Raw genomic sequence first — 72,089 nt, 5'->3', positions numbered from 1 at the left:
AAGGTTAAGTGCTTGAGAATCAAAGAACTTGCCAACAATCTACAAATGGGATAAGCAGCAAGAAGGAAGAAGAATTATTTGGGATGTTCTGAGGCAGAAGGAAGGAAGAAATGAAAATTTAGGCTGGATACTAAGATAAAAAGAAATTAACTATACAGTGTAAAATTCTCCCAGGGAATTATCTAAACGTCATTGCTTGAAGACTTGGACAAAGTCTTGACTTTGTCATCAGGACATGACCTTCTCACAAACTCCCATTAACTTCAGTGCATTTTGTATGTGCCTTATGAAGCAGCAGCAGGGACTGGGCTGGCTGTTAGCGCTTGGCTGGGGTACAGCGAACTCCAAACAAATGCAGTTCAGACCCATGACAGAACCTGGGACCTCCAAGATGAGTCTGTATAGACTTACATTGAGTGAGTACTCCCAAAAGTCTTTTAAACTCGTAAGTCAGGTTGTATTAGAATACAAACTACAGCAATTAACTTCTTTATCTATAACCAACTCTAAAGTGAACACAAATTTGAAAAATAATGTCTGTCTTTGCTGTTTGTGAGTTTGCAGATTGTGTCTTTCCTTCCAGATTTATTCTTTGACAACTCAATGACTTTCTGTCCTGGTCCTTAGGAATTTTCTTCATGGGAGCACTAAGTGTCTCACTGTCTTTGCTTGGGCTACAGGCAAAGCTCCTTACTGTGATTTTCTCATTCTCCTTTTGCCATATTGTACCAGTGGGACCATCTTCACCAAATAGGCTCAGTTGCTTCCATGGGAAGGAGCAGTCTCCCATGGGCTAGATGGGTCCACTGAACTCAGACACACTTTTAAGGAATATGTGCAGACTGAGAATGCCCAAATCAAACACTTACTGTCCATTGTAACCTCCCATAGTACTCGTATCCCACCTGTAGTTCAGACAGGTTCACACAAAATTAAAAGCCTCTGGACTGTTTGGTAGCGTATGTGAAAGTAGTTGCAACCTCAAATCACAGATGACTCAGTTAAAAAATACTAAAAGCTACTGCTGCACCTGACACTGACAACTCTGTTGGAAGTCACAGTTAGGTGTGTCACCTAAAGATGAACCAAAGACAGATTTCCCACAGGAACCTTTGCGACCCAGTAAGATACTGGTGTGGGGGAAGTTTTTGCTGATGCTACCACAGTGTGTTCATATGATGCCAAGACTAAGTTATACCTTTACATTCACATTATTATTAAATTTAGTAAATAAGTCTATGTAATTATATCCCAAATCATTTGGGGTGACTAGCATGAAATAGCACGAAAGTACACCACCTTTCTGTTGGTTTTGTGCTCTAGGACAGATGAAGAGACCATTTTCACTGACACGATCCTTTTCGTTTTCAAGTGTGTTTTGCCCTGTAGAAATGTCCTCTGGTGTGTTTTGTTTTTTTTTTTAATGTCAATATGGGAGTACAGTGTGTGCCTGGGAGCAAATAATGACTCTAAGATGATTAACGTGTTATTATTAAACTATGGGATAATTGCTATCCTGTCAAAGTGTCAGTCCGTGCATTTCATCAGCCCCCATGTGACTGTGGCTCCTGCGGTGAACTCCCAGTAGCTTTCTTTGATCTAAGGAGAATATTTTTCATGGTCAGCTGCTGAATGTGACCCCTTCGGAACTGCAAACAGCAGAAAGAAAACAAAGGTGGATAAACACTACTAAGTCACCCCAAAAAATACCTTTTTGTACCATTTGAAGTAAACCTAAGCTGACTTTTCAGACGGCAACATACTGGTGGGACCGGTAATAGTGAACAAGCTGAGGCATAAGTGCGAACTTCTCAAGAAATACAGCTAATTCTACTTTTCAGCCTGGCTGATGAGTCACATACAAGGCACCTGCATGATGAAATGGACCTGTACCATACGCTGCAACTGCTTTTGCATTGGTCAAAGCGCAAAGCCTGAGTTTGTGCCAGGGCCTTGAGTACATGCCCTTCTGGAGTTTAGTTGGCTAAGTTAAGGGGTTTAGTGGGCTGAGCTCAAGATCAGCTCCTTCGCTGACAAGAACTACTGCAAAGAAAACTAGAAGTGAGGGCCTGCCCCTGCTTTCCCTTGGGAGTTACTTTTAAGCTGAGGGTTTGCTATTGCTTTCCCCGTGTTACTATGCAGCCGTGTTGCAGCTGTGTCTGTGCCAGGCTCTGACCTCCAAACTTGAACCTGGAGCCAGACCCACTGTCTGGGCTTCCTGGCTTGGAGTTGCCTCATCACTGAGGACTCACTGGGCGATCACTGGGCTGTGTCTGACCCTGATTGCTGTCCCCAGCCCTGATCCTGACCCTGACTTGCCGCTTGACATCCCAGCTCCTTGGTGGGGTTACTGCTCCCACTGGCCTCCTTGTCGTGCTCACCACCCAGCTCGCCTTCCCTTCCACGTGCAGGTGGCCCTTGCTGCTTTCTGACAGTTTGTCACTTTACTGATTTCATGTACCTGAGTAACTGAGTTAACTCGGCTTGTTTTGGGGGGTCAAAATAAAATATGTGGACTTCCATAATAATTGCTTTCCAAGGTGCATAGTCAACTACTGAAGTCAAATTTCTAAGTAATGGTGTATTTTGCCCAAAGAGATGAGTGAGACTGAAGGCAGATAGAGATACCCTGTGAAGTGGTATGTTCAAACTACAGTTCACCTGCTGATAGACTTTAATTTCTACCACCCTACGGCTGTGTCTTTTCAGCTGTGAGAGCCACTGTACAAGAAAGAGAACAGTGGCTTTCTCCACTGAAAAATTCATTTGTTTTGGTTTTTGGGTTTTGCCAGGGAGCCGGCATTTAATCACTAAGATGTGTCATGCTGCTAAGCTGCGTGACAGCTTGATGCAGCAAAGGGTGCTCCCCACTGAAAATGTAAACTATTTATGCTGTATATTTTTCTACCTAAGGACTCTACAGATTTTTGCTAGTAATGGCTTTCCTTTTTTCCAGTTAAATTACAAAAAAAGTGTCTGCATTTCCATTCTGGTATCAGTGAAGCTAAACAGGTCTTGTATTCTTATCTTACTTTACAATATATTTTTCTTCTCTATGATCATTATTTTAAAACATGAAGGCAATAATATGTTTTCCCTGTGGAAAAAAGATTTGTATATCACACTAGCCAAGCTGACGTTTTTTCCTGCTCTTTCTGGCTTCTGACATAGCTCTTGAAGAGACCAGATGACTGTTTCATCTCCCAGCTGTGCGAGATGCGATTTCTGAAGTAGAATACAGAGGATTATGGCCCATTTTAGGTACCAACAGGAACCTACTACTGCTCAGAGTCTGCAATTACAATATCTTAGACTTCTCATCATGGCTTTTGCTATATTTTGATACCTCCGTTTGCCCCTACTGAAGATACTATGTATCTTAACCTACTTTTCCCCTATAATTTTCCTGTCCTATATGCTTCCTTTACTTGTTGTTGTTGGAGGGGGTTTTTTGACAGCACTTTACAACAAATGATTTGTCAAAGACTCTAGATAGTTTCTGACTGTGCTGGTTTTGGCTGGGGTAGAGTTAATTTTCTTCGTAGTAGCTAGTATGGGGCTATGTTTTGGATTTGTGCTGGAAACAGTGTTGATAACACAGGGAGGTTTTGGTTATTGCTGAGCAGTGCTTACACACAGTCAAGGCCTTTTCTGCTTCTCACCCCACCCCACCAGTGAGTAGGCTGGGGGTGCACAAGAAGCTGGGAGGGGACACAGCCGGGACAGCCGACCCCAACTGACCACAGGGATATTCCATACCATATGACGTCATGCTCAGCATATAAAGCTGGGGGAAGAAGAAGGAAGGGGGGACGTTCAGAGCGATGGCATTTGTCTTCCCAAGTAACCGTTACGCATGATGGAGCCCTGCTTTCCTGGAGATGGCTGAACACCTGCCTGCCCATGGGAAGCAGTGAATGAATTCCTTGGTTTGCTTTGCTTGCGTGCACAGTTTTTGCTTTACTTATTAAACTGTCTTTATGTCAACCCACAAGTTTTCTCACTTTTACTCTTCTGATTCTCTCCCCCATCCCATTGTGGGGGGAGTGAGCGAGCGGCTGTGTGGTGCTGAGTTGCCGGCTGAGGTTAAACCACGACACTGACCACCTGATTCCGTAAATTGTTTCTCTGCTGCCCACCCCTTACAAGAAGGCACTGTTAGCTCTGGTTAGGGAATACTTTTCCTTTTATCTTGGCACTCAATGTCAAAATGACCCTTGCAGTCTAGGGAGAAACACTTCTCGCATTTTGAAATTTGCAAACCTCTTCTGGATTGCAGGACCCAAAATGCTGCTTGGATGCCGTACGTTACTTGAATTCACTGATTTTTAAGAAAAACTGTTCTTGTATTTTTCAGATGTATTTTGTGATGACTCCTAACACAAGGCAGACTTTTTCAGTTTTAGAGAAGCAAAGCACTAAATTTGCATTATGAGATTAAAAACCAAGTTAGTGAAAGGCAAAAAATAATGGAACACTGCATTTAAGGGCCTGATAATAATCTGTTTCCCTAGCTGTCACTTAAATTTCTCAGAGGCACATTCTGGCAGTGGGAACCAACAAGACAGTTCAACCCCATCTGCTTGAAGTGTTACTTTTCAGGACCAACCTTCTCCTGGACTATTAACCTTCTGTTTAAACTTTTGATTGTATGTATGCTATCTAGCATTAACCAAGCCTTATAGCATTTTTGAAAGTGCTACATCATCTCCTCCCAACTTCTCAACTTAAGGAAACATTGTATTGGAGCTTTGATTAACTCTCACTGTCAGTGAAGATACAGATTGGAACTTGACCAGACTGAATTGTGCTTATAAGGATTTTGTTGACAGCTTTTTATAGACAGCTTGTTGACATTTTGTACAGATGGAAAAAACTGGATTTCTTTCTCCCACTTACTGTTCTCCTACACATGTACACACAGTCCCTCATGTATATATTTGCCAGTTTTAGGAGGATCAGATAATCACAATTACAAGAGGGGAGTTTTAAACACCAGTGTTTTAAATTTGGATGTTTATTCCTCACTCACAATCAACTCAGCACAGAGTTACATCTGTAATTAGTTGCGACAGCAAACAATTCCATTTGCATATGTAAGAACTGCATTTGTCGTACTAATTATGATCATTTCTTAGGGCAGAATTTGCAAAGGTATTCACATGCCTAACCTACTTCTATGTTTTTTGAAACCAACTTAGGCACCATTCTGTGACTTTAGCTGCCAATACCTTTAGAAACAGAATTTGGTTATCAGAGTCATAGATTATGCTACAAAAGAGAGATGAATAGAATGCATAATTTTCATCTCAGTTTGTCCCTGCATTTGATTTGGGACACAATATTAGAGGTTGTGTTATTTTTTTTTAAAGAGAGAAATGCTGGCTGTTGACATGGGTCCTTTACTTCTGCTCCAAGTCTGTGATTGTTACCTGCACGCATACACGTGTGTCTTTCATAGAAGTATTATTTTTTCACATTTCAAGCTACCTCCTCTTTTCTTGTTTGTTTTAGATTTTCATTTGTTTCAGAGCTTTTGTTCCCTGTGATTATGTATTTGAGTTCAACTGCCTTAAGTTGAAGAGGCAAGAATAAGACAAGAATCTAGAGAAAATCAACAGATGTATACTACTTACATTTCAACAGCCCCAGCCAAACAGTGTCTGGACTTTGACACTTGATTGCACTGATGTGTTGTGATTAATGCTTTCCTAATTGTAGACAGCAGTGCAAGCACAGAAAGTTTAATGACTGATTTTTGACTTTCATGCTTGACCTGAAACCTGCTGAAGTCAATGGGAGCCCTCAAAGTCTTCATCCAAAATCCATCAGAGGCACTGAACTTCCCATTATGAACAGTGGCAGTTGTTTCTGGCTCAGCCTTTGTAACTTGTTCACTGTGCCAAAAGGCAAACTGGAACACCAGGCAACAGATTTTACTTACAGATTTTAAAAGTTTTATGATACAAATTGGAAACCTCTAATAATACATTATAAACCTAAGGATAATTATGAAGTTCAGCGCAGATATAATTTAATTTTTTTTCATGGCTTGTTAATTTACTTGCAAATCAGTCCAGCTTTCTGAATTTAACACTGTGAGGAATTCACCAAATGTTTAAAAAAACAAATATCATATACATACATCAGTTGGGCATTTCACTGTTCTATTTGGTCTCTGCTTTTGGTTGTTGATTGGAAAAACAAACCTGATCTGTCGGGAGACTAATGAACGTCTACACGTGAGGGTCGCTACTTACGGCTGTTAGTTACTGGAATTATACCATCCAGATAATACTGGAATTAACTTCTCTTTTTATTTGCAGAAGTACTTGTTAATCACTGTATTTCCAGACAACTCTTACTGAGATAAAAATTAATTGGAAATCATATCATACCAACTCAGCTTATCAACTTTAATGGGAGTTCCACCTGCTTAGGACAAAACTCACTTTTTCATACATTTTATTTTTTTTAAATAAAGGTATGCTCATATGCATTAAATGGGAGCAAACATGGAGATAATTAATCTCCAAATATTAATAATATGGAGATAATTATCTCCAAACATGGAGATAATTAATCTGCATTGTGAAGTTGCCAACTGTTCAACTCTTTGTAAGTTAATTAAAACAGTTAGTGACAAATTTAAAGAAGTTAAGAGGCTGCTAATTAATTTGTGACAATGGTTACATGCCTGGTTCATTGCGAGCAATTAAGAAAACAACTTCTGGTATTTGTTAATTGCTCTTTAGCCAGTATTTATTACACATGCTGCACAAATGGAACATTAAATCAACTGGCTATGAGATACAAAAAGAAGTAAGTTGTTTTACTAGGAATAGAAGAACTCCAACTTACCAGGGGAGGTGCCTCGCTTGACCTGCTGTTTATTACCAGGGGAGGTGCCTCGCTTGACCTGCTGTTTACTAACAGAGAAGGACTGGTGGGAGATGTGGTGGTCGGAGGCCGTCTTGGGCTTAGCGACCATGAAATGATAGAATTCTCCATTCTTGGTGAAGTAAGGAGGGGGGGCAGCAAAACCGCAACCATGGACTTCCGGAGGGCGGACTTTGGCCTGTTCAGGACGCTGGTTGAGAGAGTCCCGTGGGAGGCGGTCCTGAAGGGCAAAAGGGTCCAGGAAGGCTGGACGATCTTCAAGAAGGAAGTCTTAAAGGCGCAGGAGCAGGCTGTCCCTGTATGCCGTAAGAACGGGCGGGGAAGACGACCGGCCTGGCTGAACGGGGAGCTCTTGCTGGGACTCAGGAAAAAAAGGAGAGTTTACCGCTTGTGGAAGAAGGGGCAGGCGACTCAAGAAGAGTACAGGGATCTCGTTAGGTCGTGCAGAGAAGAAATGAGAAAGGCAAAAGCCCAGCTAGAACACAATCCGGCCGCTGTCGTTAAAGACAACAAAAAAAGTTTTTACAAATATATTAATGACAAGAAGAGAGCCAAGGAGAATCTCCATCCTTTATTGGATGCGGGGGGGAACATTGTCACCGAGGATGAGGAAAAGGCTGAGGTACTTAATGCCTTCTTTGCCTCAGTCTTTAACAGGCAGACCAGTTATCCTCAGGGTACTCGGCCCCCTGAGCTGGAAGACAGGAACGGCGAGCAGGATGAACCCCCCATAATCCAAGAGGAAGCAGTCAATGACCTGCTACGCCACCTGGATGCTCACAAGTCTATGGGGCCGGATGGGATCCACCCGAGAGTGCTGAGGGAGCTGGCGGAGGAGCTCGCCAAGCCACTTTCCATCATTTATCAGCGGTCCTGGTTAACGGGGGAGGTCCCGGATGACTGGAGGCTTGCCAATGTGACGCCCATCTACAAGAAGGGCCGGAAGGAGGATCCGGGGAACTACAGGCCTGTCAGCCTGACCTCGGTGCCGGGGAAGATTATGGAGCGGTTCATCTTGAGGGCGCTCACAAGGCATGAGCGGGACAACCAGGGGATCCGGCCTAGCCAGCACGGGTTCATGAGAGGCAGGTCCTGCCTGACCAACCTGATCTCCTTCTATGACCAGGTGACCCGCCTAGTGGATGAGGGAAAGGCTGTGGATGTGGTCTACCTGGACTTCAGTAAGGCCTTTGACACCGTCTCCCACAGCATTCTCCTAGAGAAGCTGGCGGCTCACGGCTTAGACAGGTGTACTTTGCGCTGGGTCAAAAACTGGCTGGACGGCCGGGCCCAGAGAGTTATGGTGAATGGAGTTCAACCCAGTTGGCGGCCGGTCACGAGCGGTGTTCCCCAGGGCTCAGTACTGGGGCCGGTCTTGTTCAATAGCTTTATCAATGATCTGGATGAGGGGATCGAGTGCACCCTCAGTAAGTTTGCAGACGACACCAAGTTGGGCGGGAGTGTTGATCTGCTCGAGGGTAGGAAGGCTCTGCAGAGGGACCTGGACAGGCTGGATCGATGGGCCCAGGCCAACTGTATGAGATTCAACAAGGCCAAGTGCCGGGTCCTGCAACAACAACCCCATGCAGTGCTACAGGCTTGGGGAAGAGTGGCTGGAAAGCTGCCTGGCGGAAAAGGACCTGGGGGTGCTGGTTGACAGCCGGCTGAACATGAGCCGGCAGTGTGCCCAGGCGGCCAAGAAGGCCAATGGCATCCTGGCCTGTATCAGAAATAGCGTGGCCAGCAGGAGTAGGGAAGTGATTGTCCCCCTGTACTCGGCACTGGTGAGGCCGCACCTCGAATACTGTGTTCAGTTTTGGGCCCCTCACTACAAGAAAGACATTGAGGTGCTGGAGCGTGTCCAGAGAAGGGCAACGAGGCTGGTGAGGGGTCTGGAGAACAAGTCTTCTGAGGAGCGGCTGAGGGAACTGGGGTTGTTTAGCCTGGAGAAAAGGAGGCTGAGGGGAGACCTCATCGCTCTCTACAACTACCTGAAAGGAGGTTGTAGCGAGGTGGGTGTCGGTCTCTTCTCCCAAGTAACAAGCGATAGGACAAGAGGAAATGGCCTCAAGTTGCACCAGGGGAGGTTTAGATTGGATGTAAGGAAAAATTTCTTTACTGAAAGAGTGGTGAAACATTGGAACAGGCTGCCCAGGGAAGTGGTGGAGTCCCCATCCCTGGAAGTATTTAAAAGACGAGTAGATGAGGCACTTAGGGACATGGTTTAGTGGGCATGGTGGTGTTGCGTTGACGGTTGGACTCGATGATCTTAGAGGTCTTTTTCAACCTCAATGATTCTATGATTCTATGATTCCAACTGGTTTAGATCTTCAAAATACTTTAAAGTCTTCTTTGAACACCTTTGGAAAGTTCATATATGTGACATGACAATTTAGAAAGATGGGAATTGCTGGAGAAAGAACTTTACAATGAAAATATGAATACTGTTTTACCATGGATGAAAGACTTAATAATTGAGAGTAGTTGCATGCTTAAAGTTAAACATCTCCTTGTGGTGCTTGCAGACTTGAGATCAAATATTCTTACTATATTTTGCTATATGCTGCAAATATAATTTGGGGTTGTAATGATCTACTCTGCTGACTGGAAAGTTGTGATTGCTGACTGTAAGTTGCAATGACTTACTCTAAAAACTTACTCTAAAACTCAGAAACCAGCATGTTTTCTTGCTATAAAGCAGTAGATACTATCAGTCTATGGAGTGTTAGGAGCTGGAAAATTCATTAAAAATACCACAAAAACCTGTCTGCACGGCATACCTTCTGCTGAGTCCCTCATGTACCATAGGAATTTGCTCTGTAGGCAGTATTTCTAGACATGTTGCAAGCTGTACAGGTGGGTGTATACATATTGTCTGTGTCATGATTACCACTAAGTTGCCTGACTCGTGTTCCTGTCAAATAAGGAAACCTTCATTCACAACAGCCTGTTTTTTCATATGAAGGTAAAAAAATGTCAATGCCAGTGTTTCCTTCAGTAACATTTTCAGTCTCACCTGAAACCTTCAAACACTTGTCACTAATCTGCAGGCACAAAATGCTGCACTAAGTGCCAAAGCAGTAATCCTTACAGCCATACAAAGGCTCAGCAGTGCCTCTGCCTGCAGATTGACAGAAATCACCAGAAGTCAGAGGGGGTTCTCAGTTGACATTTGTTAACTATTATTTCTGTTGTATTCCAACAGGGTCTAATTGTTGATTCAGAGCCTGGGCAGTTTCCACAGTCTGTCTTTGCATATTTATTACATGTGACCGACTATTCTTTGTCTACCCGTTTCCAGAAAACTGAGAAATGCAAAAGTCCATGACGCCATAAGCAGGTGCTCAGCATATCACCAGGCGAGTCTACACGTCACTGATACCGTACTGTCTCTCAGAGACCGTGCCAAAGTTGGACTTCATGATGAACTTGTTAAAAAAGGAAATGCTTGAATGGGCATGGCTTGGGTTGTTCCATCACTCTGAGTTTGGTGTTGTTTTCACACCTCCTCCATCATATTTGGTGATTAAGCCTGCAGAGATAATGTTTTCTTCAAAGTAGAGCTACTAACTGGCTAGCAATTATTTTGTGCTGAACTTCCCTTCATCACTCTTGAGCTAAAATAATATCTTGGACATCACGTCATCTTTGAACAATCCCTTTGCTGCTTCGTAAATTAACAGGAAGTCTGGGCAGCAGGACTGCTTTTGGCAGAATTTGCCAAAAATCTGACAACACAGCTGGAAGTATAGCTCTTCATGTTGATTCTCATTAGTACTATTAGTTTCATCTTTCTTTGCCCAAAGAACATATTTAGTTGAACATTTCCCTCCCATTTGCAATAGGCTAAAATTTATCTCAAATCTGCCCAAACTTTGCAGAAAATAATACTTTGATAAGCATGATCTTGGAGGATCTAATCTTTTTGTCAGTGATAAAATGTGGCTCTTGACACAAAATCCTTTCCTCCATGTGATTTTCTTGTAAGCTTTACCACTGATATTGGTTACTTGGAAATGTTTGAAAAGTAGCTTGGCCTTGTTGCATTCAAACTGTGCTTACTCGAGTTTGATGAAAATCTGCTTAGTATTTCACATATCCTCTTTGAAATTCTATCATGCCTATCAGTTTTTGGGTTGTTCAGGGGCCCTATCACTGTGAGTTTGACCCTGGGTTCAAAGCTAGCTTGGTGTAAATTCATAAGCTTTGTATAGTGGGAGTTACAGGCTGCATGATGGATTCTGGGAGCTGCCTTTTATCATGCATTGACCTAAACTGTCAAAAAATTCACATCAAACTCATTCAGACATGTCTGGTTTCAGAGTATCTGGAAAGCTCCTCTTCGAGTAGGGCGATGTGTTGTCTTGTATCACTTTCTTCTGCAGAATCAGGACACTTCCTGCCTACCCTCTTTGTTTATTTAGCATACGGGATGAAGCACTATTCATCCAGGCAGTTCCTAAGTCAATGGAATGGAGGATTAATGACATTGTAGCGTATGGAGCAGGCCCCCTCCTGGGGTCTCTTAAGCTGTATATATACCCCTGGGTTTATTCCATGCTGTTCCATTTAGCATCATCTCTGCCTGAACTGTGGTGGCTGCTATATCCTTTTATCAAAAATATTTCCTATTGGGTAACTGAAGTAAAACAAGCAAAAATGGAAAAGAAAAAAAAATAATCCACCACTGAAAACTTGCAGAGATATTTTTAAAAGCACAGTGGATATCCAGGCAGTATCTCATGAGAAAAAAGGATGGCTTGTGCGTGCCCTGAGTGAGGTGGAACAGTGCACAATATGCTGTAGCCTTGCTTTGCTTCCGAGTTCATTACTATAACCTGCAAAATAGGAAAGAAAATTACAAGTTCATGCTCACATACCCTGCTCTGGCAAAGCTATTTCTGAAGATGGAATTAGTTGGAGTATTTTAGTTTAAGCTAACTTCAGAATCTGTTGGGCCCAGAAAAAGAGAGGATCACTTTAAATATGAAGTTAACCCTCATGTTCAGGGGCAACTAATCTACATTCTGTGTGTTAATATGATATAAATTACTGAATTTCCTAAATTGCAATTGATTTCTACTCATAGAATAAAATGTCTGGAAGAAGAGTCCATAATTATAGATGGTTCAGCTTTTGCCATGATTTTTTGCTGGTATGTTAAGTCCAGAAGCCATAACACATTTGAAGTATTTATTCATAATGTTGTGCTTCTTGTACATTGTGTGTATATCCACATATTAGACTGGAGAAATGCCTATACAAGCAGAGTCTGCGCTTCAAACAACTTTTTTTATTGCTAGCTCTTTGTATTTGCTAAGCAACACAAATTAACTCTTCCTCAAAATACCATTCCCTCAAATAAAACGGCCATTATTTGCAATTGTGCAACACAGTTCAGGACATTGCACTTGCAGTGTGTTTCATCCAGGAAAGGCTCCCTTTCTGCACCGGATCTTTGCAGGTGCGTTAACCTTTCCGTGTCAATCGGTCTCTAATCAGTCTTAATGTCTAGAAATTTCCATCTAGCATTCATGGCTTTTTTCCACCATGGTAACCGGAAATATAAGTACGCACCTGGTCTTATATAGATCAGGAAGACCTTAAATCAAAATCCTGACAGCTGTTCGGTACATAGTAAGTGTTATGCCTCCTTTATCTTTTGTTATATTAAAACAGGGGGACATGAAATGAAACTAAAATACGAATTTGCCCTTCTAGTGTCTTCCCCAAGTCTGCTATACTAGTGATATCCCTGCTGGCTTTGAACTGAGCTTCTGAGACCAGTGTCTTTGATATGATCCTTGCCCTCTCAGTCATGCTGCTTCCTAGAGGAGTTTGTGTCACTGATCTGCTGACAGCCAGATTGCTATTTTTTCTTCAACATTGTACTGAGGATAGAAGTGACATTATGCTGTTTGCAGTGGGTTTTCTTTTCCTCCCCCCCCCCCCCCCCCCCAGCCCTTTCTAAAACTAATTATTCAATGCAATGCTAGGGACAAATTATTCTTGGGGACTGAAGAACTGTGATCTTTCTAATAGACTTGGATTAATTCCAGCTGGTTTTAAGCACCTTTCTCCATTAGCTAGAAGAGGCGATTAGCATGAAGAGCCTCCTGAGTTAAGTGTCTTTTTAGCATCTAAAGTTAGTGCTGGTAAACTGACCCACCAAATCCTGCATTAGGCCTATTTTAATGGCTCAACTATAATCTCAGTGCGTTATCTTTTCCTGAGATAATTGCCCGTTTTCCCCTTTGTTTCAGTACAGCTATTCTGACAAACAAAGCCAGAAGACCTGTCGCCCGCACACTTCTTTGTTTCACTTGTATGAATTTCTGACGGGAAGCCCGCCGGAGGGACAATTCAAAGAAACCGCATTCTGAACATGGCGGTTGTTCACTTCCGAGGGGAGCCCCCGCCACCGCCAGGGGAAGCTCCCGCCCCGCGCAGCGCCGGTGCCCGCGATGCCCGCTCGTTTATTCTCTGTGCCGTGATCTAGTGCAGACGTTTAAGAACTGACCGAGAACTAACCGAGAACTTCGCGAGTGATGCGCTTCCTCAGATCTGAGGAATCTCTACCTTCCGAAGCAAATACGCTTCAGCTAACGCCCAGAAAAACGTATTTGGCGGGATGTACCTCGGCTGCGCCCCCCCAGAAGGAGATACCCCGGCGAGGAAGCACCGCCTTTGCGCTGTAAGGTCTGCCTGTGAACCCCACCGTTAGCGCACAGGGACGCGGTTCGCGCCGTGGGTGCGGGACGGCCGCTCTCCGCCCCGGCCGGGCGCGGCGCAGGCACCGCGGAGGCGCAGCGCCCTCTCCCGACACGGCCGCCGCGAGAACAGCCGTTGGGGGCCATCCGCGGCCGCTCCCGGGCGCCGCTCCCTCGGCGCTGCCGAGCCGGCGAGAACTTACGTAGCCGCCTGCCACCTGTGTAATTTCTACCTTTTAGATTTTATCTGTTATTGTTCTCGCAGCACTTTTTTAATACAGGCAGCGGGAACTCTGGAGACGGCCCCCGCGAGCAGAGCGGGGTCCCCGCCGCAGCCGGCGCTGCCGCTGCCCCTCGGAGCGAACCCACGGTCCTCCCGCTCCCTAGGGGGAGCTGCGGCCGCCTGGCCCCACCCCGCTCTTGGCCCCGCCCCCTTGCGCCGCGCATGCGCGTTGCTCCGTATTGGCGCGTCAGGCCGGAAGGGGTGTGGTCCCGGCTGTGGTTCCTGTTCCGGGCGAGGCGGCGGCGGCGGCGGCGGCGGGATGGACCGGGAGCTGCTGCGTCAGGCGCTGAGCTACCACGGCCCCGCGCTGCTCTCGCTGCTCCGCGCCGAGCAGCACGACAACCCCGACTTCCGCGGGCTGCTGCCGCCGCCGGGGACTGCCCTCGAGCCGCCCCGCGGGGCCCCGCACCCGCCGGCCGCCTGGTGAGGGGTGCCGAGGCGGTGCGGTCGAGGCGAGCGAGCGAGCGAGCCGTGAGGGGGCCGCGGGGTGTTTCTCACCGAGTTCTCCTTCCTCTAGGAAAGAGAGGGCGAGCATTGACACCGAGATCAAGCGCTTCATTGCCAAAAAAGCCGATCTCCTTTTTGCTCACTCGTGGAAACCCAACGGGCCTCTCTCCGACACGATTGAAGAAAATGAGGGTGAGCCTGCTCACGGGAGAGCCGCCGCTTCTCCGGAAAGGTGTTGCTCCGTGACGGCCGCGGGGTAGTGTAAGGACACTGCACGTAAATCAGCAGTGTTTTTAACAACAAGGTGGAGATTTTGCTATTGCTCTTTATAGGCTGTGCATAAGCTTCCTGTTAGTGCAAATCAGATTTTAACGTGTTCTGCTAGCGTGAAGCATTTTGTGTTTTCAGGCTGTAGCTTGATCGTTTCGTAACTGTGAATTTCTCACGTGTTGCAGAGTATTATGCTGTTATGCCTCCCCTGGAACGGTTCATGGAGGTTCCCAGGGAAGACAGGAGAGAATTATTTTTTCGAGACATCGAACGTGGTGATATCGTGATTGGGAGGATTACTTCTATTCGTGAATTTGGCTTTTTCATGGTGTTGATTTGTCTGGGAAGTGGTTTCATACGGGAGATTTCAGATTTAGAAATCACTGTAAGATATATCTTTGATCAATATTTTATTCTGGATAAGTAGTAACTTTTCAATGTATTTGTTGTCTCTTGCATCTCTTAATGGAAACTGAACTTTGGGATGGTGGGTGGTAGCTGAATTTGTGGACAGCTTATGATGCTTTCCTGAGTCAGCAAACACTTCTTTTTATGACCCACACTCAATATTTATTACTTTTGAGTTGAAAAGCTCATCATTTATGGATGCATAAATTTTTATTTGAGCCAAGTCATGATTTTTAACTATTGCGGCTCTGATGTGCGTTAAGATTAAACTAAGCTTCTAGCTTAATCTTGGGGAAAAAAAAAAATCCAAAACTTTTGGCTTTGTTTATGATATTCCTACGTTTTTTCTATTGCAGGCTCTTTGTCCTTTGAGAGATGTGCCTTCTCAAAGCAACCATGGAGATCCTTTATCTTATTATCAAACTGGAGACCTTATTCAAGGCAAGTAGCTGCAAAAGTTGTCAGGAATCTGTTTGTTTCCGTTTTGAGACATTTCTGTAATATTAACTTTTATTGTTTCTATAGCTGCAATCAAGGACGTTGATCGTTACCACGAGAAGCTCACGGTGTCGCTTTACAGCTCAGCTCTTCCGCCCAATCTTTCCAGTACAAAACTGGGCGTAATTACTTCCGATGACTTCCCATTACATTATAGGTAAGAATACGCTACTCAGCTGTACTTGCTAGGTGTATTCGGTGTGTCTGAAGAGCATCTTTGACAGACAAGTTCTTTAAACTTGTTGATGGTGTTTCTGATTTAACTGGATGATTACATACTTTTTGTTGTTTCTCTTTAACGTACTTGTTTCTGGATATGTCAGGTGTGGTTGGTCTTCTAGCATCTTTCCCAAAAAGTAAGGAAAGCAAAAAGCAGAGTGAGGTATCTGTCACTGTTCGACTGTGTTAACAAAAACAAACAAACAAAAACCCCAACAACAACAACAACAACAACAAAAACCGAGAAACAAAAACCTTGGGAGACTGGAATATGAAACTCTTAAAACTTTAAAATTACTGTTAGAAGACAGAAGGATACAGCTATCTCTGCAATTTTTGTAATGTTTTTGTATGTCCTGGAGATACGTAGATGGGTGCCAAAAACAGGTTTCAAAAGCTGGCTTAGGCTAAAGGATATAGGGGTTGCTAAATAGTAGGAAAATATATGCCTGTAAAAGAGAACAGCTTGAGCAGTAATAGATATCAATACAGGCGTTTTTATTCTAAATGTAAGCATCATAGAATTGAGTATAGTGTCTGTGAGGTTGCGTTTGTGTACATTGGTGCTTTTTTTAAGGCAAAGCATGGAAGTTGCTAATACAGCAGAGACATTCGAAGAGGTTTTGCATCGTTCCCCAGGATTTGCTAATCCATCGTTAGTTGAATATTTAGCAGAAAAACTAGGACTAAGTGAATCAAATCCACCATCTTTGATGAGAAGTCTTCAAATGTAAGTGATTTTTTTCATTGTACCTATCCTATAGCTTTGTGGAGATTATTCTAATCCGTTGAAATAGACTTGTGAGTGGAAGTCCTAGACCACTTATATTTAAACCTTTTTCATTTTGATTTGCATGACTGCAGCTTCTATGTCTTTAAATATTTGAAAGCAAACTCCTCTGGAGTAAGAAATTTACGTTTGAAATTCTGTTGCTCTGAATAAGCAAGACACCTTATCACACAAAATGTTTGATACCAAATACGTTAGCAATTTATTGCTTGGATCTTTGGATTGGAATGCAGGATGTTTAAGTTTTAACATTTTCTGTCAGATGTTTATTCACAATGTTTATTTTAGTAATAGATCTGAGCTCTTTAGTGAAATAGGCTTAAACATATGCAAGGATTGATGTTGTGAGCCCTGTATATATTAGGCTCCAAAGCAGGTGTGAACATGGTATATTTTGGGTAAATGTACTGCAGCTGTACGAGTTCAATTCAGCACTTTTAGAATGGGTTGGGAAAAACTGGTTTCAGAAATACAAAAGAACATTCCTGACTGAGAGAGAGCAATAAGGTATTGTATAAATAATATTTCAGCTTATTTCAACTGCATTACATACTGTGAGTTTAATTTTGTAGACTCAGAAGGCCAACTTGATGTGTGTGTTTGTATTTTTCGTTAAAGTAAAAATTTCAATGAAGAAGATTTTGCCCCTGCATTGAGGAAAGAGCAATCTGCATCTTGGGCCTTGAAATGGTATGCAGTGCTTTTTCTTGTCAGAGCTTATTGTTAGATTAGATTAGGTTACAGGTTATATTTATTAAAAGAAAATAAACGTTGAACCCGTTTTTATACTACACGTGTAATGGTGTAACCAGGAAGATCTTCTTGAAAGTAACGCTAACTGCCGAGTGGGTATGTGATAGATTAAGTCTCGAGATTCAGTTCCAAAATACGTGTCAGGTTTAAGGGAGAGCTTCTTAAAACTTTTATAATATGCTGGCTCATTGATCAGATGAGAGCAAGATTTGTGACCCATTTTATAGTTGGGTGTTGAATGACCTAATACTGCTTGTCATGCCAGTTAAGCCTCAAACTGTAGATTTAACAAGTGCACTTGCTGTCTTTGAAAAGTTAAATGTGTTTCCCCGGCTCCATTTGGAACAGCAGCTCTGGATAGCTGCTATTGCTTTTACGCTATGCACTGTATTTGGGCATGCTACAGGGTGGAGGAGGCAGAAGTAAGAGAGACTTTTCTCCTAAAAATGTAGATTTTTTTTTTTTTTTTGTGGAAAAACTTCTCTTGAATCTGCCAGCTCAAAAAAAAAAAAAATCGGAGTGAAGCTTCAGCATTTCTGGGTTTCTATGCTAACAACGCAGTGTTTTTCTTAAAACAGTAGTGTTTTGCAACTTTGATTAATTGCAGAAAAAGTTGCTTATGATGTTAAATTAAATATAAATTTTGATTTAAAAAAAAAAAGTAATGAAAAGTTCTGAAATTCAGCTCACATCAGTTCTCTTCCAATAAGTTAATGTCTTGGCAAATGTAGAAGAAAGGTTCAGGTGATATGAAATCTAAAACCTCAAAATATTCCAGTTTGAGGTGAACTGGTTTCGGTGTGTACCATCTACCCATCTCACCTCCTGTTGTTGGTCTAATGGTGATTTTTAGCTTTGGATATAATTAAGCCTGTTCCAGTTTAATGGTGGTAGGTCACACGTAGAGTTTTGTGCAGAAAAGTGCTTAAATATTCATTCTGTAAATGAAAAACAGTGTAATGTAGTAGCACCATCTGCAGAAATGCTCTCTAGTGCCTTAAGATTTTGGATTAAAGACAATATATTGTTATGGAATTATGTCAATATCACATTAATTTGAAATGCTAGTGTTAAGTACATGATAACAAGGTCAAGTTTTATTACCTATCACTTGTTTGGAACCATAATTTGTGAGTAAGTAACAGTATAAAATCTGCATAGGCTAACTGTACATAATATTTTTCTCCAGTGTGAAGGCTGGGGTTGATTATTTTAAGGTTGGGCGCCATGTGGAAGCCATGAACGAGTACAACAAGGCTTTGGAAATTGATCCACAAAACGTTGAAGCTTTAGTAGCACGAGGAGCTCTGTAAGTCTGCTTGTTTCATTGGGTTTTCTACCTTGTGAAAGAGAAACATCGCTAAAATCCGTCCAACTTTTCTGTTGTTCTAGGTATGCAACAAAAGGAAGTCTGAACAAAGCCATAGGTGATTTTGAAATTGCTTTAGAAAACTGTCCTACCCATAGAAATGCAAGAAAATACCTCTGTCAGACACTTGTGGAAAGAGGCGGGCAGTAAGTGTTTTTGTTTGGTTGTTAACAATTTTTCTCATAACATTTTTTTAAAATCCATCCTAGTTAGGACACAGAATGGCATCTTTCCTTCCTGGCTATGTGCTTAAAAAAAAAAGTCTTTGATGGAAATACACCTGCTTGTGCAGTTGGTTTACACTTTCTCCTCTGTCCCAGTTAAAATCCTGGTAAAATATCTGATGTTTAATCCTTGATATCCTTTCATTGGTAGGTTACCAGGCTTGCATAAAGCCTTGTGAAATGTTTGAATATATTCCAATAGGTTTGTTGGGTTTGGTTTTTGGTTTGTTTTGGGTTTTTTTAAGAATTTGTAACAAAATGATGTTCTGTTACTCTACTGAAATATTGGTTAACCACTGTAACACAAAATTTTACTCTTGAATATTCAGGGAATAGATTTCTTTTAAGCCCTGTGTTAAGAAAAGAGAGACAGTATTTTTGAAACTGAAATTGGAATTTCAAAGAATAGTATTACTGATGATGATTAGGAGATAACATGTCAGAAATACTGTTTTATTTCTTTACTGAGGTGGACTAAGATGATAGATAGGGTCTTGGACGGATGCAGTGGTGGTGTCATAGTGCAAATAAGAACAGTAGTCCTGAAAATAAGAGAAAACTGTCAAAATCTGTGGCTTAACTGTATATGAATTATCACTTGAATTTTAGGTTGGAAGAGGAAGACAAACTACTGAATGCTGAGAGTTACTATAAAAAAGCCTTAAGTTTGGATGAGACTTTTAAGGAAGCAGAAGAGGCCTTAACAAAACTCCGTAAGCATATGCAGGTGATTCTTTACTTTCTCTTCATATAGTGCTCTCAATGACAATAAATGAACATCAAAAATCATATTAAATCTTTTGAATAGGGAGAGTTTAAGTTGATAGTTTGTCTTATTCTCTGCTTCCCTTCTCCACAGTAAATCTTTTACAGTGAGCATTATGGCTGTACCTACCAGAAGAAAGGTACCTCTTGATGACTCCACTGTTTTGAACAGGATAGTAAAGAAATGCCAAACAGTGGAGACAGGGAAAGAGCAAAGCCTGTTAACCCTGTCAGCTAAAGCAAGGATAAGAATATTCCATCACGCAAGTGTGCTTAATAATGTTAAATTAAAACATTCTGTGAATACAAACATGCGAAGTGTCAAAACACTTAGGGAAGCCAAATAAACATTGCACACCATTGTACTGGCCAGATCCTTGTCGTTTGGAATAATTACGAAAAGATAGAGTAACACCAGCCAAAGCTAACTCATAGGAAGATCCCATGAGAGAGGAAGTTAAGAGGTGATTTAAAGGAAGAAGCAGGAGGTGGAGGGTGGGTGGGCAGGCAGTTTTGAATATCTTAGTTTTCTTCTCTGCTGTCTGTTTTTTTTGACTCTTGCATGCAGCATGTTTCCCAGGTGAGGCCTGGTGGGTCTCTATGCTAATCTGAGTTGTCGTCTTTTTTCTTTTATCTCCTTCACTTGTGTTGTCTTCCAGAGAGGATCAAAGAGTAAAATAGAACACTGAGGAACAGGCTTGTTCTGTTCTGTGCTTCTGCATGTAAGGAAGTACATAGACTGGGGGAGATGGCCTTAATCAACACTTCTTCAGTTGGTGGAGCCATAATGCTGACAGGCTGTGTTGAAAGAAGGGGGAAGAGGAGATATGACAATCTTCTTAATAAAACTGAACTACGTCGTAGATAAACTGTTGTATGGTATTTGAGCACTATCCACATTTGGCTGCTTTAGAAAAAGGTGTCAGTCTCAGTTAAAATGAATAATATTCTCAGCAAGTAGGAGATAAATTTTACTCCTCTTTAGCATTTTCCTGGTATAATGGGTCATTGATGCAGCAGATAAAAAAACCCCACAATGCTAGCTACTGTTTGTTGGGTTGCATAGCCTTAACTGTAGTTAAGGGTTTCCTTTATTGTATCGGTTAAGACAGTTGTAAAGTTTTGAAAATGATAATCAGACTTTCTGCTCACTCTGAATATGAATAGAGCTACTCTTTCGGGCTGTAGATGGCAGAAGTCTGATCTCTAATAGATTTAAGTAGTTTATCTTCAAGGATTATTCATCTGATGAGATGCTTTTCTGCATTTACATGTATTTTAATACGTAAGTCTGATACTATCACTGTTGTGCTAGAATGGCTGAAACAACACCGAAGTATGTTTTCCTGTAATACTGATTATGTGTTTTTCTCCAATGCATTTTCTTCTGAATTGGACCGTTGTTGCTGTATCTGACATCTGGTGCTGCTCATCACCAACAAACCCTTGGAACATGATTTCTTACGTAAACTATGCATCAAACTGGTCTGTGAAATTGTTACAAAACGGTTTGTATTCAAACATGGCCAACTGGAATACATTTCAAAATGGGTTCTGCCATGTTTTACTTGTAAACTACAACAATGATACTTTCCCTCAAACCTCCTTTTTTTTTTTCTTTCTTCTCCATGTTGCTAATACTGTGTTTTGCTTGCATATTCTATCTATACCTTTTGGGCTCCATGCTTCACGGTGTGCTGGATCACGGGTACCACTGCAATGGCTGGTCAAATATTTTTTAATGGAATAAAAACGGCAATATGGTCCTTAATGTAAACCTGATTATCACAATGGCCAATGCCAAACTCCTGAACAATATTAATTCTTGATCTGGGAATCCCGGTAAAACATCCCTGGCGTAATTACACATTTGAATGGGGTTGGGGACATGGGGAAAAATACCCATGTTAACACTTACTTTTAATGTAATTTTTTTATGATGCTTGGGTTCAAAAAAGAAATCTTTGGAAATGAGGGAGAAACAAGCTGCCAAAGAAGAGAGACAGAAAGAAAAGAAAGTAGAAACAAGTGCAGAGAAATTGCGTAAGCTCTTAAAAGAAGAAAAAAGGTAACTTTGTTATATTCAGTATACCGATTATGTGGCAATAAATGCAGATAAGACTATGAACAATCCATTTCCAAACAGATTGTCCAACAGTAAGCTAGTGGAACTTCTACCTGGGTAAGCTACTTTTCCTCCGGCATCTTTTTGTGGTTAGTTAGTGTCCTTCAGTGCATATAGCCTTTAATGGAGATATATGTGGAAGAGAAGTTGTTTAAAAAATACTTTGCAGTGTGAAGTGTTTGCGAAGTGTAATGCCATATTAAACTGGGAAAGATACCTTTTATAACAACCTGTTTGCTGGATTTAATCTTAATTTTCTGATAAAGAAATGACATTCAAAATTCTCTTGCCAGGTCAGGCTCAGTTTCCATTCATGCCTTACAGTCCAATCTCAGCCAAACTGTGAGGAGTACAGATTTGCTTTCTACACATAATTTTTGCCTGATACTGAAGATTATCTCACAGGTTAATTATATTTTTTTAGGTTGAAGAAGAAAAGGAAAGTATCGACTTCCTCCTCCTCCTCCTCCTCCTCCTCATCATCATCATCAAGTGATTCTTCATCAGATGTATCAATTTCTTCTTCCTCCTCTTCCTCTGATCACAAGAAACGTAGGAAAAAGCGTCGGAATAGATCCGAGTCTGCCCACGGCTCCAAAAAATGCTCATCTAGAGCTTCTTCCCATTATAAAGATCAGATTAGGAAAGAGGAGTGGTATTCGCCTCCAGCTGATACCTCTGCTTCCTTTCTTAACCAAAATTTTGAAGTGGAAAAACTGCTGGAAAGGCAGGACAGCTTAGTGTGTCCAAAAACAGAAGTAAGAGAGAAAGACAGACACTGTTCTTTTTCGAGGACTCCAGGTGATGATGAAGACACTTTTGGAGGTAGGTCTGAAGATTCAAGAGATTCTTACAGTAGCTCCAGAATTCTGCCAAGTAGTAGCAAAACTGAAAAATATGGTAAAACTGATAGATTTTTCTCCAGTTGGAGGGGTTCTTCAGGTTCATACCGTAAGTCAGATGATGAACCCAGGATGCATTATTTTAGGAAATTAGAAAGGGACGTAGAGGGGAGAAAAGAGCAGTTTAAAAAACATGGCTCAGGTCAAGACAGGTGTTATACGTCTCCAGCAGGGTCTGACTATTCTGGCAAGTCAGTGGGAAAGTACAGATTGTATTCTAGCACCTGCTTACGTGAAGGTGATAAAAGTTACGATAGTGATAGGCATGTGTTAAGCCAGCATAAAAATGAAAGCGAGTATAAGAATAGGAAAAGAAGTTATGAGGAGACTAATAAAACAAAGGAACCAGAGGAGGAAATGTCTTTAAATGGTACAGCACAAACAGAAGGTGGCATTAAAAGAAACCTGCCCCAGAACTTAGTTAACATATTCAATCAAATAGCTGAATTTGAGAGGGAAAAAGGAAGTAAGCAGAAGAAACAGTAAAGTACCTAAGAAAATGCTATTCTGATGAGCGTAGTTAAATGAACTTTTATCTATCTCTTGAGGAAATGCATATGAAGAGTGATAGAAAGGCAGAATTTGTTCTGTCTTGCAGAATGTCAAAGAATTCTTAAAGATTGTGTGGTAGAAAGAGGTGCAAGGATATCTTACATAAAATACCAGTTCCTATTTAAAATCTTAAGTTTCCTGTGCTTTTTAACTTGGGATGTTCCTGTACAGTATTCTCTGTCTGATGGGTTGAAATCCTTTGATACCCCTGGACTGTAGTTAGTTGTGGAACTCACATCAAATATGCACTTTAACAACAGATGTTTTTTTGTTTGGGGGTTTTTTTTTTTTTTGGTCCCCTGGGGTACTATTGACTTATTTTTGTATCAAACTTAGCTTCTAGCTATAGAAAGGGGATAACTGAAAGAAAGTCAGTCATGTGCCATCAATGTATATAGCTCATTTGATCATTAAATTTTCTTAATGTTTTCTTAATTCTGTGTCTTGATTCTTGTTAACGGCGCTGGGATGTTTCATACTGGTGCACTGGTTATATATGCTGCTTAAGTGAATGGAACGCTCCAGTGTCTGTGAAGGCAAGCGTATTGCATTCTCTAAACGCATCAAACACGTTCTCTAAGAAACATATAAAAAAAACCCCCAAAACCACAACAGAAGTAGAAGAAGAGAGAATTTTAAAACAGTGTTTATTGTCTAGGTAAGTTCAAGTGTGGGTCTTTGGTTTTTGTCTGGGTTTTTTTGTTGTTAGGTATTTGCTTTACAAGTAGCTTGAAGGCAGTGGTTGCATTGCTGTGGAAAAAGTTACGCTCTATTTACAATGAGTTCTCCAAAGATGGTTGGCAGAACACACTAAGGAGCTAACATCTGGCAGACCATAAAATACCAATTGTACTTCAGCTGCAAGTTTTCCAAGTAATTCTGTAGAGAATTTGTAGTTGCAAAAAAGATACTGTGTAATTTTAAATAGAAAAAGTACAGTTTTTTCTGACTTTAATAATTTACTGTCATCTTTTTGATTAAGATTAATCTGAGATGACTATTTGATTAATAGTCAAGGTTGATCTTGAAATGAAGTATACATTTTCTTTCCTGGGTTGTTGTAATGTAATCTAGAACTATTTTGACAGCAGTGAAGATACCAGTTCACTAAAAGTAACGGCTTTAACATAACTCTCCTTTTCATTCTATGAAAAATGAATTGATGGCTTCTGAAGGGTTTTGCAGATCTCTAGTTCTCCAACAGCAAAACGAGAAAGTAATTTAAAGGTTGATTTTATTATATTATATAAAACACATGCTTAACATTTCTCCTAGATAAATTATTGCATACTGTAGAAGAAAGTTAAAACATGTATTTCTGAGAGAAATTAATGCTAAGATTGCCAACAGACCTTGATAAATAAGTTGTTACAGATTAATCAATTAAGAAGCCTTAACTAGCGTTAAGCCTTTACTGTGGCCTTCAAAACATTACTTGAGACTTTTTTTGCGTTTATAAATATCAGAGGTGCTAGCTCTGCTGGATGACTGTGAACCAACAGCAGCTGCTTCTGCAGGAGTGGCGATAGGCAAGCTCAGATCTATGACTTTGAGTGCTGACGTCTGACTGGAGCCTGAACTTGTGCTTCTGGAGGATCTGAAAGACAAAATTTTACTCATCGGTGCACAGAAATCCCTGTATGTAAAATAGAGCATCTAATGGCAGCTTACAGTAGAGCCACCCAGCAGCAGGGTTTCTTCTAGGTAAGATCCCCTACAAAGATCATCGTAGACATTGCCACTAACAGCTGAAGTAGCCTGTGGGAATGTTGTCAGATTGTAACTGATGCAACATGTTACATGCACTATTAGTTCAACAGGGGAAAAAAGGATTGGTAAAAGCATACATGTCTGTCTTCCCTGTTTAATTAGGAAAGGGAGCTCATGCTACCAAGTGCAAAGTGTGGCTGGAGCTCAAACTTGTGCTTTTATAATGCGAAGCTACTTCTTAATTAGAGCACAGTTAGCAAAAGTAAGTGTAATTATTCTGTAATTACAGTTTTAAACTGTGATGGATGCAGAAGTAAACTTAATTGTATGCTAGAAAAATCCAGTAAACTTAAAGGTGGGAAAGTATAAGGAGAAAGTTTTTATAGAGTGTTCAGGAAGTAGAGACAAGATTGAGACGACCTTCAGGAGTGAGGAATTCTGTCATTTAGGGACTAATTTTGCTGGTTTAAGCTTTAACTTGGAAAAAAAAGAGAAACCCAACAAAGCCAAAAAAACCATTGCTAGCACTTACCTGGTAGAAGCTACTGAGCTTTGTGTGGATGGTGATCGAGAACTTTGACTACCACCAGCAGAAGCGATTGTAGGAAGCTCTAAATTGGACTAGAAAATTTGGAAAGAAAAAAAAAAGTTGACCTAATGGTTGTGCAATAGGACTGGGTATATCAGGAGGGTTTATAATCCTTTGTATTTGAAGAGATGTTGAAAGCAGATGAACACTTTCTGCTGTTTTACCATAAGTATAGTTTATTGTTGAATTTAGGAGTTGCCCTTGGAAGACACTCAGCAATAGACTAGAGCCATCAATCAAGAGTTTGGTGGCAGTTACCTGGAAAGCTCACCTGGTAAAAGTACATTTGAAAGGGTGTAGTTAAATCAGGATTTGCTTCTAGAACATCAGCTAACAATTTGTCGATAGTTCTGTTGAAGCTTTTCAGTTCACGAAGATCAATGTCTCTTTCTTCCTGTGTTTCTGATTTAGTTTTCTTCAGAGACTGAATCTCTCTGGATAGTCTGGAACACTTAACACAAATATTTTTAAAGCATTGCTATTATGAAAAGGCAACGCTTTCCGAAGCCTGCTAAGTTTAAATTCTGTGGTTTTAACCATACTACTGTCTATCACTGTAGAGTTAGAAGTTGTCATTAATGAATTTACACACCTGTTTTATAACCCTTTCTAGTTTTGGCTTCTGTTCTTCTATGTCTTTGTTCAGCTGCAAAATAAGAGCTTGTTTTTCCTTCTTTTGCTCTTGGAAGAGGGCCTCCTGCTTCAGTACTGTATCAAAATTTTCTTCCATGCTCTGCAAATTCATTTGAACAGCAGTTTTAGTTTATAAAGCAGTTCTGATATCCTTTCACTTCTTGTATTACGTTGTGGGAGGGTCTGTTATTGTGCTACTGCTTGTTTCTAAATGTAGCTCAAGCAATTAATACTAATGATAACAACAACTCAAAACTTTCTGCCAGTCAGACTGTTTAGTGGAGAAATACCTGGGTAAAGAGACCACCAGGTAATTTATGTATCTTTAAAAAATTACTGTAATTTTAATTACTGTAATTAATGAAGTTATAAGTATGTCTTTTCAGACATGCCTCTGAGCAGTAACTACAAATGACTTACTCAGCACAGTACCAACTTACCAGTGCAAGCTATCCTAAGAAAAATAACATTGTTCCCTGCGGGAAGAGATGGATACCTTTGACTAGAATGAATAAAATCAGCTCCGTAAGGGTGGCTCTGTTTTTAAAAAAATAAATAAATAAAAAGGGTATGCCTTAACACCTCATTATATGTAGGACTTATGCCCTGATGAAGATGTGTGTCCCTCTTCTTTAATTTCAGAGATGTTATTTCTTCGGTGGTAGAATAAGCAATAGGAACATTTGTTGACCTGTGGCCAGTGCCTCAGGGCTTAGAATAATCATGTGGGTTAGAACAGGGTGCCTTTGATTTCTTCTGCCTAAGAAAACTTTAACTAAAACGTCACACATCAGAGCTAAGCGTTGTTCTTTCTTAAGGGCCAAGTAGGCTTTTTGATAACAAGGGGAACCAAGAGTAAGTCCTTGATGTAGAGCCTGAACACAAGCCATCCTTTACCTGCATTTAGTGCTCAGCCTGCTAAGTTAAGAGTCAGCTAGCTTTCTTGAGCTAAATTAATGTTGTTTAAACTGAAGCACCCTGAATGCTAATAAGACAGAATATGTTCTCCTAGAAAAATTCTGGGACATGCCAGAGGACGCAAGATGTGTGGATTGTAATCTCTGCGGTACTGGACAGGATGATACAATGTAGTGGTACATGCTACACAAAAACATACCTGCTTTCCTGGGTGCCAGAACAGAGCATCTGTCAATGTGCATCTGGGATTTTGAAACTTCTAGCTGTAATGTGACTAAAAAGCCTGAAGGTTCCATTGTGATTCAAGAAAATTCAAATAAGCACTCAATTTTTGAAAGAAGAGGTAGAACCTTCTACAAAATCATATCCATCTATTCATAGAAAGCATAGGATATAAAAGAACAGGCAAGAACTTGTCCCAGAATTTCCTATTCTTTCAATAGGATGGCTTGCATGGATTTAGCTACATGCTGCAGCCTTGTCTGTTGACCGGAATTTTTGCTTGTATTTTACCTGGAGATTTTCCTGAAGTTCCTTGATCTGTCTTTGTTTGTATCTGTATTTTTCATCAGCAGCCCTTTTCTCCTCCTCTAGTTTCAATTTTTCCTCATATTCCTCACCTGTGATACAAACAATGAGGCAGCATTAATACTGGACAAGCAGTGTATACAACTCAATTTTCACTTCAAAGTAAGTTGCACTTTAAAGTAACTGCATCACAGAGTATTACTATATTAGTGTTGGCAGTATTAAAGAGACCTCAAGGTTTAAGAGTTTGTTGTTTAAGTACTCTACTACTAATTCCAAATCACTGTAGAAAAAGTAACTGGCTTCATGAGAGAGAATGATTTAAGAGCTACTGTTTCCAGAGCCAGCGGAGGGTACAAAAGTTAAATATTTTCTAGAATTAAGTTTATCTAATTTCTCATGGTGATGCTTTTTATACGCTAAACAAAGTTCCACAGAAGGAGAGCAAGCTTATGAAGTCTGAGTGGCAACAGAAACAACAGGTGAAGATTACTTTCCAGAATTCTGAGGAATTTCCAATATCAAAAAACTTGTGGTTAGGTAGTCCATATTTTAAAATTTGCTGACACTACACCAGAATAGTGCAGTTTAAGTTTTACTCTTCTTCATCATTTTCCCAGATGACAGGTTAGTACTTTTTTCCCCCCTTCCATGTGAAAATCAGAGATGATGAAGCTAAGGGATTGATCTTCATCAGAGTACATGTACCTAAGCTGCCTATATAGGTACAGTTTTGCGCCCAGGCTGGCTCAGTCTACCACGAGAAGGCCAGCAGTGGCACAGCTTGTTCTGCTTCTGTAATTTGAATTAGTGTGTGTAGAGAATGTAGTGTTTTCTGTACTGTGCAAAGTTTTATCCACTAGACCTATGTACTTCAGTGGGCACTCCTTTCTCCCAGTAATGACTTTTTTCCCCCCGGTATTGTCTTTGTGCTTTGCCTCTTCTGGATGTTCCTACTTAGGACTATTCACAAAATTTATATAGGTTTAGAGATTTTCACATAAATCAGATGTAAGAACATAAATATTAGTTAATTACACCTTACTGCACTTCCTTCTGTGCTTATTCTGCTGAACTATTCACAGTAGCATGTGAATTACATTCCCTTTTGCTACTATCAGTTTAGTCTCTGTGATTCATTCTTTTGTGCCATGGAATTTCCCTACTATATACCTGAGTTATACCATCATCTGTAACTCACACAGCAAAGATCAATTTCTATTTTACATACTTGTCTCAGTGACTTCCTTGAAAGAGTTTCGGTAATTGCTATTGCAGTTATTAAGTACACACAAAGTGTTTTCCAGAGCTACAATTTCTTTTTCAGCTTTGCAGATCTTTGCATCTAAATCATCACCTTCACGTTGAAGCGCTTCTTTTTCCTGTGCAGCCTGAAAATAAAACTGGTATTTTAGGTGACTGCACACATGCTGAAAATATTAGGACAACTATACAGAAAAAAATACCTGCAATATTTACCGGTCAAAATCCTAGGTAGATCTGGGGCTATCTATCTGTGTTGTCAGGCTTGAACTGAGATTTGAGTTACTACGTAACTGGAAGGAATAGTTATTTACAGTAGTGGAAGTTCTTTGAGGTATTTCATCCATGTGCATTTCATTATAGGTACCTGCCTCTCCATCTAAGCTCACAAGTCCTGATTAGCAGTATCCACACTGTGTACAAAGCAGATTCCATGCTTTGCACTGCTGATGTGAACTGCAGCACGTGCTTCACATCTGTTTCCTCTACCCACAAAATCCAAGAGTTGAGATTGTATGTTACGTAAAACCACTGAGAGAGTGTTAAAAGTCATCCAGTTTGTCTGGGAATTAGTCACTTGAAAGTCTTCATTCGTCTGACCAGTGAGATTTAACGAAACACAGCCAGCTGGTGAAGGAAAGTATATTTTCTATAGCCCCTCAGAAAATCTGACACACGGTGAAAAAATCTCCATAGTTGTAGAGGGTATACCCAACAGTGACCACAAGGGTTTTACTGAGGGTCTTTTCCTGTGCTAGATCTCACAGTAGCAGAAATACCATCATTAAGAAGTTTAACACTTAAGAATGAGAAAGAGATGGACTTCAGAGCCAAGATCACAGCGAGAAGCATTTTGCTTTAAGAAAAAATCAGAGAATTTGTGGAGATCAAAAATAATAGATTTTTGTTCCAGAGTCAGGGTATTGCATTATAGATAAAGATTGATTTTTATTTTTTATTTTTTTATTTTTTCCAATGAAAAGCTGAAGTATGCATAGGTGATTGATAAGTAAAAAGGGAAAGCTGACATTCTTCAATGTTTAAACACCATATAGTGAAATGAATACCTAAAAATAACTGAAGGGTAGAAGAATTTAAGATCCTGTGAGACTGTGGTGAACAGTTTTCAGTTTATAGCAGATTACCACGAGACTTCTTGTGTCTTTGCAAATTAATGAGCACTGAAGTGAAAATTTTCAAACTGCTCAAAATTAAGGCTCCACTGACATTAGGACTGACCACAGGGATTCATGTGAAACTGCTGTATCATTTAAATAACCAACAGTGTCAGATAGTGTAAAACAATTAGACTGAAAGTAAGCAGTAGGCAAGGAGGTTGACTTAGTTACTTGAATAGAGCCCAGGGAAATCTATAGCTTAAATACTTGAATTATAATGAATTATGTTAATAAAATACCTTAATTACATAGTAGGTATGAGCTTTCTCTTCTTCTCCTTCAGGTGGCATCATGATGACAGTAAGAATTTCATATCTGCATCTCAGTTTATCAATTTTATTTAGGCGATCTTGAAATTCGGTACTGATTTATTTGGGGAAAAAATAAATGAGTTGAGAAAGTGTTTGGTAGTGTTTTGTGGGCAGTTCTTGCTATAGCAGTTTAAGTTATGGTGTTATTCCGTCAGTTTGCCTGCGTACTAGGAGGCAGGCAGGGCAGCAGTTGTGCTGCTACTGTTTTCTGTTGCTTTCTGTGTTCTCCCAGCCACAGACATTCATTCTGGTTACCTACGCTTCTCTTGCAGTTCTAAACTGAGGCAAATGTATTTTCATGTTCCAGATCATTGCATCTTGGGAGGCTGTGCCACAGTCCTTCCCAAAAATTTTTAAAGGTTTGGCATTTAAATCCTACAGCTGCACAAGCTGCCCCCTGCTGATATTATCTTAATATTGCCACTACTAGATGAGCGTGAGCAACAGTAGGCAACAACCCCAAATCAAATTACATGGAAGTATCAATTAGCTGTGTAATTATCAAAGGAAAAGTGCCACACAGTCTGCACTCTCCGTGAGCAGTTAAGCTTTAGTCACACTAAATCACTCTAATTTCCTATTGTGTGGGGTGTGGTTAGCAGAGAAGTGAATAAAAAGCCTGCCAGATTTCAGCAGTTCAGCTGCTGAAGCGTTGATTTTTGGCTGGATATAGATACTGGCATTTCAGAGCTAAAACTGCCCCAGATACTTTGCACTGATTATTACAGAAGGGAAAAGTTATTTCATATATGGCTGCTTTATAAGAGAGTACATACGTAATTCAGAAGATTTAATTTTGTTATATAGGACACATAGTGGAGAGCTCTTTTGTTGAAAAGGCAAAAAACCCAAACCAAACAGACTTACTGTACGAGTCAAAGAAATCACAGCTTTATCAAGCAGTTGGGAGTAAACCCTCTTTAAAAGCAACTTCTCTGTTTTAAATATTTTGTCGTACCTCCAGACACACTGACTTCACATTTCTTATTATTTTGAAAAACGCACGTGACATTTACTTTAAAAAGATGTCTGCAACTGAGGTTTCCTCTCAGTACTGTAGAGGATCTTCACTAACAGAATAAACAGTAGTCACTTGTTCACCAAGCGGTTAAAGGTGTAGGCTGGATTTCAGAGAAGGGATCTCTCGCTAGCCTCAACTGGTCTCAGTATATAACTTTGAGCAAGATTTATTTCATCCTCAATTTCTCTAATTGGTGAAATTGGGTAAAATGCTTCTCTTTTTCAGTAAGTCCCCATATAAAATGTACTCAATAAAAGTTACAAGTTTAATTTATATAAGAATAGTTACCTTATGCGTTGCCGTTCCTGATCCACAAGTCTTATCTGGGAATCCAGCATTGCCTTATGAATCTTAATTTCCTCAGTTCTTTCTGCTATGGCTTTCTTTAACTCCAATTTTTGTTTTTCCAGTGTTAGAACTTTCTCTGTCTTATTACACAGAGTATCTCCAAGACGGTTCAATTCTAGTTTTAAGAGATTATCTTCGACCATCATCTCCTAATAAATGCCAAAAAGGTCTCAAAATAAGAAAGCATCGTTTTTAACTAAGATTATTTATAACAGTTAATAAGTTAATAATTTTTTTATAAAGTATCCATTATTTTATACACAACTGTAAGACTCATTTTGCTCTGCATTTAAGAATGTTCTCACTTTCTCATTTGCTAACAGTTTACATGGCGAGTACGATGGGGTAGATCGCTTCCTGAATGGTTTTATACAAATTCATCAGCCTTTCTAATTCAGACTGAGTTGTGGGTTGTTAGACTTTTCCACCTACACCTTTCTTTCAGTTTAGGTGGTTTCAAAGAAATTAAGCAGACTTACAAGGAACTTCCTGAAGCAGTTGATATCTCACTTGAACCATTATAACTGTCTTGGAATATGTTCTAGATTCTGTAGGTCTACAAGTAATGTTGTTATATGAACAAATTTATATATACCAAAGCTTATGAAAAACAGCAAGTGGTGAACTTCATTAGCATGCAAACACTTTAAATCATTTTAAGAAAATCTCTTACAGAGCCCAAACTCTGTACTGTTTTTTCTGAGAGTTCTTTTATGCCATCAGCTTTTCTTTTGTTCCCCTGAATTTCATCCCCAGAGAAAAGTTCCAGGTTAGGGAAAGAGAGTTTTCATTGAGGAGCAAGTGCACCAGTTAAGTCGATAGCTCTTCCCCCTGCTACTTAGACCCTGTATTGTTCTACTACCTTAGTGCTTCTTTTAGGAAGGCTAGAGCTTATTTTGCAGGAAAAAACGTGCAGTAATTAGAGGATTGGGAACTATTTTTTTTCTGTTTATCAAAATATGGGGAGGGCAACTTCCATTTTATTTCTAATTCCTTAAATTGGAATATAGATAGATCCAAACCATCTGCTGGAAAAAAATCTCAAAATTTAATAACAAAAAACTGAACCAAATTTATTAGTTGGCATCACAGATTGAGAATAAAAATTCAGTGCTAGGTAAAGACATCCTTGAACAGTAAATACATTTTCTATTTTAAAGGCATTTGTTTCTCAAAAAAAACCCAAACCACTGACCAGGTGGATATTGTGGTATAAGTAAGTAATGTGTGATTAAATTGATAACCCAAACAAACTTTATGCTGTATACAGAGGAGAAGCAACACTTTGCCTAGTAAGATAACAGTGATGAAAATTACTTCAAAGTTTGGGAAGGAAGGTGTAAGTCAAGAACTACAAAGAGGGTTCTTATGGATATAATGATGTAGCACTGTGGGAGGCAGACAACAGCCTTCAGATCAAGTCATGAGTTTATGTGTTTTAAAAAACAAATGTGTCCTGTATTAGTAAAGTTGCAAAATAATACTGTACCTGCTTAACGGCTTTAGCTTTTTTTAACTCCTGATCTGATCTCTCATTGAAAAGATTTAGTTCATTTATCTTGATCATCATACCATTTGTTTCTTCTCCTGTCTTATCCATTGCTCTCTTGATGAAATGGACATCACTCTGTTTCCAAATAAGTTATATTTAATTTATTTCAGTGAATGTAGGTTGCAATAAAAGCTACCAGTTAATTTTAAATGAGATATTTTTCAGTCCTGGAACCAGGAACCATCATCATCTTGTGTCCATATGCTGCTCTGCAAACAGTGCCTAGAGCATTGCAGTCCTCACGCAGAGTGCTGTTACAGCATTAATGTCATTGCTTGTTTTATTTGGAGTGTAGTAATTGTTATTTATACAATATAGACCTTTCAGCCAATACGGCAATTCTAATATAATCATGTATTTTGGTCTAGATAAAAAAAATCTCCTGGCATGTCTGACCATGACTTTGATATTCGTAGTTCATCTTCATAAAACCATCTGTCTTTGATAATACTCCAGAGTATGAATAAAATCCTGAGGGTGTCTTTCAATGTTCGATGATACTCACCACTCAAATTTTGCTTCTCCTCAAAACTGAAGTGTGGGCAGCAGTTGCCCAACATTAAATCGTGTTATTGCATGGATCTCCAGTTAAAGGGCTCTCCTATAAGCAGTTTCTTCCCCTGACTAAGTCGATCAAATTTTTTCTTAACTATCACTTTGAGAAACCAGTTGCGATGTTTTATTAAAAATGTGACTTTTGTCTTTGTATGGTTTCTCTTTGAAGAGAAGTTTCTAAATGTGCTAAAATGTAGCTGATTAATAAACAAATACATTTCTTATAAAAAGAAATTATAAATTGGCAACAGAATAACTGACTGGTTCATATCTACAAGAAAGGTTAAATGCATTTTTAGAGAATTAATGATGGTCACTGGATAGTGGAAAACCAGAGAACAAGCACCTATATGCAAAATTCTCACATGGGCATAAAGACATAAAAATAGTATTTCTGAATCACGTATCAGGATGGGGTCAACTAACTCAAATACTGTCTCTTCAATTCAGTGATGTTACTTTGTACAATTTTAAATGCAACTGTACTTATTTTATGAAAAATATAAAAGTAAGTAGTAGCATCACAGAATAACATTCTCCTATTTTGACATGGTCCTAACGATAAACTCAAACATTTGCAAGCAGTCAGTCACATCCTGAAATGAAAGCTAAGCTTGCCTTTCCAACATTTCAATGCTTGTCCTCCTGCTAAGGTGTCTCAGTTGTGCAGTAATGACCTATTTTTCTGGAAGGTATAGGGAACATGAAGTTTTCTACATGGGTTACACAAAGTTCAGATATCTTTTAATCTACTACCAAGTCATTAATTAATAAGATCCAATCTACTTAATTCACTGAGGTTTCTAGATGTTACACAGTCAACCTGATGTTCTAAGGAAGTTACCTGAAGTTTCTTGTGCTGCACATGTAAAACATCATACGCATTTTTCTTTTCTTCTAAGGTTTTCTTCAGTTCAGCAACTTTTGCTTCCAAAACTTGTTTTTCATCTGCATTAACCTCTCCTTCTAACCGTGACAGCCGTCTCTGTACTTGCTGAATATAGAAATCCTGTTAAAATAATTTTTAAGAGAATTAGTAGTCTGAGATAAGCAATTATAGCCTTCCTATAAAGCTAAAACACTGGATATAAACTTGGATCTAAATGTTGGCTTTAGGACAGTCACCCAATTAAGCTATTGTTTTTATAATAATTTATGGCTTATAGACCTCATTAGCAAAATATTCTTAGATGACTGATGTGCAGTGATGGTTAAGGAGTAATCTTCTAGAAGAGTAACAAAGCATACTCAGCACAGTCTGCTGTAGGGAGGCTTACAGTGGAGTTGCCATCTTGCTGTTACCAGTGGATGCCGATATAAAAGAGCAAATTTTCAAAGTGGTGCATAGGAAATATGCACAAAATCCAATTAGTAAATAACAGGATTTTGGCATGTTCCTCTTGTATTGCTTTAAAAATTTACCCTAAGGTGTCTGTGGTTCAGAGGGATCAAAGTAAAGAACTGATTTGAGAAATTAGTGGGAAAAGCAGCAGATCCAAAAAATAATGAAATACACAAGTGCATAATGTAGGTGATACTATAGCAAGTTTCAGTTACTTCCATTTTATCCATACATCTAGAGACTGAAATAAACGCAGACTTCAAATTATACTACATGACATTTCCAAAATGGTAAGACGTTGACAGAGATTACAGAACTCAAGGAATTTACTCTCATTAGACCCAAGAAACAATCATAGTATGAAAGTACATTAACATTTTACCTGGTTATATATTAATTCTTGCTGTTTTAATGCATCTGCATCAAGTCTGTGCAGTCGAGACTTAAGATTTTTAAGTGATGCTCGACTTCCCTCAATTTCCGCTAGAACACACTTCTCCTTATCCTTCTGCACCTTTAACTCTTGAATCTTCTTGAAAAGTAGTTCTTTTAACTGGTTCATTTCTGTTTCTTTTTCCTGGTGACAAATTAATCATTAAGTAGTAAGAAATAATTAATCACATCAGAAGTAATTTCTGAGGAATTCCTTGCCTTTATTAATCATATATAGGAAGATTAAAAAATTTCAATACTGTATCTGTTAATATGAACATGGAATTTCATAGGTCTTCAAAATGGTTGGCAAGAAAAGGCATTGATTAAAGTAATTTTTTTTTTTTTTTTTTTAACTTGGATCCTACCCTACTATTACATGACCTTCTTTTTCCTTCTTTTTCCATTATGGGCATACTACTCTTTTCAGCCTTTCAGAAAACTAAATTCCTGTTATCCTTTCAAAAACCCCTTCTTATTGCTTCCAGTATATGTTAATAGTTGGAGAAATATAATACAAAGCTTTTCAATGGTTTATTAAAACTTTTAACTCTGTGTGTGTGCACATGTATGTACATACGTGTGTTTATATAAGTTGGAATAATTTTGTTTGAAAAATTAATTACACATTTTAAAATCACTTCCTTATTCTCAGAGGCAAGTTGTATTAACACCCAAATCAGTGCAGGAAATGAGGTTTTAGTAGGGTCTGTTACAGTAAGACAATGCTGAACATTTCAGGTACCCTGGAATGTACTGAAAACCAACAAAATTGCGATTATTTTCTTTTTATAACCCTAACAAGGAAGACAACTTTATTCTTTCCCTCGCTCCTTCCATCCCCCCACCCAAACAACGAAAGACCTTCCAAGGCTCAGGCCGTTCAGCATGCTAGTTTCCTGTAAGGTAGCTCTCTAAAACGAGTGATGTGGCATCACAATCCTGTTCCCAAAGACTCATTTACATTTAGCTCAAGTCTGGTACAGAGTTTGAAGATGCACATTTAAATTAATATAGCAAACACCTTAGAATTCACTTTTCTACACTGATTTAAAGTGTGCTTATTCTTGATTTTATATGTATACATTGTGAAATTTGCTTGTAAACCATCTTGCTGGCTTTAATAACAGCAAAAGTAACTTAACTCCTTTAAGAGCTCATAATCGCATTCTACCAAACAGAATTTTGTTGTAGTTGAACTTGCTGTAAGTCCAATTCCAAATCCAAAACTCAGGAAGTAAAAAGCAGGTGTAAGTTTAACATGAAATTGTTATGGCCTGTAGCATTTTACACTGATGTCGGTGGGCTTTGGATCATGCCTGGACAAAGGAATTTAATTTCAGAAGTACACTGTTTTTATGCATGTGCCCAATTCTGAGCTGTATTTCTGAAGCTAACGGCAACAATGAATTTGTCTACTAAAACTGGATCATGATTTGACCTTTATTTCGTAGTCTTTCTTGCATATCTAAATTCATTTATTTAATAGGAATTGTTTCTCTCCCTTTAAGTGAGGTTGCTAATAGAGATAAGATATTCAATAAGCTTCATGGTGCAACAGTGTTTTGCCACAGATTGAAGAGGGAGAAGTATCACAGAACTAAAGCGCAAAATGGTGACATTTCATCCACATTGTTCCTGTAAATATCTCTTCACAGTAAATTAATAGATGCAGCAAATAGCCATGTGTGTCTAATGGTGATGGAAAGCATGCTTCTGACTAATACATTACAGACATTGTTCAGGAACAGTTCATCCTAGTTAAAATATTACCCTGAAGCTGTGGAGCTGCCAAGCTCAATGTCATCTTAGGTTATCCGCCACAGACGCAAGTAAAGAAACCCTGCTAATGGTTTAGCCACCCTGGTAACAGTCTTAAGGGGAAGGAAATAAGGGTTTCATTTTAATGAAATGTTGTATCATTACAACTTGTTTTCAAATTATCTGAAAAACCAAAACAGTAAGGAAGGCCTGTAATTTAAGAAACTCTCTATAAAAGAAAGACATCCCCTCTCTAGTTTCTGTATGTATATTTAAAATGTACAGTTAATGCCTGTGGAGTTAAAAAGTTTGAAAAATAACACCCAAGCTACTGCAAGGGATTATTTCACATACATGCTACAGGAAACACAAAATAGGAGGGGGGGAAAAAAAAAAGTATACAGTGGTATGCACAGATACAGCTTTTTTGTCACTTGTGTGGGAACGCCTCCTGTCACATTAATTTAACCTGGTCATTTTACAGTAAAGAAAGCTTCAGCATATCCAACACTCAATTGTCTGGCAAAATGTAAAAAAATATTTGTATCAAGTTCAGTCAGAAGCTAAGCAGTAAAACACTAAGAGAATTAGTAGCAAAATGACAAAACAGTAGAAACATTTTTCTGAAAAGCGGGAAAGTTCAGATGATTGCATTACAACATTGCATTTATTCAAAAGCCCTTTGCAGTTCATCAGATGATAATGAATTAGGATATTTTTATTCCTATACTTAATTTGCAACATAAGAAGTGGGTTTTGAATTGAAGTATTATTAGACATGTTAAAAAAATAGTCACCATATTACAGCTCGTACATGCCATTTCCCAGATCAAAATCTTTATGCATCATGAAAATGAAATCTAAAAAGTGAGCCAGTAATTATTTAACAGTCCACAACAAGTTAGATGTATCAGAGTATCATGTAATAGAATTAAAATAATGAAGAGGAGACTAGGCCAGCCAAATCTGATTAAAAGATTTCAAAATCTTTTTTAATCCCAGTTTGCCAAAAGCATAGCTCTTTGCATGTTTATAAGTTTTGGTGGTGTTTTACTAAAGCCAAGAAGTTTTCAGTGGTAATGTTACTGAAAAGTCATCCTGACAAGATTCTCACTCTTTAACAACCTTATTGATGGGAAACTGACAAAAGTTCAAGGATGCTTGCTCCTCAGCAGCCCATAAAACAATGTTTAGAGACATAAACTCCCAAAAGAGCTAAGCAAAATACAAGATGTTGAAATTTTTCAGTATTGTTACAAAGCAGAAGCAAAATATTACTATATAATAAAACTTGCCACATTCCAGTAAATAACTTTTATTTCAATCTAGCCAAGAAGTTGTAAGTAGCTTTTAGCTGATGTCAGAGGTAAATGCCCTGTTCAGTACACTCAGCATAAGAAAGACATGGACCTGTTGGGGTGGGTCCAGAAGAGGGCCACAAAAATGATCAGGGGGATGGAACACCTCTCCTATGAGGAAAGGCTGAGAGAGTTGGGGTTGTTCAGCCTAGAGAAGAGAAGGCTTCGGGGAGACCTTATTGCAGCCTATCAGTACTTAAAGGGAGCTTATAAAAAAGATGGCGGCAAACTTTTTAGCAGGGCCTGTTGCGACAGGACAAGGGGGAATGGCTTTAAACTAAAGGGGGGTAGATTTAGACTAGATATAAGGAAGACATTTTTTATGCTGAGGGTGGTGAAGCACTGGCACAGGTTGCCCAGAGAGGTGGTGGATGCCCCATCCCTGGAAACATTCAAGGTCAGGTTGGACGGGGCTCTGAGCAACCTGATCTAGTTGAAGATGTCCCTGCCCCCGGCAGGGGGGCTGGAATAGATGACCTTTAAAGGTCCCTTCCAACCCAAACTATTCTATGATTCTATACTGATGCAGTCAGAATACTGGTTTTGTATCTGATCTCTACAATGACAGTTCCAGTATCCTATGTTAATATATGGGGACACCATCTTCTGAATTACTAGGACCACTTATTTTCCTCCAGAGTTTTCCCAACACAGATACTGACGTATCTACATGCACGTTACTTCATTTGATGAAATAGCTACATGTCATATTAATACTTACATCCCATTTTAATCCATAAATATTTGTCCTAGATAGAGGTTGCAAATTCAAATGAATCCTCATTTGCAGAAACCATGAAAAACATTTTACCTTGACTATTTTTTCTTCTTCCTTTAGTATTTCTTCCATCCTCAAAGCTTTGTCTTCCGAACTGAGTGTCTCCTCAGTCACAAGCTTCAGCTTATGGGAAAGACTTGCATTTTTTTCTTTAAGAAAGCTTAATCTAAACAAAATTACATGATTTAACAAGTTAAATGTATGTTGCATATATAACACTGCCAAAACCAAGCAGCATACCTTACTGAGCAATTGCCTAATAAAGCAGGCTAAACTAACCTATGATAACCAAGGCCCTAACTGATTTTTTCATGCCCTTTAAAAACAAGGATTACCAGGAGTATTTCCTAAATTGCCCAGTGCCAGAAACTATGCAGGACACGAAGTAACCAGAAAATGGAGGCTTTAATCATCAACATTATTTAAGGTTCTTTGCTAGCTCAAGGATTTGATTATATTACTAATCCTTACAAATGATACTTTTAAAGGTCTGTTTCTTACCTGGCTTGTTTTTTCTGAATTTCTTTCTTCAGATTGGTTACTTGTGTTCTCAAAGACTCTAGATCAGAAGCAGTTCTGTCCACAGTGGATTTCAAAGCATCCAGCTAATAAATTACAAAATGGAGCAATCAAGCTCTTACTTACTTTGGTACACGTTAGGCTATTTAAAATTGTAAGGGACCTCTTTATTGGAAAGTATTCAGTTTCTTTTTAACAGTGTTTTCCAAATGAGAAGTGCTGCAAATTCTGAGGCACTGTAAATTGGCACAGCTAGTAAACTCAATAGACTAATTTACATAATCTGAATACTGGGACAAAATACTTAAGAATACAGAATGAATTATGAAGGTGCTGTGGGCTGCAATTCTTGTCCAACAGCATCTATGTAAGTGGAACCATGGTTTTATAGAGCACAGCTGACTGATGACGTTCTTTGTGAACATGGATACCCTTATGTATCTACTAAATATTTCTAATTCAAACTTTGTTGGGTACATAAAATTACTTTGATTAAGATAAGGGAACACCGTGACATTTAATTTGGTAAAAACAACCATCACAGCGTACACTCATTAAACAGGATACGAATACTTTACAATCAGTAGCTCATTAGTCTTCACAGTATCACTTAACAGTGTAAGTGTAATTGTCTTTACTTTCACAGATGAAGAAACCTGAGCAAGGGTATATATAGCAGGTCTCTCTCCGTACCAGAATGAGAAACTGGGATGTCACAAGTTGACAGTTGAACTGTAAGTCTGGTTTTTTCCTTGTTTCTCACTTGCATGCCACAGATGTTCTAACACCTAATAATGGGAGGCTGTTCTCATTATCACATTATGTAGTATTAGTTGTGAAAAACGTCAAACAAGAATCTCACAGCTTAGAGATGAAAACCTACCAATTCTGTGAACCCTCAAGTTTGCATGAATTGTAGGATAATCTAATAGCCTACACCTTGTTTGAGCTACCTACAGTTTAATTAAGGTATCAGCTTATGAACCACCTGCTACAGAAAACCTATCCAAAGTTAAGGCAACAGCAGATACAGGGTTTTTGTTTTTTAAAAGCACCAAGCTTGCTGAGTAGCCCAGTGTTACCATTTTCTTGTTAAGAGAAAACTTACTCAGGTAATACAAGTGTATCCCTTCTCAACAGGGCCATGAGACTTGAATTACCTCTTAGAAATACTTCTACAGGCATTTAAGTAATTAAGCAGTGCAGCTCATTCCTAGCTTTAAGTGCTGATTAAATGTAAGTAACAGAGTAAGTACGGACAGCATCGAGCAGCCCTATTCTACTGCCTCTTGATTAGAAATCCATGTGAAAGTGTTCAGGTTTTTTTTCCCCTCAAGAATTTTACCCTGACTAGAAGGGCCATCACCACTCACTTCTGAGAGCACAGGACAGGAATTTTTTTGGAATCTGGAGGTGATCTCTCTCATCTTTATACAATACTGCAGTCTACATATGCTAAAGGCAAGACACACCTCCTTCTGAAGCATTTAATAGTGTTATACCATTTAAGAGAAAATTCATCCATTTTATACCAACACAACAGAGAATACAAGCTAATCTCTTCACCGCTATCAATGAAAGGATTAAGTTGAGGGTTGAGATCCCAATAATCATGACTAGACTGAGAAGAGCTGACATTTTGTTGAATTATTAAGAGTCTAGTATAAAAACAGAGAAAAGCAAATGCTATTCCTGTATTTCTTCCATCTAGTCAACACTTAGAGTTAAAAGTTACAGTTTCAGTCTGTTTTTCTGAACTGTTTGGTCATACTTACCTCATCCTGCAGCTGAACTCTGTAAGTATCCTGAGTTTGATATTCATTTCGCAGGCTGGTAGCTTCCCGCTCAGCCGAAGAAATTTTCTTTTCATATTCCATATTATTAAGAGTTTCGTTTACCAAAAAGGAAGTCTTCTCTTTCAGCACAATTTCTTTCTTTCTGATCTCCTGTTTTATGTCTGTTATTAGCTATCAGAATAAAAACATTTTAGATTTGCTTGCATTAGTTAAGATGTATTAGATTAATAAAGGGTACAACCAGAAGATAGATTGCTGTTAAGACTACTCTTTGCATGAGACAGGCCAGTTATCACATCATTCTTAAATTACTTTATTCCACTAATACATCACAACACCAAATACTACAATTGTTTTGGATTGGAAACTTCCAAAATATTCCAATAATTTCAAAAAGCAGGACACTATAAACTTGTATGAAATAAAAATAATTTTTGATTGATTGAATAGGGGGAAAAAAAAAAGCTATGTGAACAAAACTTCAGATAGACTTGAAATGGAGGAAATGCAAGAGGAAAATTACCAACAATAGCGATGCTTACTTTAGCTGACAGATTTAGAGCTATTCAGTGAAAATTGTATATTTTGAAAGGTTAAGTAAAAGATTAGCTACTGGGAAAATTATATTGTAGTTCTAATGTTAAAAAAAAGTCTCTCTACAAAAGCATCAGTAGGGCTATTCTATGGACTACTAATATGTGGAAGGTTGGCCAGAGCTGGGTTTTTTTTGTTGTTGTTGGGGTTTTGGGGTTTTTTTTAATATGTTTGTTGTTTGTTCTTTGCAGGAATCTTCTGACCTGAAATACTATAAAATCCAAAATATTTCAGCTAAACTAGACCATTATATTTTCTGTTTGGTAGTATTTCTTCCGGCTTGTCATTTTCTATTATTAACTTTTTTTTTAGTGTTATATCTTAAGCCTGTTTAAACCATGTTTCTGCTCAGGGTATGCTTAATACCCATATGGGCAACATAACAAAGCTGATACTCTTTCAGCAGGAAAACAGCATACTAGCAGAGCTAAGGATTTAGGTTGAGCCTTCCTGTACATGTGATTATGCTGCCCCCCCCCCCCCCCCCCCCCCCCCCCCTCCAAAAAAAGCCATTGCTTCTTTGGAATCCACATTTATAAAGTTTTTCTCTACACTGATCCTTCAGGCTTTTTCTGGTGCATCTGTTCTATTGTCCTGCAGAACTTTCTGAGTTCACACTTATTCTGACAAAGTCAGGATAAAATATACTTTATTTGTACCTCTTGCCATTGTACCATCTGTGCATAAGACACTGACAAAACCAATGAAGACTATATTTTTTAGAAATTAATACTAACTCATAATGCCCAACAGGACCTTTTTTGGATTAGAAGAGTGCTGTTGCTTCTCTCCATTTGCAGAATGTACTTAAGGACCAATTTTTAACTTTCATGTGATTATTTATCCTAATTCTGACATAAGTGTTAGTCATGCATTTGTTCACAGAGGCAGCAACAGTAATTCCTTCAATAATAAATGTTCCATTTTCTTTTTTATATTGCATCCCAGCCACAGAATCCCCTCCTTGCAGTTGACGTTGACTGTCCTTACACTCTAAGAAACACTCCATCTTGTTGCTTCTTAGATCAGAGAAAAGAAAATACTGAAACTGGCATGCTTTGCATTTTCCAGCAACCTTGAGATTGAAAATTAAACCTTGCATAGTATCAAGCAGAGCACCATTACTTACACTGAGAGATACTGCTTTCAAAATAAAGGCTGAATACATTTCAGTAATACCTGAACTTTGAAATACCTTAATAAAATACAGACGTAAACACAAAGAGAACACTGAACATCTAGAAGACCCGATCATTCTATGCACGAATGGCAAAATTCTTATCAATATCATAGATACAAAAGTAGGCTGATATACTGATATGGATCAGTTACAGCAGTTTTACCAAAGCATAATGATCGATCTGTTGATCTCTCTTCTGCATCTGTTGTATTGCATTCTCCCACTGCCTGATGACTTCTTGCCTTTCCTGATGAACTCTGCGAAAGTCTTCAGCTGTCTTGTCAAGCTCTATCTGTTTAAAAGAAAGCACCCCAATGATTTCGGATTTTAAAAGTTTCATATATAACAAGATATCTTCAAGAACCTTAAGCACAAACCTGAGCTGTTATGGTTTCTGTAAGCTCATTATCAAGAGCTCTGCGCTTCTGATTTGCTTGCATGGTCAACTTTTCTACTTGAAGGGTTAATGCCTAAAATGAAAGGATACAAAAATATAATGTATTTGAAAACAAATATAATGTCTTATAAATTCTTAAAGCTCTGCTATAATTAGGGGCAAAATTACTGAGGCATCAATTTTATTGTGTTTTAGAGAACAAAAAAACTGAGAATCAAGCCTCCCAAATTTTTGGTCATACAAGAGGCTGTAATCTCTTGTCAGCCCTTGGGACCAGACTGGAGCTAGGCCAAAGTAACCCTCCACCATGTATAGATGTGTACTTGGTGTCCTCAGCATCAGCTATTTCACTTTACTCTTCCTACTATGCTGTGTGACTTGCTAACGTAAATGATATAAGTGAGACTGTTTGTGTAAGCTAAAGTTTTTGGGTTAAGTATTTAATGAGTAAAAATCGATTTTCTCCTCCCTGTATTTAAAGGCTCAAGAGAATATTAACCAGGGATACTTATCTCTGAATTAATATTATACTTGAGAACTAACCCTTATAAAGACTGAACTTGTGACTGCAGTGTCTATTTATACCCTCTTTCATTATTCTAGGCAGCTTTACTGAAATAGCTATACTTTGTTCTCAGTAATATTAACAATTTCAGCTCTAACAGGAAAATCTACACTATTTGTGCATATTTGGCATGCATTTTTGAACAAACTCCTCTCTTAATTCAGTGGCACTGCTTTCTAGACTTTATTATCCATTTGTGCACTTTCTCAGAAAAACTCAAACTTAAGTTTTACCCAGATGAACAAACAAATTAATGTCTTCAATTACGCCTTTCACCTTTTGTAAAACCTGTTCTCTCGGACCTTTAAAATGAACCTTATATGGAATTGCATGGTTGTGTTAAGTGGAAACCAGTTTTAAAGTGCTGTTGTACAAAATCTTGTCTCCGTCTTACCTGACTTGGTAACATAACAAAGTCTTCAAATGCTAAAATGGTTCTCTGTTTTGTTTCTGAAAATTGCTGTCATTTCTACTTACTCCTAGTTTCCCTTCATCTTGTTGTGCATACTTCTGGATTGTGATAGCATCAGTGTCTTTACGATTTGATTCCTTTATCCAGCTCTCCAGAACTTCCTCATCACAGTTCATCTGCTGTTTTAAGTTTTCCAACTTCTTAGTGGTTTTATTTATAGTATTCTAATAAAATTAGAGATAAATTAAAGGGTTAATATTAAATGTCTAATATTTTCTTTGAATAGTAATTGAAACAACCAGTCCAAGCTACTGCAACAAGTTTACATACATCTTATTGTCAACAGAATTGCTAGTTTTCTTTTTTGTTAATTGTGTATTATACTTGAGAATAGCTAATACAAGTCCTGGTCTTAAAGAAGAAACAAGACAGTAAATTACCACAAACTTAAAATGCAAATAACTTTAAACAGACAAGTCAACCTCTGGCGAGATATACCTATATGCAGGATATCTGATCTGAGGCATTACAGGGTAAAGTTTCTCCCCCACACGCTAAGGCCCAGTTGTTAGATCCTTATCGTGCACATCAATTTACAAATGGCCCCACATGTCTGTGAAGAGACTTCCTGACACAAATATGAGAGAATCTGGATCCAGCTGAATAGCAAGGATATCTTCATCCTGCTACCCATTCTGAGAGACTGGAGATTACAAACAGACTTAGTGAGAAGGAAGAGAGCAAATAAAAAAAATAAACAAACATCATTTAAATTATTCGTAGAAAGAAAAAGAGACAGTTCCATTAAACAGAAAACCACCTATGATTAGATAGCATTAGATTACTTTTTTAATGTAAAGCAAATTTTTGATCTCGAAATCATGCCCCAAGTTTATTTTATGTGGGGAAGAAGATTTGCCACCAATAATTTAATTTTTAAACCATAAAGAAAATACCTGCGAGAATTAACAAGATGGTGATATGGATGTGTGGCTGTGTATCTGGCATTAAGAACATTAAGAACTGCAGTCTTTCAATATCTAGTTAATATTTGCTAAGTCTTGACAAGTCTATGGAAGGAGATCCTCAGTGTCACTCTACTTGCCTACACAGGGAAAGCACATCCAGAACATTTATTATAGTTTATAAGATTCAATTATAATTAGCTATTCTTGACTTATACTATTATTTCTGTAAATGCAAGTGAGGACAAGTCATAAAATCTAATTGCAATATGGGTGTTCTCTTACAAAAATTTTAAGCCTTACTTCTTGACTGTTTTTCTTTTCTTTTAAGGAAACTATCTCATCTTCCAGTCGTCTAATGTCACTTTTGAGATGTCCACATTCTCTCTCAGCAAGGGCTTTAAAGTGGTGTTCAGTTTCAATTTCATTCTCTCTGGCTCTGTAAAGAGACTAGAGAATAATACAGTTCAGCATTTTACAATAAACAAGAGGCATATATCAGCAAAAAAACCTTTTTTTTTTTTTTTTTACATACAACCAAATCCCAAGTCAGAGATGGTATGATTTTGTCATGTAAATATAGGAATTTTCAGAGCAACTTTATTGTTTGGATTTTAGTATCTCAAATATATGTATTCTAATATATATACACCCACCCCCATTGTATTGTATCAGATATCCACAGACCAACCTTTTATAGCCCTAAAAACTCAATTCAAAGATATTTCACCCAAGATTCAGAATCTTAATCTTTCAAAATCAAAATCTTTCTTAGTCTCTTGATCACCAGTGGCTTTACATCAGATTCAGGAGGCACAGCAAAAGAAGTCATTTTATTGTTTTATGCAGAGACAGACCACCACCAGGCTGGCCTATAGCAGTATCTCTGTATTGTCTAATCCATCTGACAAAAGTGATTTAACAGGGGTTTTCTTCCTTGTATAATAACAAATCTATTACTTACTAGAAGCTTCTCTTAAATAGAGACTAGTATGTGCTGTCTCTTTCTTTATGTGCAGATTAAAGCTTGACTCTAGCATAAAAAAAAAATTAAAAAGTTCAGCTGCAGGGAAGTTTCTTAAGACTTTTTCACCTAGGATACTTTACCTGAAAGGTGTGCAGCTTTGACTCGGGACTCTAGAAATCTAAACCACCCATTTTGGCCAATTACCTCAGAGTGCAAGAGAAGACTTGCACCTTAACCATCTCACTTCATTTTTCATGTCCATGAATTAACTCTTCACTAGCATTTCACAATTAACTCTTAACCATTATAAAGATTATAAATTTGTTTTTCCCTTACACTGATATTTTCCTTGACCAAATTTTTCTTATCGTCTACAAAAGTCTCCGTTCATAAAGAATCCTAAAATGCATCCTTCTTGACTTTCTTCTAGGTACAGTCATTTGATTTTTAGATGGTCTTTTTAATGACCATCACATAGTATCACTGAGATACATAGTTTAACTTTTGTTTCCTGTGAAAGTCCTGACAAATCTTTAACAAAGCTGGTAAATATATAGGGATACCAGCTGCAGAAAGATACTCAGATTACAAGTCTGTCTGATAAAATGGATCTGCTAGAGGTAGCGATTTACCTGAGTGAAGCTGAACTCTTGTCTTACGTTTTTCAAATGAGATGTCATTGCTTCTATACGCTCTTCAAAGTCGGTCAACTCATTTTGCAGGTTTACTTTTTCTTTTTGCATCTTCTGCAGCTATTTAAGAGTTAGAATTGTCAAGTAACTACTTCTAGTTGAGCACTTATTACCTGCAACTACTTAAAAAATATAGCCATTGCACTTACTAATCAAAAAAATGTAAGACGTATGCACTACATTCCTCCAAAGTGGTGAAATGGGAGATTTCAGAAGAAAAGGTAGCGGCAAAAACACTTTTGCCATTAAGTACTGTTGCTTATCATCAAGATAACCAAAATCGTCGAGGCATCACACCACTGAGCAGGCACTCACCTGACGGCCAAATACACCCCACAACAACCCCGAGCTTTGCTAAGGCAACGTACAGCCTCTCGCTCCACAAGCACCTCCGCGCCCGGCTACTGAGGAGCGGGGGGGACGCTCGGAGCGGTGCGAGGCACACCGCTGCACCCAGCCGGCAGACAGGACGGGCAGCCCCGCGGCGCACACCCTGCAGGTACGCGGCTCCCACGCTTTAAGGCGAGGGCCTCGCTCCCCGTTTCCCTCCGCGGAACTCGTGGGGTTTTCCTCCCTCTCTACCCGGGCCCCGGCGGGGAAGGCTCCGTGCCGCCCCGCGCCCTGAGGCGGCCAGGGAGGGGCAGGGCGCCGGCGGCCCTCTCAGAGCCGAGGGGCCGGTCCGATGGCTCCGCGCCCCGGGCGGCGGCAGCCCTCCGGGAGAGCCCTCCAGGGCCACCGGCGGGAGGCGGATTCCTCTCTCTCCCCGGCCGCAGCCCCCGCGCTCACTTCGTCCTCCAGCGCCTTGTTCTCCGCGTTGGCCACGGGGACGGCGTAGCCATCGTCCCAGCGGAGCTCGGCCAGCACTGAGGCGGTGGAGCGGCTGCTGACGCTGTCCATGGCCGCTGGCGGCGGTAGGCGACGGGGAACCGCGGCAAGGCCAGGCCTGGCGTCGCCGGGCCCCTTAGCAACAGCGAACGCCCAGCGACCGACCAAACGGGAAGTAGCACAGGCGGGAGCCGCCTCCCGCCCCGGGCCGGCCCTTCCCGCCCTGCGCCGGCGGTTGGCGGCCTCTGCCCCGCGGCGAGAAGCCGCGGGACCGGCCTCGGCCTGGTGTGACCTGGGAGCACTGAATTTGGAAATTTCTGGTCTAAGTGCCTACATCAGCTCGTAAGTAGGGCTGTTGTTAGCGGGGTTACCAGAGCTGTCTGGACACAATGACCTTGCCAGCAGTCGCTTGTAACCATGCTGAAGTGGAAGGCATGAGACCCAGTGCCTGCAGCTGACACACCGCTGGCAGCACCTCAGAGTCCCCCCCGAGCAGACTCCCTGTCAGAGCACCAGCCTGTGTCACAGCTGCATCAAATCTGGGGTCAGACCAGGCAGGGTAGCTCGCCTGTTGCTGATAACACCTAATAGCAGATTTCTAGGAGGGTACATGGTACATGTTCTGTTTCTGAACAGGCCTCGTGTTAATTCCCAATGACAAACAGGTGGGTTTCCTGAGCCAGAGATTGCATTCAGGTGACCATAAACAGTAATGCCATATCCTTTATAAACTTGGATGTTACCTTTTCAAACCCATCTGTACTTCTGGGTTGCAAATCATCCTGTGCTATGGGGTTCCATTGTTCATAGATGGAGGAAGGCATGCCAGTCTTGGCAGGAAGCGTAGTCTTGCTGCAGAAGCCCTCTGCTGGTGACTATTTGCCCTATTGTCTGGCTGAAACAGCTGAAAAGACATTAAAGGAATTAATCAAAACATGATTAAAAAGTCCCTGAGGAAAACAGCAATAAGCACTGACAAATGGTTGGGAGGTAGTTTGGAGGAGTGAGGAGTTTGCAGTGAGGTTTGTTATAAAACATGGGCCTATCGCATAGTAGTAACACTGACCATAGCAGGAGACATTGATTTTGCTAGATAGCTGCATATGTTATAGAATAATATTTTCAGAGAAGAAAAGATCACTGAAGAACAGTGAAAGTCAGGCTGATGAGGATGCACCAAAATGGCAAATGCAGTATTGTGCAGATTATTGCTGGTCTTCAACTGCTGGTCACTTCACTGATCATCCCCCTGAGAAAAGTCTTGAGTTATTCTTAAAAGCATTGAAAGAAAAAAGAACAATGTGAGGAGGCAACCTGGTTTCTTAAAAATGGAGGAATGCTGCAGGGTTCAGTGCCTCAAGCTACCTGTGAAACAAATACAGAGGTCACGAGGAAGATCTTTTTTGCCTCTGTTGTCTTACGTAGCACAGTGGGCTATGGATGGTTCTAAGATGTGCTGAATAATATTTTCAAAGAAGCAAGCTTGGCAGTCCTTGTAAACAGCAGGAAAGTGTAGTGGCTTGAGACAGTAATTGGCAGCAAGCAGCTGCCTGTCTCCTGCTTGCCCTCTGGGATGTATGAAGTCATGATGGCCAAAGTCCTCTGTTTTGATCTCCTTGCCGTATGCTTTTACAGTCTGCAGCTCAGTGATGATGTCCGTCTGATGCTGAGAATCATAGAATCATAGAATCATTAAGGTTGGAAAAGACCCTTAAGATCATTGAGTCCAACCGTCAACCCAACACCACCATGTCCACTAAACCATGTCCCTAAGCGCCACATCTACACGTCTTTTAAATAATTCCAGGGATGGTGACTCAACCACTTCCCTAGGCAGCCTGGTCCAATGTTTAACCACTCTTTCAGTAAAGAAATTTTTCCTCATTTCCAATCTAAACGTCCCCTGGCGCAACTTGAGGCCATTTCCTCTTGTCCTATCGCTTGTTACTTGGGAGAAGAGACCGACACCCACCTCGCTACAACCTCCTTTCAGGTAGTTGTAGAGAGCGATGAGGTCTCCCCTGAGCCTCCTTTTCTCCAGGCTAAACAACCCCAGTTCCCTCAGCCGCTCCTCATAAGACTTGTTCTCCAGACCCTTCACCAGCTTTGTTGCCCTTCTCTGGACACGCTCCAGCACCTCAACGTCCTTCTTGTAGTGAGGGGCCCAAAACTGAACACAGTATTCGAGGTGCGGCCTCACCAGTGCCGAGTACAGGGGCACGATCACTTCCCTAGTCCTGCTGGCCACACTGTTTCTTATACAGGCCAGGATGCCATTGGCCTTCTTGGCCGCCTGGGCACACTGCCGGCTCATGTTCAGCCGGCTGTCAACCAGCACCCCCAGGTCCTTTTCCACCAGGCAGCTTTCCAGCCACTCTTCCCCAAGCCTGTAGCATTGCATGGGGTTGTTGTGGCCCAAGTGCAGGACCCGGCACTTGGCCTTGTTGAATCTCAAGGCCAACTGTAGGCCTCGGCCCATTGATCCAGCCTGTCCAGGTCCCTCTGCAGAGCCTTCCTACCCTCGAGCAGATCAACACTCCCGCCCAACTTGGTGGTGTCTGCAAACTTACTGAGGGTGCACTCAATCCCCTCATCCAGATCATTGATAAAGATATTGAACAAGACTGGCCCCAGTACTGAGCCCTGGGGAACACCGCTCGTGACCGGCCGCCAACTGGATTTCACTCCATTCACCACAACTCTCTGGGCCCGGCTGTCCAGCCAGTTTACCCAGCGAAGAGTACACCTGTCTAAGCCATGAGACGCCAAATGATGTGCAGAGTACGGTTAGTGTCTTCCAGAGGAATGTGGAATGATTTGACCTACGTCACCAGTGTGGACAAGACAAAGATGGGCTTCTGCAGGAGGATAAAATATAGCTGAGATATATGGCCACTAAGAAGAAGGGAAATTTTAATAGGCAGAAAAATAAGGCTTCTTAAGATATATGTATTCTAGATTCTAGTATATGTGGAGGAGACCTCTAGAAGATTGACATGTGAAGACAGCTGGCTTTTCAAAATGAATTCTTAGGACCAGCAACTCTCAGCACTATATCATAAATGGGGATAAGCACAAAAGGGATCAGTGCAGGGGTGACGCATTGGTGTGATAACAAGGCAGAAGCTCCAGCTGTTTGGAAGGTGTCAGGTGAAAGGGCTGCCTGCTAAGTACTGTGCTTTTTGACCCACTGGAGGGTAGCATGCCAAGAACTAGGTATTGCAGAGTGCAGTTAGGTGACCTGACTGAATGAAAAGGTTGAATTCCAAAGACACTACAAGCTACTAGAAATACAGCAGAGATTACAATGGCACATCACCGTGTACGCATTATGGGCCCCTTCCTTCCCTACCCAAAATGAGAACCTCCTTTTACTCACTGTATGTGAAAAATAAATGCAACTCACCTTGCAGGGACTTTAAATTAACATCTGTAATGCAATGTGGCATTGCAGTGATGAGCACCTGAAAATCTTGTGTTATCCAAGCAGAGCTTGTGTGTTAAATAACACGAGATCACATAGTGCATAATAAGAAGGAAGCAAATTATTGGATAGTTGCTTGTTATTAGGTGAACCGTCAGTCCTATTCACTAAGCAAGACAGGCATCCAGTGAAAAAATGGTAATTTATAGTCATGTACCATAATGCATACATGCAAGAAACCAAATTAAATCAATCGATGCAGTTATTTAAAACACCTACCGAACTTTTGAATTTTTGTAATCATAAGTATTCTGTTCATATGTTTTTGTGAGTACAGTATTTATACATTGTGTCTGAAAAGTATAAAGTGTTATATGAGTAAAGAGTATTATTTCACAATTTTCATGGAAATTCCACACCCCTTGATTTCTCTTGCCTGATCCTGACTAAACAAATCTCCATGATATGCTTTTGTTTGTATGGCTTTTCCCTTCTTCTGCCTGTGGTAACAGATTCTGTAAGTGCATAAATGTTTGACAGACATGCTAATCCAGCAGATGGTGCTGCATGTCTGTGCATTTCAGGGTTTTTTTTGTTGTTTTCTTTTTTAACAACAACAGTTATCAACTCCTCAGTTAAAAGGGAAAATATAATTCCTATTTTTGAATATATATACACACACAGAAGGGTTTTTTCTGAATTATGTGTGTTATTTTTAAAGCTGTTAGAGAAACAAAAGTAATTGTAACATGACAAACTATTTTCTTCTGTTAACATTCCTTTTGGATTGAATTTTCAATTATGTAGACCACTGTGCCCATTTGTTCAAATTACGTAAATGTAAAATGTAAAACCACTCTTTCTGGCCTTTAAAAGACTTACAGCTCCTCTTGTGCCTGTTAAAAAAAAAAAAAAAAAAATTCTGTTTGTTTGTTTATGCCCAAGCTCCTTAAATGATTATCTGTGTGAAAATAAAGATTTCAGTTATGATTTGCTTTCTAGCAAGTGATACTTTTGTTATCTAAAATACAGGAAAACATTTTTTCCTGACTGTACATCTAAGCCATCTACTGAAAAAAAGAGTCATTTAAAGGGTTATTGGATTATTTGTAACTAAACCGATGTAGCCAGTTAGTGTCATTTAATCACTGTTTATAATAAATTTCACATGTGAACGTTTTCCTCTGTAAGTCGCAGGGTGTTTGATAATGGGATGTAATGGGGCACATTGTATCTTTTCTTTCAGATGGGTGCACTAAGACTGCTAACGCAATGGAAGAAGCAGAAGTGGGAAGAGAGATTGAGGGGACCACGCAAGTGGATATGAGATCAGAACATGCAGGAAGTTTGAAGGATGGAGAATCTGGCATGATAATGACTTAAGTATTGACTAAAATCTGATGTCTGTATTGAAACCTGGATCTGCTGACTTAGATAGGAGAAACACAGTTGCATAAAAAGGAAAATTGCTCATAATCCAGGTCCGATGTATTATCAGTTACACATAGTCTATTGCTAACCAGTGAATGACATAAATTGGCACCAATTTTAATATATTGGTCTTAGGAAAAAAAGACAAACATAAGCCAAAATCAAATACCTCTGAAGTCTGAGGAAGTTTAAATTTGTCACCAGTAGGTTCTCTTTGGCCTCTTCTATACTTTTTGCATAGTTGTGCTGGTGAAGGCTGTGACTTGCTGGTACAGTGCTGTGGGTATGGGCTTTTGTGTGGTGGATATGGGGGCAGAGGAGAGAAAACCATGCTTTTGCTGCAATATTCATTTGAAAAATTACTATAAGCCATACCAGCATAGGGTGGTTTCTTTTACTTGTACAACCTGAGTTTTCAGTAAGAGACTGCTAGGGTAGCTGTAACAACAAATGCCTTTAAGTAGAGACAAAAGCTTATTTTATGTCAGTGGCGAAGGGTCTGTACAGCCCCTTTGAGCATCAGCCAACAGAGGGCACTGCAGCCAGCAGTCTGAATGGTGCCCAGTGGGTTAGGATGTACGTTTTCAAAACACTGTTCAGAAAATGTTCATGTAAAACCATTACTAGGCTTTATTTAATAACCTCCTAACCCCCTCTCTCTCTCCTCCTCCTCCCCTGTGTTCCTCTAATGCCTTTTACAGCTCTTGCTGCACAGCGTGAAGCCTTAGAGCTGTATTCATCAATGACTCACACCCTTGCTTAGGGGCCAATTTTCATGGAAGCTATACAGGAAAATCTTGAAATGCACCTATCTCATGCAGGGCACAAGATGATTTCTCTATTCATTACTATTCCAAAAGGACTTGTTGCCCTTTGGAAATGTTCAGATATTACTTACATTTGTGTGTGCATGCATACGTGTGCAGAGCTAACTTGCCTTTAGATTTGAGTGTTCTAAAAATAAAAAGGTATTGTTATTATCATTGACACTAGTCAGCTGAAAGGTAACTAAGGACCTGCTTACACTGAGTGGAAGCAGGCAAATGCAAAAGAAAAAGCAGCACTGTGCTTTAGATGAGCAAATCCTACAGACTCAAGCACAAAACTTGTTAAAAATCACCCTTTTGTTTGATGCTATGATTAGCAGCCTTCTGATGAATTTGGGAGTAAAGCCAAGGACTTACTCTGAGAAACCAAACTGCACTTTTGCCTCCAGAAGTTATTTGTGTAGGTCAAGGTTATAGTACATTTCTAAAACCCTAGAAGAAAACATGTTCCTTTCCCTTAAGACATCATGTGTTAACTCAAGCTTTTAACTTTGTGGGGGAGAGGGAGATAAAATCATAGAAATTATTAGCTAAAATGACCTTTCTGTTTAAAACCCATTTGACAGGAAGGGAGTCTTTACTGCAAAATTGCCAGTCATAGAATAATTACGTTCTGAGGGGTTGCTAATTATAACCAAAATTACTTTAAACAGTTTTGAGGAAGAGACTGAGACTTACTGTTTAGCATAAAGCAGTTTTATTTACGCATGTACAAAGTAGCTTATATCCCTACAGGATTAAACTAATTGCAATATTTCACTGTAAGTTGTTGTAAAAATTGTGTCATGCAATGGGGAATCAGAACTGGTAAGAAAAAAGAAGGTAAAATATACTTTTGCTTTCATAATATTTTGAACTCAGGCATTTCATATTGTAATTCCAAAAATAGCATTTTCCTTCTCTTTGTTTCTTAAATAGAATGGAAAAATCTCTTTCTGCAGATCAGGCCTATCCAGTGACATTAACTTCTACCTTTAGTCTGCTCAGGTGAGTTCCTCAAGAACGTGTTGAAGATCAGATTTGTTTTTTCCCTATTCGTGGATATTGTTTTGCCTAAGTGACTTTTGCTAACGTAACTTTTTGCTTGGCAGATCAGTTTTTTCCGTGTTAAGATGGCCTAACGAGAGCATTGTGTTACAACAGTGCATAGAATTACCAAGCTCCACATGTATGTTACACATAACAGGAAAATTCATGACCCTATCAGATCCAAAAAATAGGCAGTGAGTCCCATAAGGGCAGTAGTATGATCCTTGTTTTAAAGATGATGAAACAGAGGCACCACGAGGTTAAGCGACTTGCCTCAGATTGCCCAGAATACAAAGTAAGAGATGAGAATTTTTGACTTGTGTTTTATTTGCAGACACAACTTTAACACCTACATGAAAGTAATTCCTATTTTGTTTACATGGGGTAGTTCGTATCCAGTTCTTCCTTTCTAAAGTCCATTTGTGCTGTAGAGAATATGTAGGGATTGTGAATGTACCCGTAAGTAGCATTCCACAGTTGTCAACTAATGTTGACATTGTCCAACTAATTGTCAGGCCAAGCGAGGGACCACAGTATATGGGTGAATAATTTGATCCAAGATGGATTTGTACTCTACCAACATAGCCTGAAATCTTCTAATGCTTTTGGATTTGACTGTGAGCTGTTCATTGTTGTTTGAGCCTGTTCTTTTTTATTACCATATTTTCTCTGGATATCATTTCTGTGTACCTTATCTTTGTATAAAAGGCCACATCTTTACCATATTTCCAGGGAGTAGTCAGTAGAAGCATACAAAATTTACTGCTGTAGACCAAAATATGGCAGATAAAGGTAGTGCATTACAAAGTTCTTGCCCTCAATCACGCAGAAGGCTCTCTATGCTTCTGTGAGCAGTGGTACATATGTGGCTACACTGTAATGGGAGAAGGGTTAACAGCAAACCAAGACAGTTTCTGCAGCAAAAGCAGAGGGAATCTTTCTGAGCAATTACCTTTTATGTAATAAACAATGTCAGCGGTCAATAGAGGGAGTTTTCTTACCCTAATCCCCTTCCATTTAACTTAAAATAGAAATGCTATTAGTTTGACTAGCAGGTTGGTGTATCATGAACCCTGGCCATACATGGTTGCATGTTAAATTTAACTGCCAGCAGAAGTGTTACTACAGTAGCCTTTGTCTATCCTTTCCTTGAATAAAATACAATAAACAAATAAAATGCATGCTAGAGCTTCAGTGGTGTTAGGTGCTTTTGGCAGACATGTCTATTGATATACTGCAGTCTCTTTGGAATACAGAGTACATTGCTTTTTTTACAGATTCTGTTGGCATCATGAAATTTTGAGTAGCTTCTCCTATACTTTTAGCTTCTATTGACTCTGAAAATCCAGCTCTAATTACTAATGGATACTTTCCAAAATAATTTCGTTTTGGTAAAGGACACACATAACCTGTGATCATTAGATATCTACTGGCAATACAGTTAGCTTGTGTTTTGACTAACCCTTAAAGGAGGGGAAGGTTTGATATGAGAGAAATGCCAAAAGCCATGATAAGTGCTTAAGGTAATGAAGAATTTAAAGATTACAACAGCATATCTGTCTTTCTACATACAAGCTTTGACTTTCAATGAATGTGATTTTCTTCATGGATGTGGTGAGATTTTTGGTACAGAATGACCACACAGCTGAATATTCCATAGCTGAATAGGTCCCAGCTCAGTTACAGGATGCAGAAAAGACCAGAGCTTCAAGGCAGCATGCTTATAGTTTTCTCTGTGTTACATATAAACAGCATCTCTGTCTACTGTTCTTTGTAGTGAAGTGCAGCTACTGTGATCTCTTTCCTGACCATCAGTTTTCCCATGTCCTCTTTTTTACTTCAGAAATACACTTACCTGAAGAAGAGTTGCACTCAAAAAAGAAAAATGGGGCGCAAAATTCGAGATAAAGTAAGTTAGTCCTACTTAATATTATCAAAGGTTATACACAAAAGTAGCAGAAATTGCAAATGGATCCTTTTTATATTGTTTTTTATCACTTTCTTTATAAATGGTGTAATGGTAAAGCAAGGGCAATGCCATGGAAGGCCTTACAATTATAGGAAGCTGATCAAAGAGAAGAACCTTAACCTGACCTTAGCCATAGCCATTCCCAGTGTTGCTGAAGTCTCAAGTAACTGCAGTTTCTTCTGTTCCCCACTTGTGTCTATGAATCCTCAGTGCTTGAATCCTTCTGCTTTTGGCTTATAAAATCCTGTGTCTGCAATAAGATTCTTCATTTTATTCCTCATTTTGGCAGTACTGAGGGAATCAGAACAGTTGTTAATTGTTTATTTCTTAGCAGTTCTGTTTTTTGTGTAAGGAAATTAGCCTTCCTCCTACCGGCATATGTGGAGCCAGAGAATACCCCAGAGTTGTCAAGGCAACAGCTTTTGCCTGGGGAACCGCAGAAGAGAAAGTGACAGGAACATCCTCCAGAGAACCAAGGTCTTTTGTTGTATGTCATATAAACATGCGCGTGGTCCCTTTACTGCAAACAGTATCTATTTACAGGTTAGTGAAAGTAGAAGTTACACACAGTGCAGCACAATGAGATGGAGCTTATGCTTCTGACAAAAACATTCTAATGTATATGCAGGTATATAATTGCAGGCCCAAACTGGGCTTCTCTTCAATGTATTTGTTCTGTTGTGCAGGGTCATTACATGGCCATGTAAAAATACTGGCATAAATCAAATGTTTTTAGACTTTTGGAAGGGAAAGGGAGCTTGGTTTTCTTTACTACCTAGAACTTTTAGCAAGCAAAACTTTCTACTTAATATTTTTATTACTATTCAGTGCTCCAGAAGAAGGGTGTCTATTGGTCTAAATTACTAACTGGATTTTTATGGTGATACTGCTTGCCTTCACTGGGAGATTTGTTTCTCATGCTAGACAAACTTTAAAAACAGTGAATCAGATCCTTAGCTAGTATAAAGCACATAGCTCATCTGAACCAACAGAGCTATTCTAAATTTTATCTGGTACAGACTGTTGATGCATGAATTCAACATGGAAAATGTCATCGCAAGAGTGCTAGAAATGCATATAACCTAGCAAAAGTACCTTCATTCTGTCACAAGGGCAGGATCCAAGGATTCTTTCTGCATTGTAGTATTTCTGGAATTTCTACTGCCTCAACAGCCAACAGTTAGAAAAATCTTACATCTGTATATTATAGTTGGAATAGTCAATGCATATTTCTATGGAGGCATGAAAAATTATACAGTTATAAGGCTATCAAGAGTGTAATAACATATTTTGTATGGGGACATCAGATGGTCCTAAGACTTGTTGCTGTGCTTAGTATTCGGTAGGCAGTATTACCATCTTCATGCAATAGTTACTTGATATGTCTAAAGTGCATATTTGCTGTCATGTTACTGCTGTATGTATAGTAAAATACTATATAGGACATAGCATAATCTTGTTTGATATTATGATCCTGTAATTTTCTTTAAAAAGATTAATCTTGTAAATACTTTAACGTTATATTAGTAGTTGCAGTAAGCTGTTTAAGATTTATGTGCAGCAGCATTATTTATATTTATAGTCAGTGACCTTGATACCTTGTGCTCACAGTTAAGTTGAGATATTTTTCTGTTACTTTGTTTCTTTATTTTCTTGGCCTTGGTTAAAACAAACTAAAACACTGATGTTTGATTTTTGATTTACAAAAGAACTTCCAAACTTTTACAAACTGTGATACACATAGATATCGGAGCTATTTTAACACTTACTCCCATTTCAGGTAGTCATTTATGCCATTGGGGAGTGACTAAGGTACACCTACAGATACAAAACATTACCTATGAATTAGGCTCTTTGAAGTGCAGTATCAGTCATTGCAGAATAAGGTTCTGAGCCTAGGAGTATAGATGAAAATAAATACAATCCCTTTAAAAGGTATAATATTTGAATTTAGGTTGCAACATAGACAGATGTATGAAATGGTCTCTCCTGACATGTCAGCTGAAATATCAGAAATCCTATTTCTAATCCCTTCCATGTAATACGGCATGGGGACATAGATACATATCAACCATAAAGAGAAACAGCACAGCCTTTCAGACAGACTCCGCAGGCTGCCTATAATTCAATCCCTCTTCTCCAGCCTCTCCACCCACTGGTTGAGTCTCTCATTGCCCTTCCAACACCTAATGCACTCCTGACACAATGGAGGGAGGGCAGGAGCAGTGTGGTGAAAAATTAGACGCTGCAGACAAAAACTTGACAGACTGTCTTTCTCCTAGTGTCACAATATGAACTGGCCAAGTGAAAAATAATGGCCATTATCCCGTCTCACTGAGTGACTTAAATGACTTACAGCCACATGCAGAGAAAGTTCTTTGGACTATTTCCATGGGGTTTTTAAATTTAATTTGCATTATAAGATGTACAAGGTGGATTTTTACAGTTTAAGCAGCTTCATTTTTCTCTGACCCCTGTGTAAAGTAAGGATAATTTCACTGAACTCATTGGAGTAACGTCATTATCAAATGGATGTTGCGAGTGCGCTTCTTCAGTCCTTAGGCAACTTTCCAGTTGTTGCTTCTCTATGCTCATGATAAGCTCCTATTTACATCTTCCCTAAGATTGAGGTTTCTAGGCATGCTGTGTGTTCAACCAGCACTGTACCTGTGACTTTCTCAGGAAAGATAGCTCTTTATGAATGGTGTCAGTGTTGTAAAGGTCATAATTTGAGTCAACATCCAGGAGTCTCATGCACCCAAGCAGCTTCTATATTGGTAACAATCTGGAAAATGTGGGTATTCTAATAAGCACAGTGTTACATTTACAACATTACAAATACTGTCTCAGGTTCACTTGAATGTGAGCTGAATGCTTGTCTTTGACATTCCAGGCTAGTACCTATATCCTGGGATGCTGGCCAGGCCTCTCTTTCTTACCTTTGTCAGAAATCCAGTCTTTGACTTGAGATACTTTTCCCTCTGAAAGTTTCACTAAAATTGGTAAACTCCTGTGAAAAGTTTCAATTCTGAGAAGAACAGTTTTCTTGAAGAATTCCCAGCAAGTTCTTTACAAGACCTGTGGTAAAAGCAACTGTTCTCTGCCTCCATGTCCAGTTACTTGTGCTAATTCAAAAGCATAGCCGTGGACTTGAGAAGAGAGGCTGTATGAGCAGAAGCACCCAGAGTCTAAATGTAAGAGGAGAGGAGAGGGACTGAGAGCTGTTAGTACTGTAACTGTTATATCACATGGGAATTTGAGCCACAAAACCTAGCTATCCCTCATTGTGTGCTACAGCTTCTGTAACCTGACCTGGCCAATAAACCCTTTAATTACTTACAATTGGGGCCATGCTTTTATACATGTACAAAAGCCAGGAGAAGACTGCTTGTACCTATTCACTGGTTGCTGTTAGTGTGTACAGCTCTTAAAAAGCACACTACGAGCAGCCATGAGCATGATGTGCTTTCTGAGCTTTTCATCTCCCATCCATGCTAACTGCCATCTGGAGTGCCTATGGACAACGCGTGCATGTCATGTTTGGAAGGCCTTCCAACATACTAAGGCACTGCACGTACTTGATCATAAGGCTTTTTCTGGGTGTGCCTGAAGCCATGCTTATATGGATAGCATGTCTGGTCTTGAAAGCACACTGAAGTATGACTTGAGAGGCAACAGAAGATGCTGTTTGTCTTCTATTTATTACTAATGTAGATAAGATACTGTAAATAATGGCAAGCCAAAAAACCTCAGATTGTTACAAGTGCAACATACCAGAAACTGCATTCTTCCCTTTGCAGTGGAAATGTATTTAGTAATCTCTTCCCATTTATTATTTCTGATGGAAGAAAAATCTTACCACAGAATTAGCCAATATTTCATATACCTGAATCCATGTTCATTCTTCCAACAGCACCCTTCATCTTTTCTCCCTTCTTTCCCTTTTTTTGAATTTGTGGTTAGACAGAGCAAGGTGTTTTCTCAAACTGCATTAAGAAAGGTCTTATCTCTTCCTGGTTGTTATTGCCCCAGAAAATGCATATTGTATTTTGTCTGCTGGTATGGAAGTGAAATAAAACCAAAAATCTGCTGCAATGAATATAAAACTATGAAAGTTAAGAACTTGAAATCCAGTGGAGTTCTGATTCCATATTTAATATGCATTAGAAACATGAATTTATAGTAAAATAATATTTTTATGAATTATTACTAGCAGAAAATCAAATAATAATGTGTGCTTTTTCCTTTTTTCACCTTTGTTCCAATGTGCTAAAATAATTTTTTTTTGCAGCGTAGCACTCTGCTACACTGTTGATGAAACCTGAAGTACATGACAATATGACTGAAATTCATTATCAAGCAAATAGTGTAGTGAACTTTGCAGCGAATCATCACAAAGTAATCTTGCTTTTCTCTCTGGCCTTACTCTAGATGTGATTTGCACTCTTATGGAAAGAGGACCTTGTGCTGTTTTTGATGTTACATACAAATGGTTTTGCTTTGTAAAATTTCCATTATGCCTGTTTACGTTTAGTAGCAGTGTTATTTATTCAAGTTGTACTGATTTGAAAGTAGAAGTCTTTAACACTAAGCCCCTTCAAAGTTTCTCATAAATTTGTGACACTTTGCCAGCATTGCTCACAAAACAGCATAGAGCTGCTGGAAGGAAATGCCCCAGCTGCAGGAATAAGTGGAGCCAAAAAGTAATGTCCAAATAGAAATTACCCAGTTTGTGATTTCGCTTTGATCACCAGATGTTTGTCATGTGACTTCAGCATTAGAGAATATGAGAGAGGAGAAAGTGGATGGTGTGATGCTTAGCTTAAATCTAACACAAGAGCTCATAGCTCAGCAATAGATATACACAAACAGTTATTGGCTTTATCCATTTTGGTTGAGAGATTCCTTGTTTTATCATGACATGGATTACAGCAAACTATGTCCCCATGCAAAGTTTTGGTTTGGTTTCTTAATTTTTTAAACTCTGGAAGACTATGTAAGCAGGTCAAGGTACATTCCAGATTAATAGTATAGATTACTCTGTTTTGATTGGTAATTTGTCTCTATCAAGAGCCTAACTGTTCTTTGTGTCCTGGTTTATAGTGACGTTAGTAAATTATAGAGAGTACTATTCTCGGCTCCTAAGGGTTGCAGAATTGGATTCATATCATTCTCCTGGTTTTAGTGTTGGCATTCATTTGGTTTAACTTCCTCCAACACAGTGTACTTGAAGGAGCTTTTTTCAGCTTCTCTTAGTTATGAATTAGTTGAGCCCTTTCAAAATGCATATAATTGAAAGGACACTTTTGAGTTTTCAAGTCGTAACCCCTTATCATTTCTGTCAACCATCTCATATAATGCAAAGCTCCATCTAAAATCTCCTTATGATTTTTGCTCTTATTAACCTTGCAGGATAGCTGACGCAAACTTTTGGTGCTCTAGGGATTAAAAAGTCTCTCGAAATGTCCATCCTAAACTTATTCAGGATCTGTTTATAGCTACTTATTCTGATAATAGAAATATTATGTGATGCATGCCATAGAATTTCTAAGTGAATCTGGGTAAATGACTTAATCTCTATGTTTGACTGTTGTCCCAAAGCATGAGTCATTCCCCTCCATCCTCTCCCACCTGGCCACACATTTGTGTCCCCTGCTGTCTCAGGTAATTGTCAATTACTTTACTGATCTATGTCAGTACCTTAGTCTGGCAAAAGTACGCTCAGTTTTAAGAGGATAGTTTTACACTGGAATAGTGAAATAAAACAGCTCAGCAAATGGCCTAGGAAGCACATAGAGAGGGGAGGACAGAGGCAGGGCCTGTCAGTTACATTTCTAGTTTAGGTTGCTGTGGAACTATAGCCTCGATTCTAGTTTGATAAAGCTATGATAATACTTTCTTTTCCTACATTTTGTCCATATTATCTGTTTAGTTTTTAAGCTCTCCAGATCAAAGACTGCATCTTTTAGTGAATTGCACAGTGACAACTACAGTGGATCCCCACATTTAGCTATTGAGACAGTACTGATAGAAGATCACAATAGAAGCAGCATGCTTTTTTTGATGGCTTACCTTCTATCACGCTTTTGGGTTGTGCTGCAAATGTATCCAGCTTTACTGAAAACAGATTATATTCTCTGCTGATTATATTTCAGCTTATTACTTATGCTATAATGTGAACTTTTAATTAGGTGGACTTCGTTTTTTCATAGTGCTTCTTCTGAGAAGCATAGGTTTCATTAGCTATATAAATACCCACTTTTCCTTATAACATGAAGTTTTTTTACTTGTGAACTTCCTTGACCTACTTAGCAGTCCTAACAGCAATTAGTTTTGAAGCCTTTTTTCTCTATAAACCACAGAAGTGTGTGATATAGGTTTACATTACAACATAGGTTTTTAATGTAAGAGAAAATAATGCCACCTATTAGTTTGGAATCTGGACAAAAATATGTATTTTATAATAGGTGCTTTTATGTGAAACAAAATATTCTTAACATTTTTAACAACTTCTGAATGTACTGTCTCCACCCTTCACTGTAGTATTTTGCATACGTCTGGTATTTCTGGGTCTGTTTCTCACAGCAGTGTAGAGAAAATTTCATGCTCTCACATTTTTCAGCCGTAATACTATTTACTTCGAAGAGAAATGAATATCCTCTAGTATTCTGCCAGTTCCCTCTCTAGACTTCCACACTGAGGTAGTTTTATTTGATCCTTTTATGCCAAAGATTAAATTTCCTTGTGTTGTATGGTGAGATACCAGTGCTTATTTTCAGGGAATAATCTTATGGAAAGTTCTGTGTTCAAGATTGTTTGCACCCAAATCCAAAATGCCAGTAGCCTTTGTTTCAGTAACAGAACATCTGATTTGCTCTCGTGCTTCCAGAGAAAGCCCATTTCCCAATACTTACATCTATTCTCCATCTTCCATTATGGGGCCAATCCCTTAGTTCTTACTCAGGAAAAAATAGAAGTAGTTAAGAATACTAATATTTCAAAAACAAATGCATAAACTTACATTGAGTCAATTCATGGGAAGGAATTGACTGAGGAGTTCTGAATGTTCATGGGGTTTAGGGTGTATAAGTTTGAACTGCGCTTAACACATTTCTTCCCTAACTTTATCCAATTCAGTAATTCTTGACTTTCTGAAATGTTCTTTTAACTTACCATATAGATGCTATAGGTGTTTCAGAGCCTGATCGCACTATGTTCAGACAAATATCCACTGTCTCCAATGAGGAATTTTACATTCAAAGAGGTTCCCCTGTGATAGGAGTTTTGCTTGAAGAGAGGAAGCTGGATCAATCCCACATGTTGTAGAGACTTAAAATCAGGAATTAATATGCAGTAGAGCTATGACAGTGGCTTTAATTCTACTCACATTAATTTTCACTGTTATTATTAATTAAACCCTGAAAATCAGGGATTTAATGGAAACTCTGACAGACCTTTAATTATAGCATTTCAACAGTCTTATAGTATAGGATGTCCTCTACTAGTGCACAGGACATTCTGTACTTGAGAGGGTACAGAAAGAAGTCATAGTTTTTGGTGTTCTTTATGTTCAGAACGTTTTTTAATTCATGACAGGCTTTTACTCTGTGTTGTCTGCTGCATCTGGGTAAGTTATATAAAGTGAATACTTTAATTGTTGTGTTCAAGAACAATTTGGAAACAGTTTTTAAATTTTTTTTAATGCAATTGCTCATTATTGTTCAAAATTATCTGTCATTGTTTTAGGAGAATGTATTTCAGTCTATGGATTTCACACAAGCTATTTATGTAGCATAGTGCATTATGCTCACAGATATGTCTACAATTTATATTATTTAGATTGCAAACTTCTGGCAGGACCTTTTTTTCTCTGTTTGTCTAACACCTATCATAGTGGGGTCCTGACCAGAATTCCTATGTGCGCCTATAATATAAGCCATAAATTACAGTAATTCATCACAGGTGATTTGTATCACTGTGTCTAAAGCCTTTCCATTATGTGTTCCATTGGGGCCTCAAGATGAACTGCTTAGGCCTTGACTGCGTAGGGTAAGAGTTATGTCAAAATGTATGGTGTGATTTACAGATACTGAATTGTCAGGTGGGATAGGAATCTGCAGGGAATAATCAGATATTGTGGATAGCAGTGTTCTGTAATGTTTAGTACATTGCATTTCAATTTATTCAAGCATACAACTATATAATATGTTTTTATGTGTGAAAGACAGTATTACACCCTCTCTGCTAATTTTTACAATTTTATCACAAATTTTGCAACCTATACTTTCTATTAAAGAACATTCCTGGATTCACGTGAATTTATGATAATTGAAATTGTCATTGAAGGGTGGAGGGACATGGACTCAGAGTTTTAACTCTGGAGACTATAAAGGAAGTACAGTCTAAAAGTCTCAAAGCCAGAGACAAATTTAACAGTATTAGTAGCTATTAACAATATTTATAGCTAAACCAGGAATTATTTTGGAGAAGCTGAGTAATGAGTTTTTAAATGTTTTTGATATTGGTATAATCAGTTAGCCACCTGTCCTCTTGATTAGATAACAGAACTATAAGAAATGAGAGAAAATATGTATGTTCTAAAATTAATAGGGAAAGGAATTTGAGGATGTTCCATATTAGAAAGGATTTTAACTTCTATGTGACTCGTTCTGAGATTTCTAAATTTATATAGTATACAATAATGTTTGGATGTGTCTATATGAACCAATTCTAGAAACATTTTAGGCAGTTAAAAAAAAATACTTTTTGCTAGGAATCTAGTGAAAACTATGTGCAATGGTTTGCATTTGCATTGCATACTCTATCCAAGTAAAAACTTTTTAAGATTCATGACATACCTTGCACAAGTTATGTTTGACTTATCCCATTTTTATAGAGCTACATACGTAGGAATGTGAATTATTGAATAGAACCAGTCCCCGCATTAGCAACCACTACTGAGCATCAGGAAGAACTCTTAAGAATTAAAAACTTCTGGATTACTTTAGGGATGATAAACACATGAGTTCCTGTGATCAGAAGTTGTTCTCTGAGATCCCAGTCCCAAGCAGTCTGGTTGGCTTTTCTCACATGATTACCTTGAGTGAGGCAAAAGTTACTGATACAAGTAAAGCCTAAAAGGTCACATTTCTTTTTTATCTGCCTGCAAAGGTAGACCCACTCTCATTCTCCACAGACAGTACTTCTGGTGGCCATGCATAAAAGTGGCTTAAAACTCAAATTAAGATCTTGAGTGCTGGCCCAGGGGATTACATCACCAGAGGGCAAGCTTGCCAAGTCCAGAAAACCACCAAAGCCATGGCACTACACTCTGTGCCACTTGCCGTAGAGACAACCCAATGCTGAGCACCTCCTACTCACTCTGTGTTCACATGAAATTATGACCCAGAAACCAAATTTACATAAACAGCTGATTCTCTTTTTCTTCGCTCAACTTTGTAGAGAACCCAGACTTCTAGCTTTGGTTCCAGCAGATTGTCAGAGCTCTGCAGTTTCTTTGCAATCTATGTCTAGTTTTACACCTACTGATAATTTTTCATTCTCCTATCTATCCAGAGCCTTCTTTCATGGATGGACATTTGAAATACCTCATTGAGAAACCATTTGTTCTTCACTGGAATTTAAATTTGCTGAGGAGAGCCAGGGAAACTGGTTTCACATCATGCCTAAATCAGTCTCATAGCTACCTGCTGCCTAACAAAGCTGTCTGCTCCCCCTTCCCTTTGCCAGCGGTATGCTCTCTCTGCTTCCATTACCCCACTCTGGCATTTATTCAGTCCCCTGCTAAACCAGTTAAGGAAGCTCAACCCTCAGAAAACTAACCTTACAAAAAAAGTGGATAGTTTTCTCCTGGTTTCCTTGTGTGAACTGCCTCACTGTGGGAGCTGGTGCAATGGAGGTAGAGGAAGAGCAGGACGGCCCCCCTTGGTGGCAGGTAGCTGTTAGATTTGCAGGGCTCTAATGTGAAACAACAGCTTGAGAGCTGGCCAGTATTGTATATCTCTAGTCCCCTCTGAGAATGCAATATGAAATAAAATTATACTTACAGCATATAACAAATAAATATGCATTTTATGTAAATTTAGTGAAAAACTCCTCCGAAATATTTGCTTCAAGTTGTTAGGAAAGCTGCTTTAGTATAAGAACTGCAGAGACTTCTTCTTAGCAGTGCCAGCATTGATTGGCTGGGTTTAGCAAAGTGCTGTGGATGTCAGCTATGGACAAAATTGTTGTTAGCATTAGAAAATTGCCTGCTGTGTGGACGGGCTTAATGCACTGTTATATGGTATGGATGCAAATTTAATGGGCTTGAAAATAGAGAGATTGAGCCTGAAACCTGTAGGGCATGTCCTTGGCCCAAACTAACCCACACCACTTCTAATCAGGAGTCAGTCTACCGAAGTGGAAGGCATTAAACCAGTAGCTGATTAGAATCGGGACCCAGTTACTTAAAAGGGAGCTTTGACTGGGCAGGGGACCACAATGGCATTTTGATTTTTTTTATATTTGTATTTTTTTCAAGGAGCAGAGTAGCTATCAGTTTAAATGCACATGAAATACAAACCCAAAGTGTTAAAATGACATTTAGAAATGGCATAACAATACAGACAATATTAAAAGAATGCAATTTGAGAAGGTGTCCTTCTTCACACAGTAATGGGATTGCCACCGCTGCTCAGCACATCACAAGAAAGTTTTATCTTAAAAGAGCAAAATAATATCATTAACAGAAAATTAAACTTAAAGTCACCATGAACTATGGACTTAAAAGACCCTCAAGAAATGAAAACCAATTGTCTGTTGGAAAACCAGGAGGTCAAGTAGTCATTGACCAACCAAAAGCTGCACCGATTGCTGAAACGTACAGTACTTTCAAATCCAATTAACTGTTTCAAGCAGACAGTCCTCATTTTCTCTTTCATCAGGAAAGGAAATTTGCAATCATATATTCCAATGAAAGTTAAGTTGTTTTGATCTGATAATTGTCAGATGTATTTATCTTAATTTGTAAGTTTCTAATGCTGAAGCTCCAAGCTGTTCAGATATAACAGTAGTACTGGGAAATGAGGTACAAAATGCTGGAATTCAAATTAACCAATAAATATATTTTAATATATATCAGCAGGACTCTAGAGGATTCCATTAATGTTGAAAAATAGAAAGGATTTAGGTTAATTTGGTAAGAAGGCAGGTCAGAACGTTTACAACAGTGGCATAGAATTGTATAGAGATGCAAAATTTTTCAAGAGAGCAGAATTTTTTCAAAAACGCTGACTCTAGCTGTCACAGCCCTGCCTTGGTTAAATCCAGTGGAGAGATATGAGGACTTTCTAATTTGCTTTCCCTCTATTTTAATAATAGCTGTGCATAAGTAATTTATGAAAGGCCAACCAGGCAGTGGGCAACAGAAAATTAAACTCATTTTATCTGAAAGCAGGTGGATTTCTATATATCATTAGCATGCATAGAATTCTCACAATGTTATTTCTCATACTGATGGAATGTAACCAAATAATATATGAGTTTTTTGCTTATGCACGAGTGAAATTTTTAGATAAAAGTGCCAGCCCCAATGGCAATTTTCTGCAAAACGAAAACTAATTCTGCGAAGCTTCTTATTACTGGGAAGACTCATTTGGCTTGCATTAGAGACTGACATAAGTGACTTTAGGATTTTACTAACAGATTAGATGAGATGTGCTATATGCAGTAATATCATTAGAGAATGTAGCAGCAGAAGCATAAGAGTTTGTGACACTTAAGGACACTGGCACAAGTAAATTGTTTTCATTTATGACAAGCTTTTAAATGATTTTTTTTCCCTCCTGATGAGAATATGTTTTAGTTTTAGGTTTCTCTCACCCTTCCCCAAGATCAAAAAAAGTTTCTGCCTAAATTATTCCTCACGTTATTTCACCCACTGATACTAAATCTATTGTCTATGCCTGCCTTATCACCTGTATCGCCTTGAGAGAGGCTAGATCTTTATGAGGAAAACAACACGAAAACTAAACAAATGTATTGTCAATGTTATTCTAATCTAAATGAGGAGAGAGAAGCAAACCACCTATTTCTCTACTTGCTGTATTTTCAGTATTCATGAACAGAAATATATTTGTGATCTATGCACATATTGTTTAAACGTATTTTAAAAAAGAAACAAATATGCTACAACCATTTGAATTAACCAAATGGAACTTTCCTTTTCTTACCTCATAAAACCCTGTTAAGAGGTTTTCTTTTAATTATGATACCCAAAGGTACATCCTGCATAAGGCCTTTTTCCACTCTTACATCTTGCTTAACAATAACCAGCATCTGCCACACAGTATTTTTCTCTGAGGCAAGGAGAAGGAATAAAAGACGATGCTAAATATTCCATGTAATATTATGTAATGTTTTACAGTGAGGATGAAGGAACAGCCAGGTAGTTTGTCTCAAAATGAAACTTTCCATTTTATTTTATTTTTTAATTCAAGAAGCGATAGTAACAGCTACCAGGAGTTAGCAGTAACTGCTCCTTTAATGTTGTTGTATTAGTTTGTACTGAATCAGTTGTACTGAATCAGTTGTACTGATTCTTTGTAGTTGGCAATATATTTTGTTCACATTTGAATTTCAAAAAAGAGGGAAGATATGACTCTGTTGTTGGAACCAATAACACTGACCCAAGTCATATGACAGCGATAGTAGTCCTTTGTAACCCTGACCCATGTGAGGTGACTGTGTCCAGCTGTTCTTCAGCTGCTTATTCAGTTTCTTATATCAGCACTCATGTATGTCACACTTACATGACTTTTTTATATTACATGACTTTTTTCTTGGTTTACTCTGATATCAAAGTTTATATTGTCCTCCATATTCAGTACTTTTACAGAGCTCTCTCAACTACTAAAGGCCCTAAGAAATAGGAAAATAAAATCCTCAGGTAAACTTCATGGGTATAAATGTAGAATGACTATGTTGACTTCAGCGAAGCTAATCTGGGTATATAATGCTCTACTTACAAAGCAGAGTTTGGCCCAATGTAACCAATATTGAAAACAGACTTGATATTAAAGAGAACCGTAAGTTCTTTTCTCAGGTGAAAATGCTGGTCTCGGCCATACTGGAGCAAATGCAAAACAGTTCTGCCGAAGTCAATAGATTTCCTTCAGCCTTTGCTCAGCATAAATGGGGACAGAGTCTGGCTCTGTTGTGACATGGACTCAGCTAGTGTATTAAATTATAATGATTAGAATTCAAATGGTAACATTCAAGCAGATAGATTGCAAGACTCTTTACACACTCTGGTTCATAAAGTCCTTCCCTGTTGCAATCACTTGCCTCTGTTAGCAAATGTCTAAAAGAGAGAGAAGAAATAACTGAAGAAATATAAAAAACTCTGAAACTTCTGTACTGAGGTGCACAGACATTTTGCCACCATCTGCTGAGATCTGGCTCCTGCTAGCATGGGAGAGCTGAAATATAAGGACAGGCATATGTTCTCATTCCAGATCAGCCCTTCTCCATTGTGTGTCATCTTGTACCTACCTCTCTATCAAATGATCTGCCCAGTGCTAATTTTTATATGATGCTAACACCTAGCATAGAAACTTAGGCCAAGACTATCTGGAGCATCTTAGACCACTAAATCTGTTTCTTGCAGTCACAGATGTCACATAGTTCTGATCACAGATGTCTGAAAATCCATCTTAAAGCAAGTTAGGTTCTCTGCCCCCACATCCTCTATGGAAAGCTGATCCAAGACCTCCTTCCATGAAAAATTTTCATGACAAACCAAATGTAACAGCAGGTTTGTTCCTGTGCTGTCTTCTATAGCTTAATTAGCTGATCTCCTTCATTTGTTATCTTTGTTTTAAATCCAATATTAGTTATGGAAGACCTGCACAGTAGACCTGGAGCTCTGTCCTGCTATTCCATAGTCTGCCCAGATACTTCCTGAGTCTTCTGGCATTATCCAATTGTACACTCAAACAACTAACTCTTAGAAAAGCCAGTTCAGCTCCTTCAGTGCCAGGAAATGCTTTTTCCTATGCAGTATTCCCATTTACCTTCGATGCTTAACAGATATGTATATGAAGTGCTTATGGCCTTAACCATAAGACTTCTGTAGGTAGTAGAAAGTATTTAAGTTGATTATAACAGCGATTAGAGCATAGACAAAAGACAGAAGTGAGAACAGAGAAAGTAGATAATATGGTGGAAGAACATTAGAATAATTTTTCATTGCAAATAGACTAAAGGAAGGTGTACTTTTTTCTCAGTTTGCATCTTATTTTTTGTCATATTTTATTTCCTACTTAGAACATTGAAGTCAAAACAGGCACATGGATATGTCTTTACTTTTCCCCCATTTTCATTTAAATATACAACATTTGAGGGCATTCAACCATCTGCTTTTTATTTGCAGCCAGCAATCAAAAAGTATTTTCACTGTATTATTAAAAACTGAAAAATAAATACTATACTTTTAATCTTAAGCGTTTTAAAAATGGAAGGATATACTTTCCAGTAAGTGTCAGTAAGTCTAGCTCTAAGTTGCTTGTGTTGACATACTGCTGAAGGCTAAAAACAGCTTATACAGATTTTATTTGTTTATAGGGAAATTATAAAATGTTCCAGCAAAATAAGTAATGACAATTTTTGTCTACATAAATGTGCATGTAAATGTAATGATGTTTGTTGTCATTTCAACATGACTACCATTATTGAAATAGAAGAGCCAGTACTAATTGTTGCTGTCATATTTCTTAAAAAATGAAAATAAGGCATTTAAAGAAGCGTCAAGGTTTTCAGTGTTGATCATTCATCTCCTGCATGCTCTTAGAATAATACCCTCAGCAAAACAGACAGACAAAGGCTAACTAGAGTTCTGCTTTCTAATCTCTTTAAGAAACATACATTTGAAGATATTTTCCAACTTCAGTGTTCTGAAACTCAGTGAGACCTTACTGAATAAGATGTGAGGTTTTGTCATTGTC

General features: G+C 39.0%; 2 protein-coding genes across 4 annotated transcripts; one reads left to right on the top strand and one right to left on the bottom strand.

Moving 5' to 3' along the window:
• The first annotated feature begins 14,152 nt into the window (after positions 1–14,152).
• TTC14 (tetratricopeptide repeat domain 14) lies at positions 14,153–45,089 on the top strand. Of its 3 annotated transcripts, none has more exons than XM_076341316.1 (14): positions 14,153–14,316; positions 14,411–14,532; positions 14,796–14,995; positions 15,375–15,459; positions 15,544–15,673; positions 16,313–16,465; positions 17,144–17,215; positions 18,468–18,587; positions 18,671–18,793; positions 19,481–19,598; positions 21,595–21,704; positions 22,186–22,586; positions 40,658–40,745; positions 45,027–45,089. In XM_076341316.1, the coding sequence occupies exons 1-13, from the start codon at positions 14,153–14,155 to the stop codon at positions 40,669–40,671; spliced, it is 1,812 nt and encodes a 603-aa protein (XP_076197431.1). In that variant the 3' UTR covers positions 40,672–40,745; positions 45,027–45,089. The 3 variants fall into 3 exon arrangements, with proteins under 3 accessions (XP_076197431.1, XP_076197430.1, XP_076197429.1); XM_076341315.1 differs by lacking the exon at positions 45,027–45,089 and adding an exon at positions 43,350–43,582; XM_076341314.1 differs by lacking the exons at positions 40,658–40,745; positions 45,027–45,089 and having other exon boundaries at positions 22,186–23,650.
• Positions 23,834–48,509, bottom strand: CCDC39 (coiled-coil domain 39 molecular ruler complex subunit). Its single transcript, XM_076341312.1, has 20 exons — positions 48,366–48,509; positions 47,520–47,639; positions 46,224–46,370; positions 45,021–45,179; positions 43,959–44,051; positions 43,745–43,873; positions 41,787–41,978; positions 39,994–40,097; positions 39,526–39,658; positions 35,546–35,740; positions 34,666–34,830; positions 33,204–33,341; positions 31,655–31,863; positions 30,274–30,397; positions 28,825–28,984; positions 27,579–27,685; positions 26,107–26,247; positions 25,786–25,965; positions 25,458–25,546; positions 23,834–24,812 (listed from the first exon to the last, which is right to left on the bottom strand). Exons 1-20 carry the CDS (start codon positions 48,474–48,476, stop codon positions 24,647–24,649), a joined length of 2,862 nt encoding a protein of 953 aa, XP_076197427.1. The 5' UTR covers positions 48,477–48,509; the 3' UTR covers positions 23,834–24,646.
• Positions 48,510–72,089: the final 23,580 nt, after the last annotated feature.

The sequence above is a fragment of the Aptenodytes patagonicus genome, chromosome 6 (genome assembly GCF_965638725.1).
Source record: "Aptenodytes patagonicus chromosome 6, bAptPat1.pri.cur, whole genome shotgun sequence".
NCBI classification, from domain to species: domain Eukaryota; kingdom Metazoa; phylum Chordata; class Aves; order Sphenisciformes; family Spheniscidae; genus Aptenodytes; species Aptenodytes patagonicus.
This window is presented reverse-complemented; position numbering and strand designations above follow the sequence as displayed.

Bases quoted from the DNA above. Each gene is read 5' to 3' on its own strand.
- TTC14 (XM_076341314.1), top strand. From the start codon at position 14,153: ATGGACCGGGAGCTGCTGCGTCAGGCGCTGAGCTACCACGGCCCCGCG. The intron at 15,460-15,543 runs GCAAGTAGCTGC...TTGTTTCTATAG, and splicing joins AACTGGAGACCTTATTCAAG to CTGCAATCAAGGACGTTGAT. The intron at 21,705-22,185 runs GTAACTTTGTTA...ATATTTTTTTAG, and splicing joins CTCTTAAAAGAAGAAAAAAG to GTTGAAGAAGAAAAGGAAAG.
- CCDC39 (XM_076341312.1), bottom strand. From the start codon at position 48,476: ATGGACAGCGTCAGCAGCCGCTCCACCGCCTCAGTGCTGGCCGAGCTC. The intron at 30,398-31,654 runs GTAACTATTCTT...CAAATAAATCAG, and splicing joins CAGGAACGGCAACGCATAAG to TACCGAATTTCAAGATCGCC. The intron at 25,966-26,106 runs GTGTGTAAATTC...ATTTGTGTTAAG, and splicing joins TAGAAAGGGTTATAAAACAG to TGTTCCAGACTATCCAGAGA.